General features: G+C 37.2%; 1 protein-coding gene and 1 pseudogene across 4 annotated transcripts; both read right to left on the bottom strand.

Moving 5' to 3' along the window:
• Positions 1-717: 717 nt before the first annotated feature.
• GCFC2 (GC-rich sequence DNA-binding factor 2) lies at positions 718-56813 on the bottom strand. 4 transcript variants are annotated; one of them, XM_043603817.1, is made up of 17 exons: positions 56452-56813; positions 53238-53363; positions 48531-48755; positions 47316-47413; positions 44202-44317; positions 31715-31901; positions 29416-29539; positions 28368-28449; positions 27732-27844; positions 26306-26505; positions 23439-23589; positions 18106-18227; positions 11380-11456; positions 9550-9616; positions 6711-6857; positions 3749-3873; positions 718-2388 (listed from the first exon to the last, which is right to left on the bottom strand). In XM_043603817.1, exons 1-17 carry the CDS (start codon positions 56720-56722, stop codon positions 2271-2273), a joined length of 2349 nt encoding a protein of 782 aa, XP_043459752.1. In that variant the 5' UTR covers positions 56723-56813; the 3' UTR covers positions 718-2270. The 4 variants fall into 4 exon arrangements, 3 of the variants coding, with proteins under 3 accessions (XP_043459752.1, XP_043459753.1, XP_043459754.1); XR_006301020.1 differs by lacking the exons at positions 718-2388; positions 3749-3873; positions 6711-6857; positions 18106-18227 and having other exon boundaries at positions 9570-9616; positions 56452-56812; XM_043603818.1 differs by lacking the exons at positions 718-2388; positions 3749-3873; positions 6711-6857; positions 9550-9616; positions 11380-11456 and adding an exon at positions 15967-16012 and having other exon boundaries at positions 56452-56812.
• LOC122497076 lies at positions 34803-40299 on the bottom strand (annotated as a pseudogene).
• Positions 56814-72089: the final 15276 nt, after the last annotated feature.

A 72089-nucleotide genomic window follows, 5' to 3' on the forward strand; every position in this document is an offset into this window, starting at 1 on the left:
CAGGTTTTGAATCATATATGGTATTTCTTGGGAGTCCTCTACATAAATATTTTGTCACAGGCCTAAGAAATGCAAAAATCAATTGTTTTGAGGTGTTTTTAGTGCCCATTTTTGGGTTCCTAAGAGCCAATATAAGTTTTTTTTATAGAATAAGAAAGATGACTTTTTAAAATTTCATATTCTTTATATGAACGAAAAGCTGAAAAAAATCCAGGGAGAGAATTGAGATGTGAGATGAATTGTTAACAGGAAGAAGAGAAAAAAACCTGCACTGGGGATTAAAGAAGTTTCACATATGTTTTTGATTATCCTCCATTATAGTATATGACGGATAAAAATCTTGAGGTTCAAACTCCAAGTATAATGAAGCCTACTATGAGTTAAATTATTGGGATTTTAAAGCAATTTGTAGTTTTGAAAGCAGTTCTAATATTTCCCATTCCACAAAAAGAAAAATCTAACCAAGTTAAAAATGTAAACATGTCCAACACAGCTTTAATTAAAAATGCAGGGGCACCTGGGTGACACAGTTGGTTAAGTGTCCGATTCTTGATCTCAGCTCAAGTCATGATCTCAGCTCATGAATTTGAGCCCCACGTTGGGTTCTGTGCTGATGGTGGGGAGCCTTGTGGGATTGTCTCTCTTCTCTGCCCCTCCCCTGCTTGTGCTCTCTCAAATAAACTTAAAAAATTAAAAAAATTACAAAAGTCAGGGAAATTTCCAAATGTACACTTTATTAAAACTAAAATTTCATATGCAATAAAGATCTGCCTTTTGTGTTAACATACACATGTACGTTTGTGTAAGTAGAGAAAAAGTCTGAAATGGTAACATTAAAATGAAAACAGCAGTTACCTCTGGGACAATAATTGGTGCAGGAATGATAAATGCTTTCTGGAAGAGATCCTATTCTTATATAATTTGTGTAACTAAAAGAGCATTCAAACTGTTCATACTAGTGAATCACAAATAGAAATAACACATCAATCTGTTAAAATATACACAGCTTCAGGGACACCTGGGTGGCTCAGTCGGTTAGGCATCTGACACTTGATTTTGGCTCAGGTCATGATCTCATGGTTTCGTGAGTTCGAGCCCCACGTCGGGCTGTGTATGCTGACCATGCAAAGCCTGCTAGCATTCTATCTCCCTCTGCCCCTCTCCTGCTCATGCTCTGTCTCTCTCAAAATAAATAAATGTTAAAAAAAAAAAATACACGGCTTCAAAACTAGAGGTGAAAATGTCAGAAGCCACATGCTGAAGTCCTACAATATAGTATTTTTTTTCCTGATATTCTTTGGGGCAATAATTTACAAAATATATATTCAGGGTCACCCTGGAGTTATTTAATGGACAGATTTAAGAAAAAATTATTAGTAAACTCATTTTGAGAAACTTTCAGTCTCTTTTCAATTACACAAATATTTTATCGGAAAGTTTATTACATGTTCTGAATATTCAAAATACGTGTATCCTGTCTAAGCCTATCACCAATGACAAAAACCCTAACAGAAGAGAAATCTAAGTACCTAACAAGTAATGTTAGCACACTAAAAACATCATACATTAAGAGAAAAATGACAATACGGAAAACAGTAACATAGGATAGACAAAACATTGGTGTCTTTAAAACAAAGTTCTTACAAAGCCATTAACATGAGTGGATTTCAAAAAGAATTACAAATGGCCAAAAAAGTACTTAATAATTTAAGCCAAAAGAATAATTAAAATTTTTACATCTACTGAATTTGTACTGAGTTAAAAAAAAACAAAACACCTACGGCGGGGGGGTTTTGCTGGCTTATTACACTTGTTTTGGCACAATACATTGGTACAGATTTCTGAAGGTCAATTTGACCATCAATAGTTATCAAAAGCCTTAAAATACCTTAATCAGTTAACCCTTAGCAAATGATTCATTCCAATTAAGATTTCCATTTTAATTTTTTGTGAATAGAGACGGGATGAAGAGAAGTAACAGATGTTGCTACGATCAGTTCAGAAGACTCACCAAAGCCAAAGCAGCAAGGTTTCCCCAATTCCTCTCTTACAGTGGAAAAGAAGTCCAAAGAATCAAAGGGAAGTATGTTAACTCTTACTGCTCCTGTGGGCTTACTTCCTGCAAACACCACAGAGGGGCAGCCTTTCGCGATACCAGAAGGTAAAATAAGGGGAAGGAATGGAGGGAGTCCTGTGGGCACCGCCGCCCCGAGCAAATGAGCCATGAGTGGTTACATTAAAATCTCACGTTAGTACTTCCCATAGTTTGCTCAAACTTCTTTAATTACTGATTTAAGATGATCTAGGTGACATTCTTCTATGAAGGATTCTGCTTGATTCAAAGCTTTTATTTTCATCAGAATAAGAACTATTTCTTTGACTTCATCCCTGGGAAACAAAAAAAGGAAAATGAAGTGCATGAGACAGGGAACCATTAATTGTTAATCTGAAAAAAAGTTTAAGCCAGTATCTCATATTCCAGACTTTACCTTTTCCAAATAAGCATTCCAATATAGACTCTTATTAGATGTGTATGCTGGCAAATTTTAATGTGAATGGCTGTAAAAAGTTAAAGCTATCATCAGAAAGCTGAGTTGTGGCATGGGGGCTATCAGCTTTGTATGGGCTATTATGGTGGGAGTCTCAGTGGGAATATTTACCCACAGAAATGCTACAAATCTAGGTTTTTTTATTAAAAAAATTTTTTTTTAAACATTTATTTATTTTTGAGAGACAGAGACCGAGAACGAGCAGGGGAGGAATAGAGAGTGAAGGAGACACAGAATCCAAAGCAGGCTCCAGGCTCTGAGCTGTCAGCACAGAGCCCGACGCGGGGCTCGAACCCATGAACCGTGAGATCATGACCCGAACCGAAGTCAGTTGCTTAACTGACTGAGCCGCCCAGACGCCCCTTGGTTTTTTATTTTTAAAAATGCTTTAGTTTTATTTTGGAGAAGTGCTTAATCAGAACGCAACTGTACTTAAACCCCTAAACATCTAGTGAGGTGAATGAGACACCCAAAACAGACCTAGCTACTCCTGGGTAAACATCAGGCTGCAGACCTGCACTTAACAATTACTGAGGTTTTAAAATGGCTAGGAAAATGAAAAACACTTTGAAAACATGCTATAAGAGGTTTTTGATTTATAGTTTCCCAAATCCCCTGTGCAATAGTTTTCTGGAAATGCTTACTTTGGAAGAGATTTACATTTAAAAATATGAACTACTGGGGCGCCTGGGTGGCTCAGTCAGTTAGGCGTCTGACTCTTGATTTTGGCTCAGGTCATGATCCCAGGAACTGTGAGATCGAGCCCCGTGTCAGGCTCTGTGTTACACTGACAGCGCAGAGGCTGCTTGGGATTCTCTCCTTTTCTTCTTTCTCTGCCCTTCTCTGCTCAAAATAAATATGTAAATGTTAAAAAAAGACATGAACTATTATGCGTGAGGTGTGAATATAAAATAGTGATTCCTAAGATTGCACATGAAAATATCTACTAATTCTATAGTGATAGTCTCTAAGGACTTATTATTTATTGATTTAAAGATTTTGTTTTTAAGTTATTTCTATGTGGGGTTTGAACTTGCAACCCCGAGATCAAGAGTGGCATGCTCCAGCCGAGCCAGCCAGGGGCCCCTCCACAGAGTTTTTCCAGAAGTAGAGTGAAAGTACAAATTTTCCTAAAAATCGCTGAGTGTAAAAAAGAAACCTTGAACTATGCTTATGGAGATACAAATGTGCACAATTACCTGAATTCACTTCTGGATAATTTCTGTGCAGACTGCAACAAGAACTGAATGAAGTTTTCTAGCTGGGGAATAGACGTTCTCATGGCAGAGCTTTGGAACCATTTTGCTGGTAAATATGCTGCTATCTGTTAATCAAAATACACAGTCATTTTTTAGTAACAACAGTTATCTAAGGCCTTTTGCTAACATCAATCATCTCATTTAATCCTTATAGTGATCATGCAGGTTGTATATTTTCCCATTTTATGGCTTATGGTTGATTATATTTTGAGAAGTTTTCTCGGTCAAGGGTTATACTTTCAAAAAAATCCTATATTTTAATTCTAAGAGCTTAAAATAGGCTATTCTTTATGACTAATCATTAGTGGTATTTGTGGTACAGAATAAATTTAGTGGTACAGAATAAAAGAATTATGGCTCTGATCTTCTAATTTAATACACTGCTTTAAAAGTTCATGGCAGTATAAAGAGTCAATTACATTCAATTTTTCTTTTTTGGGGAAAATACCACTTTACTATTATGCTATAGGTAATGCAGCATTACCTATATTTCCCCAATGATTGGGGAAAAGTTTGGTAAAAACAGAAAAATGTTAAAGTAAAAAAAGAAAATTTCCTCAGAGCAGAAGAAGACTAGAAGGAAAGAGAGAATGAGAGAAAGGAAAAACCTGAGATCATATACAAAGAAACTCTTTGACAAACAGGTTATGTTATAGTTGGTAATGTCAAGATCAGTACTTACAAATGTAAAGTTGGGGGGGGGAATATATACCCTGTACACATTACAAAATGTTAAGTGGAAGTTCTGGAATGTATGCTTTTCAAAACACAGTTGAGGCAAAGATTTAGCCTATTCTTTAATCACCTTTTTCAATTATCCAGAAAAAATGGGGAAACATGGACTGCCGAGGGGTACAAATATTTAGCTCTTTTCCAAGGTTTAAATACTAGCCCTTACTGGACTGAAATTTAAAGTTATTTGCACATGCTTTTCACTTGTTTGTATCACCAATCTCAATAAGATTTCCACAAAACTCCTTCACTTTTCCATAAATGATCCCAGGACTTAAAGCCACACTGTCTTAGCATGGTTATCTAGCCACAAGCTGTGGAGGGAATGTCCTGTGTCGTCTTCTCTACTTCTGATAGACTCTTCTGGTCAAAGAGGACTAAACTGAACGTGAAATACAGAGCATGGGCATTGAATTCAATTTTGGCGAGATAATGTAGTTTAAAACTATGTGATATAAAAACCATAGCCCAAGAAATCAGAGTGGGGTAGGAATTGCAATCCAATGTTTTATGTTGTTTTAAAGTTTATATTATAAACATTTTTCCATATTCTGAAATTCTTAAAAATGACTTATCTGATGAACAATGTTTTTGGATATCTAAGTTGTTTCCGACTATTATAAGTAATGCTACAATAATATTCTTTGTATTTAAATTCCAGTAGAAACAGCTCTTTACAACAGCAAACCCAAGACTTCACTGTAGTTTCAAGTCAGCCCAGGAATGCCACTTCTTAACCTTCAATCCTGAAATTTCTGGAGAGGCACTAGTGAGGTTGTCATCATGATTAAAAAGGTGGCCTTCTCCTCCCCAGTATAAGACAAACTCCTGGCCTGAAACAATCCTTTTCTTTTGCTAATAGCTTTTTTGCTCCACCCTCTTTCTTATGAAAATCTTCCATTTTGTACAACTCCTGAGAGATGTCTCTGCTTGCTATGTGGAATGCTGCCCAATTCATTAGATCTCAAATTTACTCCGCTGAATTTTCTGTTTTAACAAATTCTTATGTGCATCTCGGATTTTTAACTTAGGATAAATTCCTTGAGGTAAAATTACTAAGTCAAAGATAAGAACTTTAAAGGTTTTGTAGCCATCATGCCAGAAGTCTCCAGAGTTCTAGCCCCTATTGCAGCAGTGGACTGTTTCTCAGAACCTCTGCACCACACGTTGGAGGTGCCCCTGACATGATGTGACTGTGGTTTCCTCATGCTTTTGACAATACAAGCAATTAGGAAATAACAGCAAAAAAAACAAAGCAAAACAAAACCCAGCCAGCATAACAGGTAAAATAATATTCTTACTGTATTATTTTGCATTTCTCTGATTATTAGTATTCTTAATCTTTTCTGTGTGTTTAGGAATTATTAGAAATTATTTTTATATATTCTTTTTTTGGTGAATTTCCTGTTATGTCTTTTGGCCATTTTTAATTGGAATACCTGAATTGTTTACTAATTTTAAAGAGCTTTTTAAAAATGTAGATATTAATCCTTGTTATGGTTTACAACTTTTATCAGTTTTTCAGCTCCCTTTCTTTTAAACTTTTCATTGTAGAAAATTTCAAACAGGAGAAGGAAGAAGTATGGTAACCCCAACGAACCTATCCTCCAGTTTTAACAATAACCAAATAAATAATCCTGATATTTAATGCTTTTTGATTCACTGAAGTTTTACACATTCATCATCAAATCACTTACCTTTTTTCGCTCATTTCTTCTTTTAAGTTCAAAAGGATTCCCTTACCATCAGCTATATTTATCTTCTTAGTACAATATTTTATAGTTTCATTTTTATACTTTATTTCATCTGAAATTTATATTGGTATTTACTGAGAAGTGAGGATTTAATACTATTTTAGTTGGTTTACCACTATTTACTACTTTTTCTTCTCCCTGCTGGTGATAATTCAAACCAGTATACTAATTCTTACTGAGGTGTTGGTTGCTTTTGGGTTTCTAGTCTATTAAATTGATTTGTTATTATGTGAGTACCACAATTTTAATTACTCTGTTACAAAATAGATTTTAAACTTTAAAGGAAAAAAGTAATCTCTACACCTAAAATGGGACTTGACCTCATGACCCTGAGATCGAGAGTCACATGTTCTACTGACTGAGCTGGCCAGGTACCTCACAAAACAGATTTTAAGAATCCATTCCTACATACTTACCTGGCTGCACTTTTTAACAACATCTGGCCCAGGACTGGCAGTAAGAAGAGCTGTCATAAGGTAGCGATTCAGCAGCTTCCCGAGTCCTAGTTCTTGCAACGTGTCATCTGGGAGGAGTCCATTCCAAAGAAGAATATTGCGGAAAAGCTAAAGTACAGTATCAAGTGAGTATGTGTAGCTGTTTCTCTACAGAAAAACCGTAATAGTTTCCAGCAAACATAAAACACTGGTCAAATTCTTTTAAATTTTTTTTTTTTTTCCAACGTTTTTATTTATTTTTGGGACAGAGAGAGAGCATGAACGGGGGAGGGGCAGAGAGAGAGGGAGACACAGAATTGGAAACAGGCTCCAGGCTCCGAGCCATCAGCCCAGAGCCCGACACGGGGCTCGAACTCACGGACGGCGAGATCGTGACCTGGCTGAAGTCGGATGCTTAACCAACTGCGCCACCCAGGCGCCCCTGGTCAAATTCTTTTAAACTCTCCTTATTAGTACTGGTAGAAGTGTCAGTTTTATTTATTTTTTAAAGTTTATTTATTTTGAGAGTGAGAGTGAGTGATCATGAACAAGCAAGCAGGGGAGAGGCAGAGAGAGAATCCCAAGCAGACTCCCATGTTGTCAGTGCAGAGCCCAACATGGGGCTTGATCTCAGGAACTGTGCGATGGTGACCTAAGCCAAAATCAAGAGTCAGATGCCTAACTGACTGAGCCACCCAGGCACCCCAGAAGTGTCAATTTTAGAAACAGCAGAAAAGATTTTTTATCAATTACCTAATTCTTTCCAAGCTCTATATATTTGCTCATCCTATCTCAATTTTTAGGACTATCACCCCAAATCCATCTCAAATAAGTTCACTGGGGCCTTCCTTTCCAGATCAAAAATTTTCCTCCTCAATTTACATGCCCAGAGCCTGGGGCCATGGGGAAGACCACAGGACTCAGGGAAGGATTCATAAAGGACTACTATTAAGCCAGTGGTACTGGGGCACTTGAGTGGTTCAGTCAGCTAAGCGTGTAACTCTTGGTTTTGGCTCAGGTCATGATCTCACACTTGGTGAGTTCAAGCCTTGCATCAGGTTCTTTGGCACTGGGCTCTCTGCTGTCAGCACACAGCCCGCTTTGGATCCTCTGTCTCCCTCTGTCTTACCCCTCCCCCACTCACTCTCTCAAACATAAACACTTAAAAAAAGAAAAAGAATGAAAAAGACAACTCCTCAAAAAAACAAAGCCAGTGCTACTGTTACCAATGGATGATCCTGATATAAATGGATGATCCTGATATACCATCAAAGCTGACAATCTTATTGCTCTGATATATAAGATTAATAATCTGTGAGTCCGGAGATAAATTGGGTAAAACACTCATAAGAAATTCTAACAAAATTAACACTGGTTGCCTTTTTTCCTCCAAATCCATCTCTTTCAGTGCATTTTATGGTGTTTTCCATTTTCTTTCCACATTTACTGCAGTGTCTTTCCACACTTCGTGTCATTGTTGATGCTGCTCCCTCTTCCTGGGAAGTCTTTTCCCTGACTCAACCATGTGATAAATAATGGATTCACCCTATTAAAATCTAGACTTGCTGAGGTCACTTACAACCTTCCAATTGTCAAATCCAGTAAACATTTTCAGTCTTTCTCCCAATTCTCTTTGGTGGCATTTAATACCCTGCCTTCATTCTTAAAAACCCTTTGATTAGTTCTCATGATGCCACCCTCTTGTGACCACTCTAAGCTTCACAATAAATTCTAAGGTTTCTTTTAAGACTTCATTTCTCTGCCTGCCTCTTACGTCAGTGTTTCCCACTGTTCTGAGCCTTCTTCTCGTACTTCACCTCATGAACCTCTCTTCAGAGGCTGTCATTTCTGACCATGGCTCCAAACACTGCCTAGATGTGGCTGACTCTCAAATTTCCAGCTCAGATCTGTCCCCTGCAATTCAGACACCTATATCTATTCCTGTATTTGTCTCACAGGTATCTTCAATTCACTATATCTGAAACAGACCTTTATCTTTCTCCAAACCTATTCCTACTGTATCCCCTCCAATGCCCTCAAAGAATATTATAAGTTACCAAGTTGCCAAAGTCAGAAACTTGGCTGGCACCCTATATAGTCTTCATATGTAATTAATTAGTCATTAAGTACTTTCAGTGCTTCATCCTAAGTATCTTCTGAACCCAACTTCTTACCATCCCTCCCTATTACCACTAACTTAGCCATGACTTCATCCTTTATCTTATTTTTCTAAATGTTTATTTATTTTGAGAGAGAGAAAGCAAGCATGCGCCTGAGCAGGGGCGGAGCAGAGAGAGAGAGAATCCCAAGCAGGCTCTGTGCTGTCATTGCAGAGCCTGACGTGGGGCTCGAACTCACAAACTGTGAGATCATGATGTGAGCCGAAATCAAAAGTCAGATGCTTAACTGACTGAGCCAACCAGGTGCTCGCCTTCCTTTATCTTTTAGACCAGGATAGGACAATGAGGGATTATGGATTAAATCTGACTGCCTGGTTTTGTAGAGCCGATAAACTAAAAATGGTTTTTATATTTTGAAAGGATTAAAAAAAAAAGTAAAAGGGTAACATGAAGATTATGATGTTGAGATTTCAGTGTCCAGAAGTGAAGTTTTACTGAAATACAGCCATGCTCATTTGTTTACAAACTGTTTATAACTGTTTTTGCACTACAAAGGCAGAGCTAAATGGTTCAACAGAGAATGTATAGCATTCAAAGCCTAAAATATTTACTATCTGGTCCTTTACAGAAGTTTGATGATCTCTGCTCTATAGTACTCTGGATTTAAAATTTAAAAAATTTATTTTGTAGTTTTTGCTTACCTTTACACTCGACCAGAACTGTCTTTCTTGGAACTTTGAATGTGGTGATGTTTTGTTTTCTATAGTGCTAATTTGAAACAGAGAAAGAACAAAATGCAAACTGTTAATCTTCCAGAACCAGAGTTTAAAAAAACTCAGTTTTTTTTTAACCAAACTAAGCCTTTACACATTAACAGAATGTACATGGAATGCTCTGATGACATCGAAATTACAAGTACACTTTGATCCAACAACCCTATTTCTGAGAATGCCTTCTATATGTATACAGAATGATAGGTCTATAAAATTATTCCTAGCATTGTTGCTAATGGTTTATCACTCACATGCCCACCCGTTACAGTACATTATATGAAGGTATATTATGCAACTTAAAGAATGAAGAAACTACTCTTGTGATGACGTGAAATGACCTCAAAGATGTACTAAGTCAAAAAAAAGTAAGGTACAAGACAATGGTTACAATTGTACTCCTTTCCTATAGAAAGGGGGGGGGGGGAATAAAGACTCCACCAAAACTACTAGAACTGATAAATGCATTCTGTAGTCACAAGATACAAAATTAATATAGAGAAATTTGTTGCATTTCTCTACACTAATAATGAAGTAGCCGAAAGAGAAATTAAGAAAACAGTCCCATTTATAACTGTACCAAAAAGAATAAAATATCTAGGAATAAACTTAACCGAGGAGGTGAAAGACCTATACTCTGCAAATTATAAACTATGGATAAAAGAAAGAAACTGAAGACGACAAAAACACACGGAAAGTTAATTCCATGCTCAGGGACTGGAAGATCCAATACTGTTAAAATGTCTGTATTACCCAAAACAATCTATATAGATTTAATACAATCTCCATCAAAATACCAATGGCATTTTTCACAGAACTAGAACAAATAATACTAAAATTTGTATGGAACCACAGAAACTCCACAAAAAGTCAAAGCAACCGTGAGGAAGAACAAAGCTGGAGGTATCACAATTCCAGATTTCAAGATATATTACAAAGCTGTAGTAGTCAACAGTATGGTACTGGCACAAAAACAGATACATAGATCAATGGAACAGAATACAGAGCCAGAATTAAACCCAAGCTCATATGGTCAATTGATGTACAATCAAAAGGGCAAGATATACAAAGTGAAAAAGACAGTCTCTTCAACAAATGCTGCTGGGAAACTGGACAGCAACGTGCAAAACAATGAAACTGGACCACTTTCTTACAACACACACAAAAATAAACTTACACCACACATACACAAAAATGGATAGAAGACCTAAATGTGAGACCTAAAACCACAAAAATCCTAGAAGAGAGCATAGGCAATAATTTTCTGACATCGACCTTAGCAACATTTTTCTAGATCCGTCTTCTCAGGCAAGGAAAACTAAAAACTAAAAATACCCTACTTGTTTCATAAAGTAAATCCACAATTCACAGATACTTTCTGGCTTTCTGTGCCAGGCACTGTTCTGAGTGCTCTCTTTATCTTCACAAGGTCCTGTAAAGTAGGCATGAATTTACATACAAAGATACTGATGCACACAAAGGCCCAAAGTCAAATATCTAGTAATGCTAACTCTGGGCTCCCAGAATCTGTGGACTTAACTACTCTGTGATGCCACCTGTCATAAAAAAACCTATGTCCAGGTGTCAGGCATCATACATGGCATACAAAATGTGACTGATATTTTTTTGAAATCTCAACTTGCATCTTAATAGGTGTATTTATATTTGAGAACACTTAATATAGTTCCTTTTGCATTACTTTCTTAAATCTGTATTACATGATTAGCTATTTCATATAATCTAGATATTAACAGCTCTTACCTCTTTGGATATAGAGGAATAAAAACATCATCTTCTATTGCTTTCTTCACTCTCAAAACAATGGATTTAAGTAAGTCCTATTATATAAAAATTTAAAAGCATCAGTGATAGTCATAGGTCTATTTACCAAAAGAAGTAATTTTAACAGTATGGTACAAATATCAATTAGGTACAAGAGAACTTTATTCACCATGTTGGTGCATTTTCATTGCTGTATAGTATATTCTGTTGCATGAATACTAATAATGGGACATTTAGGTGGTTGTGAGTTTGGGGGCTATTATACACAATACTGCATAAAAATTCTTGTACGTGTCTTTTAACATACATAGGTATAAATTTCTAATGGAATTTAGTTTATGTCTCTAGATCCAACTTTGTACACAATGCCAAAATGTTTTCTGAAGCAGTGATATTCCATTTACATTTCCACTAGCTACGTACAAGAAATCCTGCCTCCCTACATCTTTACTAATAGGTGGTATCCTTTTGTTTTTTAATGTTTGCAATTCCTGGGATATGCAGTCATACTTTATTATGTTTTTTAAATATTTTTTTTTACTTTGAGAGAGAAAGAGAGAGGTTGGGGGGAAAAGGTCAAGAGGGGGGAGAGAGAATCCCAAGCAGGGTCCACACTCAGCCTGGACCCAGTATGGGGCTCGATTCCACAACCTGGGGATCACAACGTGAATTGAAATCAAGAGTCAGTCCCTCAACTGACTGAGCCACTCAGGTGCCCCTGTTATGGTTTAATTTTTATTTTCCTTTTGAGTAATGTCATGATGAGCGTCCACTCATTCTTATTTGGCATTTGGACATGCCATTTTGCTAAGTACCTGATTAAAAGCTGCTTGTCTATTCTTTTTTAAAAATTAGATTCTTTCTTACTGATTTGTAGAAGCCTTTTATATATTCTAGCTATGGGTCCTCTGTTGGTTTATCAATGCACTTTGATGTAGTAAATTCACTTTGGCACATGCATTTTATTGTTTGTGTATCAAAAATTGGGAACAACCAAAATATTCAATCATAGAGACTTTTTAGTCATCATGATATATCCATCCATTGCAAGAAAATATTAAAGTTTATAAAGACTACTGTAGTAACATACAAAATTAAATATTTAATGAGATAAGGGAAAGAAGTAGGATCCAAATGTACACAGTCACTAAGATTATAACTTTGAAGTAAAAGGCTGGATGAAAATATCCTACAATGGTGTCTAGTCCTTGTACTAGGATGAAAATATAAAGGGAGTTTGAATTTTTCTTCATGTATTACCAAAATTTCTATTATTACCCTCCTTAAGAAGAAATCCATATTTGAAAAATAAAAATTCCACACAACAGGCTATTTTCAAGTCAGTGACAATGTGTGTTAGTACAAATTAAGCTGTCAAAAAACTCTATACTGACCAAATTACTCATAAATTTAGAATTCAACCAAATATATTTTTTTTCACAAAAAGTATTTCTAACTGAAGTCCTGTTTCTTTTTCCAGATATCTATGACATATTCCTCCATGGCCACATATCAATGTTTAATTAATATTAAAAACAAAAATTCAATTTTTTATACTCCAGTTCTTAAACATTCTGATATTTTAAAAGAATAAAGATCATTTTTCTAGGCATTGTCTCCATGGAGTAGTATTTGGACTTATATATATATAAATTACTGAGTTAGTGTTTGTACTAGAAAAGTTATGCTTTTTTTTTCTTCCATTTAATTTAAATGTTTTTGAATGCTGGCCTGGACAAACAGTTTTTTTCTTTTTTAAGCAGGCTCTATCTGGGCTTGAAACTCACAACTCTGAGATCAAGACTTGAGCTGAGATCGAGAGTTGGATGCTTAACCGGCTGAGCCACCCATGCACCCCTCCATATTATTTAAACTTTTGTTTCTTAAAAATAGTTCTCTCAAACAATGCTATAAAGGACATTATTGAGTCAAACAATGGAAGTGGAACATGGATGGTAGATTAAATATAGTCAAGTTTACTGAAAATGATTAAGTGTCCCATGGTTATGTAACAGACTATCTTCATTCTTAGCAATTAGGCAATTTACTCTCAAATTTGTTCAGGAGAAACAAATCATCATGTGTATATATGCAATGGGACAGCAAATAGTAAAGCAAATGGGGCAAAATATTAATGATAAGTGAAGCTGGGTAAAGGGCCCATGAGCATGCTATTTTTACTTATGAGAATTTTCTCTAAGTTTGACATTTTTTCTAAAAAGACTGTTTAAAACAAATTAGCATATTTTAAAATTCTGAGCTTATTAACTTTGAGTATTCAAAATACATTATTTTGTGGGGAAAAAAAAGTTCTCCAAACAGTAACCACACAACCACACACATACACCTCTATATATGCTTTAAACTAGCTTTGAAAAGACTCATAAGCTTTAGCTAGCTGGTTTTTACACTGCTCTTTATATTCACAAATAATCCTGGCTGGCTTGGGCAGATGTTGAGGCCCTCAAGGGAGAGTGTGGGCAGGCACTCACTACAGCACGAGCAGCTGTGCTTTTGTGTGTGTGTGTATAGGGGTATGTAAGAACTAATTTGATAAAAGGTCTGTTGATGAAAAAAAAATTTTGAAAATTAGCAATCTAAATACATAACTGATATTATTTTCACATTTGCACTAACTAGTCAACTAACCTATGCCTAAAAACATTTAATGATAGGTAATCACTATCTCGTGAGGCCACCCATATCTTTGGACAGCTATTAACTATTAGATTTCAGTTAACAATGAGAAACAAACTTCTCTCCTGTTCTTCCACTCACTTGTCCTGATTTACTTCTTAGGATTATACAGAACAAACAAATCTAATTTCCCTTCCACATGACAATTCTTTAGATTCTAAGACTAATACCTCACTTTTCTACATTTTCTCTTTCCTATACCATCTTAGATACTCTCCATTTAATATACTTATACCCAGAATTAAATGCAACACACCCAGGAAAACCTTATCCATGAGTATAGCACATATAACATTTTTACTCAAAACAGCACACACCCAGTAAAAAGAATTCCCCTTAATCTTTCTGTTACTCAAGTGACACTGCTGACTCATATTGGGTTTACTGTTGATTATAGATCTCTCTCTGGTTTACCTATATTGTTTCAAAGCTATTTCTTTCCTTTTATTTATGCAGCTGAATTTTTGAATGCAAGGGTAGTACATAATGTATATTCCTTTCACATCGCATATTTTGAGAGTCCATTTTCTCAGTATTTGAAATCTTTTTGGATACTATTCTACTATCCAGAAGTCTGTGATAGAATTCCTAGCTTTGTGCCATTGACAAACTTTATTACCATGCATTTTACATCTTCATCTAGTTAAAAAAAAATATTGAACAGGGCAAATACTGAGAAGATATTTCATACTAAAAGACTACCTCCACAGGTAGCCACATCCCTCTTGGTCAGTATTCTTTAGGTATACGCTACCAGTTTCTTGTATCTCACCATACCACTGTTAAGCTTATCATTCTCCATTTGATCCATAAGAACGATCATAGCATACTTAAATATATTACCTGCTCTAACTGCACAGTACCTTATTTACCATGAAAGTAACTGAGACAGTATGAGAGAATTTGAGTTTATAAGCAATCACCTGTATTTAGGCACTCTATCAATGACAGATTACAGTAATCACTACTTTTTTTAAAAAAAGTCTTCATAATCCACCTCTGTAATCTATTTTAGAATTTAACAAGAATCAAAACTATTCTCACCAGGGATTAGCTTACAGAATCATCTGGTTCTTACTTCGAAAACAGGAACTATGCTGTATGATTCCACTCTTCTGGAACCTTTTTCATCTCTTCAATTTCTTACACATCACTGAAAAAAATACAGTGATCTCACTGGCAAGGCCAACCGTCTTAGTAGCCAGAAACATTATGTAGTTCAGTGATTCTTAACTAGGAGTGACTGTGCCATGCCCAGGGAATATTTTACGATGTCTGGAGATATTTTTGGTTGTCAAGACTGGGGAGCACTACTGTCATCTAGTGGGTAGAGGCCAGGAAAGCTGCTAGCATGCTACAATGCACAGGACAACTTCCCACAACAAATAATTATCTGCTTCAAGTGCCAAGGCTGCTGAAACTGAAAAATCCTGATATAGTCAAGTGTCTTACTAATCACACAAAGAACCCATTTTCAATATTCATAGTAGGAGGGCTTCCAGAATAAAAAATTACTGGTCTAAAAACTTCATGAGTCTATCTGTAACACTTTTGAAAGATTTTAGTTATTGTAAGTTGCGAAGTGTCAGACCTATTGCTTAATACCCAAGTAACCTTTTACAAGTGACATGGCCCTCTGGGCCCCACCTTCTTCCATCTGTAAAATGCAGTTAAAGTCAACACATTTTACAAGGTTGTGAACATCAAGTGAGATAATGTGAAAGTGTTTAATAAATGGTAAAGCACTGGGGTTACCTGGTGGCTCAGTCGGTTAGTGTCTGACTTTAGCTCAGGTTGTGATCTCACAGTTTGTCAGTTCAAGCCCCACATAGGGCTCCCTGGTGTCAGCACAGAGCTCGCTTCGGATCCTCTGTTCGCCCCTGCTCTCTGTCCCTGCCCTGCTTGTGCTCTCTCACTCAAAAATAAATAAACATTAAAAAAAAAATGGTAAAGCACTATTTATATTTAGGTTATAATTACATAGTCTCATACAAGGAGCAAACACAGGATTCCATATCTACTTCCTTATAGATCTTCTCTACTAATCCTGGGTTCCATGCTCTGTAACAACACAGAATAAATCTATTCCTTCTTCAAATACAGAATCTTCACGCATATCTTCTTCTACGTTAAATATCTCTACTTTCTGCAATGATTTTCATATGTTATCTGTCTTTATCCTTTTGGAGAAAGGTGAAAAAAGCCCTCTTTCCCATCAGTTGCTATGTTTAAATCCTTTACTTTCCATTAGGTCCCAGTTCAAATGCACCATGAACATAAAGTCTTCCACTGTGAAACATAACTTCTTTCTCCTGTTTCTCTTTTGAAGTTTCATAGCATTTTATCTGGGCTGCTCAGGGAAGGCCACGTGGTCAGTGACATGGGCTTAGGCTTTAAAATAAGATTAATTAAGGTTCAAATCCTGGCTCCTGACTCAAGATATTACTATGAACAAATTTCTGACATTCAGTTTCTTCATCTGTAAAATGAAGCTATCATCCAATTTTTAATAGAGCTGCTAGAACCAAGTGAGATGTCACAGGTATAAGACCTAACAGAGTGCCAAGTACACAGTGGGAATTAAATAGGTGTTCCTTGTCCTCCTCCACCTCTCACTTCCTATTTATTTTTAAAGTTCATTTATTTTGAGGGAGAGAGAGAGAGAAAGCAGATGGGAAGGGTAGAGAGAGAGGGAGAGAGAGAATCCCCAGCAGGCTCCACACTGTCAGAGTAGAGCCCAATGTGGGACTTGAACTCACAAACCATGAGATCATGACCTGAGCTAAAATCAAGAGTTGGTTGCTTAACCAGGAGCCATCTGGACGCTCCTCACTTCCTATTTTAAGTGACAATTTATGTAAATCTTATTTCCTTTAAGATTACATGCTTCTTGAAGGCAGAATCATGCCATTTCCCTCTTCTCCCTCCTACTTCTTACAGCTTCCCTCCTTCATAATAATTCCAAGTGCTAAAATTTAATGGTGTTCAGAATATGAATGTGACATGTCTCCTTGCTTCTCAACCACCTTGGTTATTCTCCAGATACTCTCTAGATAGTCAATCTCTCTCAATTTCTTTAAAGTTCAACATATAATTGGTTTACTGAATTAACTGCATGAATATATGACATTCTCATCAACAGAATGATTAAAAAACAGAGTACCACAATAAAAGTATAAGATTTACTGGACTCTCATCAAGGCCTCTATAAGGTCCCTCCTTATATGTTAAGCAAAACTCAATTCTAAATCATGGTAAGATGAAAACCTATACTCTGAACTTTTTTTAAGGATTTTTTTTTTAAAAATTTTAAGTACAACTACACCCCAATGTGGGGCTTGAATTCACAATCCTAAGATCAACAAGACTCACATGCTCTACCAACTGGAGCCTACCAGGTGCCCCATATCCTATTGAACTTTGAATCTTAAAGGGATTACTGTTCTTAACTTTGGCAGACTACAAATATACAGTTAATATCATGAATGTTAACCAAATTTAAAAATAACCATTAAAGCAAAGCCAAAATACTACTAGATTTTTGCCAAAAGAACAAAGGTAAAGAATTTTTTTCTTTTAGAAGGAACAAATTTGCACTAATTCATTTATGCCTGCTCATCTCTGCAGTGCCAATGTATATTCACAAACCTAAAAGATGGCTGGCTGGACCATGAGAACAAAAATCAGACCACTGAACAGAGAAGAATAAACTAATTAGAATAAAAGCAATAATATGGGTCTTATTACATGTATGTGTATTTTATAATTAATAACGATTGCCATCCCTGTTAAAGTGTTCATAAATATCAAGGTATAGTCTTTCATCTAATTATTACAAAGAGCAAGAAATGGTCAATCCTAGTTTTTATAAATCAAAAGTAAATCTATCTTTCACCAAATTGCGTTCTGGTAATTATTTCTTCTGCATCTTCTGTAAACAAACATTTATAACAAAATTACATTAAGTTATAAATAAATCAAGAAGTTTGTAACTCTAGAAATTATTACCTGTTTGCCTTTACTAACTTCATTTCCACAAGTGGAAAGTTCTTCAAGAATCACTGTGCAGTGTGTTATTAAACTTGTTGTCTGTGAGGTCGACAAGGGATCCCAAATGAATTCTACAAAGTCTGAAACAAAAGTTTCAGTAGTGTACAATTTATTTCCTAGATTGCTTTGCCTGTCACGTGTAAATAACTCAGGTCTTCAGAAAAGACTTCCCTCCTTCGTATTAAAATCCATGCCATTCATTACCATTATGTATTTGCATACATCTTCAATTTCCTTGTCCTTTTTGGGCTCTGCTGAACTTGTCTCACTCAATCACAGCCCTAGTTAAATCCACTGGTCATTGAGTCTGTGGCTCCAACTATGTGGCTAAAACATGGCTAGAAAAAAATACACTTTAAATTTATCACTGTGAAACCCCAGTGAATTCTTCAAGCTGTCTAGTAATCATTGTTTCCCTGGCCCATTCCCCGTCCCTCCCATGCAGATGATTATTTCCTGTGCTTTCCTTCCTCTTCACTCTGTTAATGGACTTGACTCTTCTAGATGACTATTTACTTTTTTCTTCTCTTCCCTTGCTCTCATCTTCAGCTGATTACTTCCTCGACGATGAGAAAATAGATAAGAGATGTTCTACAAAGGACTACCACAGAATCTACACACCTACCTGCATCTATACCCACATATTCTTGTCTTCCATTCTCATGGATAAAGCACCACACTCCTCGCTAAGGCCAATCTTTTATTTGTGCAAAAGGTATCAACCCCTTTGGCTTACTGGAAGATTCTGTTCCCAGAATTCTACCCTCTTTATTTAAATATTTTTAAAATATTTATTTATTTTTGAGAGACGGTGGCGGGGTGGGGAGCAGGCAGAGAGGGAGACACAGAACTCGAAGCAGGCTGCAGGCTCTGTGCTGCCAGCATAGAGCTCAATGAGGGGCTTGAATTCACAAACTGTGAGATCACAACCTGAGCTGAAGTCAGGTGTTTAACTGACTGAGCCACTCAGGCACCCCCAGAATTCTGCCCTCTTAACTCCGGTATTGCCATTGCTTCTACTGGATCTTCCCCATCAGTCTCCAATTATTCTCTTATATTAAAAATAATGCCTCCCTTGACCCTTCTTTCCCCTCTAGTACGGCCTTATTTCTTTCCTTCATTTTATAATAATTCTTCAAAAAAACTCTCTGAACTGTCTATTTTCAATTTATCTCCTATTAACTCTCGAATATACTTCAATTAGGCCTGATCTCCAACCATTCTACCTAAACAACTACTTTTACCATCACAGGTGACCTTCACATTGCAAAACCTAATGGCTGATTCTAGTCCCCATCTGATTTATCTGCAACAGTTGATCATTTCCTTCACAAACATTTTTAAAAATTTTTATTTATTTTTGAGAGAGAAAGAGAGAGGGAGAGAGAGAACAAATGCAGGAGGGGTAGAGAGAGAGAATCCCAAAAAGGCTCTGCCCTATCAGTGCAGAGCCCCATCTAGGGCTCGAATCCACGAGCCACGAGATCATGACCTGAGCCACCCAGGCATCATCAAACATTTTTTTTCTTGGCGTCTGGGATACCACTCCGAGTTTTGCACCTACCTCTCTGGTCTCCTTTACTGGCTGCCTTTCATCTCTTTTGACTTTAAAAATGCTGGAGTACCTCAGGACTCAGCTCACTTACCTTCTCTTTCCTATTCATGTTTATCCCTTAGTATTTAAGGTCAGTTTTGCAGCTTTAAATGTCATCCACGTGCTGATACATTCCAAATTTATGTCTGCTACTTGGACCTCTCCTTTATGCTGATATATTCAACAACCTAGCTGATATCTCTACCTGGATGGTAGGCATCAGAAACTCAACATTTGTCAAACTGAGCTCCTGATAACACCTCCTTATCCTAAAGCTCCTCTCAGTCTTTTCCATTTCAGGAAATGGCGAATCTGTCCTTCCAAATGCTCAGGCCCAATCCCATGCGGTCACTCTTGATTCCTCTCTTACTCACACAACCAATCCATTCTCAAACTGTTAGTGCTGTCTTTGAAATGTATGCTTAATTCGACCACTTTTCAGCACCTCCACTTTTAACACTCTAGTCCAAGCCAGTATCACCTGTTGCTTAATTACTGCAAAAGCTTACGTAGTCTGCCCACTGTTCATCCTCAACACAGTAACTACAGCGATTCTGTTAAAATGTTAGGCAGATAGTATCATTCCTCTGTTCAAAACTCTCTGGGCACCTGGGTGGCTCAGTCAGTTAAGCAACCAACTTCAGCTCAAGTCATGATCTCGTGGTTTATGAGTTCAAGCCCTGCATCAAGCTCTCTGCTGTCAGCACAGAGCCCACTTAGGATTCTTTGTCCACCTCTCTCTCTGCCCCTCTCCTACTTGTTCTCTCAAAGTAAGTATACTTAAAAAAAAAATAACTCTTCAATTACTTCTCACTTTTTCACTTACAATAAAAAAAATGAAGTCCTTACAAATGATTATAAGGACTCACATAATGTAGCTCATGTCATTTTGTTAACTTCTACCTGCTTTCCACCCTTCCTCACTCTAGTATAGCTACACTGGCTGGCCTATGTGCTGTTTTTCAATCAAATTAGGCCAGCTCCTGCCTCAGGGCCTTTGTGTTTGCTGTTTCCACTGCCTTGGATTCTGTTTCCTCAGATGTTCATATGGCCCACTTCTTCCTTTCGGAATTGGCCAATCTATTTTATTTTATTTATTTATTTTTTATTTTAGAGGGAAAGCGTACATGAGTGGGGAAGAGAGGGAGAGGGAGAGAGAATCTTAAGGGAAATCTTAAGCTGGCTCTAGTCTAGGGCAGAGCCCAACGTGGTACTCTATGCCATGTCCCTGGGATCATGACCCGAGCTGAAATCAAGAGTTGGACGCTCAACTGACTGAGCCACCGAGGCACCCCTAGCCAATCTATTTTACATTGCACTCCTCTTCAATAATTTGTATCCCTTTCCCTTACCTTTTCATCTTAGCCCTCATAACTAATATGTTCTAGATTTTATCTTGTTTATTTATTTTTTTTTTGTTTACAGAATATAAGCTCCTGGAGGGAAGGGATTATTATTCACTATATATGCTGAAGCAACAACAGGGTCTGACATAGGACAGACCCTTGTAAAACACAAGTGAAATAACAGAAAAAATGAAATAGGTTAAAAAAAAAAAGCAAAAAACAAAACAGTGATTTCTCAAGCATCTGCAAAGTTAGGCTTCTAATAACTTTAGAGATAACTGGTCAACTAATACTGAGAGCCTACTATGTACCTAATGTTCAGTACAAGAGACAGCATAAACAAGATTATTAGGTAGGTAGCTGCCTTTGAAGAACTCTAATGGCAAATACATTTATATCAGCAATTACAATTCAATGTGTAAGTATCACTACAAGTTCAGAGTGCTACAGGAACCCAGAAAGGTGTGCCTAAACCAGTTCCTAGAAGTGATGTCCATACTGAGTCCTGACAGATAAAGAGGAGTTAGCAAGATAGAAGAAGTGGGCTGGGAGGTTTGTCAAAACGATGAAACATAGAAGATACAAGAAGAATACAGCTGAAATACACAAGTGGGGATGAGGGAAAACAGGAGTGGAGCTCAGCAAGAAATGGGGTTGGAGAATTACTAAGCAGAGAGGTGATTCTGAAAGACTAAGAAAGTCATGTTAAAGAGTTTAGACTTCATCCCAAGGGCAGTTAAGAATAATAAAGTGTTTTAAGTAAGGTATGACAGAAGCAGATTCACATTTTAGACAGATTACTTTGGTTGTTGTATAGAAAATAGGTTAGAAAATGGAAAAAAAAACCAGATGTGGCAATTGCTTATGGAAGGAAGGAAGGAAGGAAAGAAGGAAGGAAGATGGAGGAGCGAATGACTTGAAAGTCCTGGTTTGAATACACGGGTAGATAGATGGAGATGTCACTTTCTAGACAAGGAACATAAGAAGAACAGATCTACAGCAAAGGATTTAAGTATGATCTGACATGTGGACTGTGAGGTGCCTGTTGAACATCCAAGTCGATGTATTCGGAAGGTACTTTGATAAGAAAGATCCGGATTTTCTCTGGTTCCTTTGGACTTAAAATTGTGTAGAGGAGTACCATCCAAAGTAACTTTCTAAATGATGGAAAAAACACATTATATCTGCGCTATTTGATGGACACGACCTACATATGACTACTAAGAATTTAGTGTCATTAGTGTGACTGAGGGACTGAATTTTAATTTTTATTTCCTTGAAATGTGTATTTTAATAACCACATTTAGTTACTGGTTACCACCATGAACAAAAATATAGATAACACTAAAACAGAGTATGAAATAGCCTAGGGGTTCATGAAGAGTACAAGGGCATCCAGGAAAGAACTTAAGAATAAATACACAGTATTAATTTCTCATAATTCTACTTACTTGAGGTTTAATTTTAAGTGAAGTATTTGGAGTTTTCAGAAGAGTATTTAAATCAGTCATATGCATTCTGTGCTATCATTAAGACAACTAGGTAAAAGTAGTAACTTAATACAACCATGACTGCACTGCAAGATATGCTGAGAAAAATCTTAAAGTTTTAGCCAAATTGGCTAAGAAGCAATAGAAAGTAGTTGTTTCATCATTTAAGACAGTTCTATAGACTTTGCTATCAAAATCCATTCTCAGGGCCATGGTGAAACAGATCTTTATCAAGTACAATTTCAGTTTAAATAAGCCTTCAGACTGAAGCACAAGCATCAATGCTAAATGCAGATATGAAGATGTAGTAATGTTTTTTAAAGAAAAAATAACAAGGGATGCCTGGGCGGCTCAGTCAGTTAAGTGTCTGGCTTGGCTGGGGTCACAATCTTGCAGTTGGTTGAGTTCAAGTCCCTCGTCATGCTCTGTGCTGACAGCTCAGAGTCTGGAGCCTGCTTTGGATTCTGTGTCTCCCTCTCTCTCTGCCTCTCCCCTGCTCATGCTCTGTCTTGCTCTCTCAAAAATAAACGTTAAAAAAGAAAATAACAAGAAAGGGGAAGAAGTCAAGGGAAAGGAAGAAATACATGCAGTAGGAATCAAATAAATGACTTAGGGGTTATAAAAGCAACACTAATGTCACAAATGCTAAAGGCTGAAGAATACTAGCTAGTCTGGTAGCCAATCACTTGTGCAAACAAGCTCTTTTAACCACCTTCAATTATGACATCTCTTGATTTTTAATGCATATTACTTTCCTTGTATTTGAAAACTTCTGATAAAAGAATCTGTGACTGTAACAGAAATTAATGATCTTCGATCTGCCAGAGAACAATTTAATTTTATCAAGTTACAAAGCAGTACCTGTAAGTCGAGGAATAACTGTTTTATTGATGATAGCAGACAAGATTTTCTTATCAGAACCATCTTCCTTCTTTGAATCTTCCATACTGCTAGCCATATATTCTTCTATAGATGTGAACCATGGCATCTGTTTTAAGCCTACAGCATCAAACTTATAAATAAAATTATTAAAGTTATCAATAAATTCTTATACAGTTTATTTTTAAAAAGTTAGTTTTTTCAGTAATCACTAGAGCTTTTCTGAGGAAAAAAAAGAGTAATTCCATATTTTAACCCCCTGTATAAAACACTAGACCAAGGGTAGGCAGGATGGCATGACTAGGACAAGATGTCTCAAAAATATGACAGAAAACTACATTCCATGCATCACTCATATGACAAATATGCCAAAAATGCCATATTCAGAACCTACCACACTTTACTACTGAAAAAAATATATACATTTGTAAGAATATCACTTAAAATAAATACAGATTTTGTTCACAAAAATTCAATTTACATCATACAAAATTCACTTTTGGTTCCCTCAATTCTCATAGGCACAAGTGTGTATTTTATAGGTGGTTTAGCTTATGAGGCAAGTAGCAGATGGCCAATTATGATCTGTTGAATGAATGAATGAATGAACAGATCTCCACTAGGTGTAACAGAGTACTCAATTTGGCCTGAGTGCTTAACAACGAGGCTCCTGTGCAACAAACTGCTTACCATTTTCTTAGGGATAAGCTTAGTTTCTATATTATGAAGACTGCCTGGCCCTGAACCCAACACAGTGAGCAACAGACATGCATGACTGGGGCAGAGAAAGATAAAAGGACATGGTTCTGTCGCCTTTACTTCGTTAAATTTTTATCTTCAGTTTTCCTCTATTCTTACAACTTTGTCTTCTCATTTCCATTCTCTTACTAGGCACATCCACATGGATGTTCCACTATCATTTCAGCATCCATGTACAAAGTAAAACTTCCTTCAAAATCTTTTTCCCTCTGGAAAGTTCCCATTCCTATTAATGGAACTACCGCTGTTCTAATAACCCAGAATCAAAACACTGGGGTCACCTTTCAATGTGGTGTGTTAAGGTTATTCTTGGTATTTTACTAATTCTTTAATTTTAATTGCAATATAGTTAAAATAGTTATATCAGTTTCAGGTATACAATATAGTGATTCCATAATTCCATACATCACTCAGTGCTCATCACAAGTGCACTCCTTAATCCTCATTGCCTACTTCACCCATTCCCTTAACCCTCTCCCTTCTGGTAACCATCAGTTTGTTCTCCACAGTTATGAGTGTATTTCTTGATTTGTCTTTTTCCTTTGCTCATTTGTTTCTTAAATTCCACATTTGAGTGAAGTCATATAGTATTTGTCTTCCTCTGACTTATTTCACTTGGCATTATACTCTCTAGCTCCATCCATGTTGTTGCATATGGCAAGCTTTCATTCTTTTTTATGGCTGAGTAATATTCCATTGTGTATATAGAGACACACACACATACCCCACATCTTCTTTATCCTTTCATCAGTCGATGGACACTTAGGCTGCTTCCATACTGTGGCTACTGTAAATAACGCTACTACAAACGTAGGGGTGCGTGTATGAATTAATGTTTTTGTATTTTGGGGGTAAATACCCAGTAGTGTGATTACTGGATCAGAGGGTAGTTCTATTTTTTAACTTTTTGAGGAACTTCCATACCATTTTCCATAGTGGCTGCACCAGTCTGCATTCCCACCAACAGTGCATGAAGATTCCTTTTTTCTGCACATCCTCGCCATCACTTGTTTCTTGTGTTTTTTATTTTAGCCATTCTGACAGGTTTAAAGTGATGTCTCACTGTGGTTTTGATTTGTATTTCCCTAATGATCAATTATGTTGAGCATCTTTTCATGTGTCTGTTGGCTGTGTGGATGTCTTCTTTGGAGAAATGTCTATTCGTGTCTTCTGCCCAATTGTTAATTGCATTGTTTGGTTTTTTGAGGGTGTTGAACTGTATAAGTTCTTCATACATTTTAGATGCTAACCCTAATTTATTAGATATGTCATTTGCAAATATCTTCTCCTGTTCAATAGGCTGCCTTTTAGTTTTGTTGTTTCCTTCACTGTGCAGAAGCTTTTTACTGATTCTTAATTCACAAAACCTCCTATAATCAACCTTTTATTTCTCTTCCCTTTATCACTATCACTGTATGTAAGGGATTCACTACCTTGAACTTGGGCTACAGCAATAGCCTTCCAGTATTATCTCACCTGTTTCTTCCCTCCAAGTTAGCCAGCTGCTAGGACTTCCTAAAACACTACTTTCATAATTCTACTCTTCCCATTATTTATCAAAATAAGTTCCTATCTCTTACTTTAGGATCTGAACCTCTATGCAACCTCTAGCTCCTGAACTAGGATTTCTCCTTACGTACCTTTACAAAAAAAGTTTTCCTTTTTTTTTCCTGTTTTAAATCTTATATAACCTTCAAATCCTCATTTAAATCCCTCCTCCTCAGTGTAGCTTTCCAAACCAAATAGTCCCAATATAGCATCTCCAACTTCAAAACTCTTGGTACCTATATCACACAGACTAAAATTCTTAAAAGCTAATACTACCTTCACATTTTTCAATGATTTAAAAATGACCTTAACTTACCATAGAAGAAGCTGAAAGACAACAAAAAAGTGTTTCCTTGACAGATGTTTAGTGCTATTCAGCCTTAAATATAAGAGAAGAACCAAGAAAACATGAATGCAGACTACTACCCCAAAGCACTAATTATCAATTCCAACTCTGTGTATTTTAAAGCTAACCTAATAACAAGGGCACTTCAGTAATGAACAGGACAGAATTATTTCTTTCACATGTTAAGCTTAAATACCTTAAGAGGATTCCAATCAATCAACTGAAGTCGGATTAGGGGATTTAAAAGCTTCGGTATGCATAAACTAATGAAAGCTTCATAATAAGAATCAGGAAACTTTTCTCGCCATTGTTGAAATTTCAACAAAATATTTTGGATATTACAAAAATCATCATGTACATCTTCAAAAATCTTCTTGTGATCCCGTAAAATTTCACCTGTAAACAAAAGGAGTCTCTGTATATTTTGCATTTTAAGTTTGTGAGCTTTGCTTCCTATAAACATCATCACGTGTAATGACGTATGTACTCAACAGAGCTGAAAACTTTCCTTTGATATTAACAGATAAATTACCTTTTATTTTTAAAAAACCACTTTAATAGCAATACTGACACTAACAAAATCCACCACTTATTGATTCCCTGCGATTTCAGCATCATAACTATCTTCTCTACAAGGTAGGTGTGACTATTTATAGACAAACAAGCAAACAACATGAGACTCAGGGAGGTCAATGGATCTAAGATCACACAAAATAGAGACAGATGGGTTTGAAACCATCTGTTTGACTGTAAAACCCACATTAAAAAAAATTTTTTTAACTTTTACTTATTATCTGAGAGACAGAGTGGGGGATTGGAAGGGGCAGAGAGAAAGAGAAAGAGAGAGAGAGAATGAATGAATGAATGAATCTGAAACAGGCTCCAGGCTCTGAGCTGTCAGCACAGAGCCTGACGCAGGGCTCGAGACCATGAGCTGTGAGATCATGACCAACCTGAGCCAAAGTTGGACACTTAACCGACTACACCACCCAGGCGGCCCTGTAAAGCCCACGTTCTTTCAAATATGTGACATTTTACCTATGAATCACTAAAATAATGTTATTAAATTTAAATGTTTTATTTATTTTCAAAAGATTTTCTTTTTAAGTAATCTTTACCCTAAACATGGGCTCTAACTCCTAACCCTGAGATCAAGAGTCGCATGCTCTACCAACTGAGCCAACCAGACACCCCTAAATTTAATTGTTTTCAATTAAAAATGATAATATAGAAGGTATACAATAGAGAAATGAAACCAAATTGTTCATGGCTCCTTTATAAAAAATGAGAAAAGCTGAGGGAAAAAACTATAAGGATGCAGAAAACTCACAATGTTCCTCCATTTTATGCCATTTTTTCAAAGGTAGGAAAAATCTTTTTTTTTTTTTTTTTTTTAAGTAAACTCTACCCGCCGTGTGCAACTCGAACTCATGACCCCAAGATCACAAGTCATATGCTCTATGGACTGAGCCAGCCAGGCACCCCAGGAAGTCTTAAAGGGGAAAAAAATGTGTTCCTTTTTCCTTGAATTTCCCCAACGATATTTAAGAGCAATCACAGCAAAGCATTTCCTACCATTTCGATACTTCAAATTAAGACATATTAGAAACCTGGTAACTGACCTTGGGTTTTTTGGAAGTCAATCATGTCTGCTGAAGACAGTTCATCATCACTAGATGTCCCTTCCTGATGATCACAATTCCCAGAAAGTGCCCTTGCTTGTCTTCTTTGTGACCTATGTTTTGCAATAAACCGAAAACAAATTTAAAACAGTTCCTAAAAACAAAAACAAAACAAAAAACACTTCCTGCTGAAAAGAAATATTTTAAAACAAAAACTAGGAGTCATCATTTATTTACAATGTCTAGAATATATACCATATTATTATTATTAGCACACAATTTTGTTATTATTTTTGGCATTTTAGCTTCGTTAATCTGAATTGGTGGTTCTCCCTCTTTTTCTTAAAGTACATTCCCATGGGCTACCCAGATTTTAAAGAGGGGGTAACAATATAATAAGCGGCTTCTAGTTATAAGCAAGTCCCAGACCGATAAATGCCATCTTACCCATTCCTTTTGACTGATCCAATATACCAATGTGTCTTTAAACCCTGGGGCTAAGGACTGTTTAACTAAATTTTGGTTTTATGTCATTCTCACAAATTAATGTTCAGTTACGGTTATTATACCATATGGGATAACTATGGTTAAGTAGTGAAAAATACTTGCTCAAGTCTTCACTTTATATATAGCTACCTTCGAGATTCAATCTCTTCCAAAATCCATGGAGTCTTTTCACCTACAGCCAAACTTCCATTTGTTGATGTCTCAGCTTTGCCTGTTAACAAATAAAATTAATTTCATGCTGCAAATTCTTAAAAGAAATAAAATGAAACATTCTGAAAACAAAAGTTGTATTTTGGGTGTATATACATGTAGGTATATATATAAACACAACACACTTACTTTGCTTAAATCGCATACTTCATCATATAACGAAATTATAATGTTAACTCCCTATCACAATATTGATAGGCATTGAGCCTGCTAGCCTAAAATACCCTGGCTGGTGAATATAGTTCAGCACTTGAGAACAGTAATAAAATTCTACCGTGTTTCTTTTTCTTGTATTCTTTTTCAGGTGTTTTCACCAGTTTTTTTTTTTTTTTTTTCTCATCCCTGAATTACTAGAAATATTTGCATTACCAGTAAGTTATTCATATCATTTGTTACTTTGGTATGTACCATAATTTATAACTAACTACAAGTCATGTGTTTGAAAGTCATTTTGCTTTAATCAGATACTTGGTTACGATCTCATCTCCTTCACTATTCCCCAACAGAACCTAATCAAAGGAAGGCATCTCTGAAAATACAAAACCAGTGTGAGAACTAAAAGGCAGCATCCAAATCTTATTTGAGATCTTACAGATGATTCTCTACTAAAACCCACCAAAATGTCTTTAACCTCCACACCTAATCCGTGGATCAGCCATGAAATCTTTAAGTTAGATTTCTGACACAGCCTACGGACTTATGTCAACTCATCTCAACAAAGTCATTATATAGCCATATACTGTCTCAAATACCAAATGATTAGAAGTTGTAATTTTTTTTTTTTGTCTTAGGCTTAATTCAAGATATTTTGAAGCCCTAGTTCTAAATATTTTGGGGTTTTTGCAAAGAAATAGGTGAAAGGTTAGTGGGAAAATACACAAAAAGGCATTTTTTTATACAGAAATAAAAATATTTTTATTCTCTAGCTGATAAATCATAAATGATATTGAATATGAAAAACACTAACGTGATAATTGTTGTAAATACGTTGATTCATGTTTTAATTCATCTTGCCTGCGTTTCATAAAGGTCATGGCTTGTTTTAAAAGGAGTGCATGCATGGATGACTCTATTTCTTGGATGCTGATAATCTGAAATACACATATAAGTAACATTTTGTAGGTCATCAATAATCAATTATAAAAAGTAATACTCAGATAAGCATATGTATGTGCTCAACACTCATATAAAAGAAACATTTCCGGGGCGCCTGGGTGGCGCAGTCGGTTAAGCGTCCGACTTCAGTCAGGTCACAATCTCACGGTCCGTGAGTTCGAGCCCCGCGTCGGGCTCTGGGCTAATGGCTCGGAGCCTGGAGCCTGTTTCCGATTCTGTGTCTCCCTCTCTCTCTGCCCCTCCCCCGTTCATGCTCTGTCTCTCTCTGTCCCAAAAATAAATAAACGTTGAAAAAAAAAAAATTAAAAAAAAAAAAAAAGAAACATTTCCAATACTACCACATTTTAATTAAAAAAAGATTGTGAGATAGAGACCTGGCTGCCAATACTTTAATATTGATAATCAACTTACTGCACTGAAACAGCTATAAATATCATAAAAAATAAAGCAAATGGGTTCGAGTCTGGAACATGGATAGGAGTGAACAGATAAGAAATAGGATTTTTTTTTTTTAATTTTGAGAGAGAAAGCACACGTGCGTGAGTGAGAGAGGGGTGGGTGGGGGGTGGGGTGGGGAGAGAATCCAAAGTAGGCTCTGCACTGTCAGTGTGGAGCCTGATGTGGGGCCTTAACTCATGAACTGTGAGATCATGACTGAGCTGAAATCAAGAGTCGGACGCTCAACTGAGCCACCCAGGCACCCCCAAATAGGATTCTTTTTTATTTGAGATATTAGGAGGAGAAAATAAAGGTGCAGATATTTTTCATAAGCCGAGGGGGCAGACTGTAGGAGAGCACTTGAGGAAACTGTTAAATCTGAAAAAAGGGGAGAATGGAAGAGACCTAACCAGACAGGTAAGAAAGCTGTGAAGCAAAAGTGAATGATTAGTTTCTTACATTTCTTGAGCAACAATTCTCCCCACTCCAATGATGTTCCCATAGCAGCTGCCCTGGGTACATCAATGTGTAGGCCAATGAAACTTTAATTCTTCAAGGATCAATGAATTAAGTTGTATTGCAATAAATACTTCAGAAAGTAACTACCAAGTGACAGTAAAAGGTAGTCAACTTGAAACAACTGGAGAGAAAAAAATCCAATTATTTGGTAATATTTTAAATGTAAATAAAAAGCAATGAAGAAAGTAGAGTGTATTTTTTAAATGGTTTGTCTACTTAAAAAAAAAAGTCAACTCAAGACCCAAATGTAAGGACTTAGTATGTATAAAACAAAAGCAGACTTATAAAGGGAGAGAATGATTCATAAATCTGATTAACACAAAAATGTCAAATGATCACGATGTCAAAAAAAACACTGCAAATGAAATCAAAAGACAAACTGGAAAGTTTACCTATATCAAGTGGCATTAAAAATTTTAAGCAGTAAAGAGTTTTCACCATATAAAGAAAAAAAAGGAAAAAAAGAAAAATTGCCAATATGAAAAAAGATAACAAGGCAAAGACAACTCACAAAAAGAGACTGCATGTGTTAATAAAACAAAGGTTTTGTTTGAGATCAAAATAAGTATGTACAAGCAAAAAACATTATTTATTAAAAAAAATTTTTAATGTTATTTTTGAGAGAGAGTGTAAGTGGAGGGGGGAGGGCAGAGAGAGAGAGAGAGAGACAGACAGACAGACAGAAGATCCTAAGCAGGCTCTGTGCTGACAGCAGAGAGCCCAATGTGGGGTTCCAACGCATGAACCATGAAACCATTACCTGAGCCAAAGTCGGATACTTAACTGACTGAGCCACCCAGGTACCCCTGCAAAAATCATTTTTTAAATGAAGTAAGCTAAAAGAAAAACTGATGCAATCTTTCTGGTATTCAAATAATTTAGCAATGTTTCATAAGCCTTAAAAGATATTTAGAAACTTTGACTTAATAATTTACTTTCTAGGAATTTTTTTAAACAAATGGAATTTTAACACAAAAATTTATATACAAAACTTTGTTATTTATAATACCAAAATAATTGCAAAAAAACCCAACTGTCCAATATTAAGGGGATACTTAATATCACAGCATGTCAAAAATGTGTAGGAAAACCCTGAAGGAAATTAGTTGTGGGATTTTAGACTTTAAAAAAAAAAATCTCATGGTAAGGGGATTTCTTTATAAAAAGGAAATATTGTATTTATGACCATGTACCTTTTCATTAAGACAGTCAATTAAATTTTCCACATAAATTTTCATGCTTTTATAGAATTTAAAATTTAGAGCTTGATTTGATGAATTCTCTAGTTTCTGGATGGTACTCTTCGAACTCTTGACATCTTGTATGTATTTTTCATATTCCCTCAGGTGTGAGCGGTGAGTATCCTGTAGCAGTGTTAATCTAAATAAACAAAATAAAAATAAATGAAAACTGCCTTGTTTCTCCAACTTTGATTTCTACCACGATAACTATCAATCTAATGAAATTTTTTTTTAAAGCTATCTTACAGAGCCCACCAAGGAAACGGACAAGCCTATAAACCTGTGTTTATGAGACTTGCTGAGCAAAGGACACCACAATGAAAAAGGTCTCAAAGGAAAAGGGAGGAAAGGACACTTACAGGTTTCAGGTGCTTGAGCTAATCAGAGGATAATTTTACAGTGAAAGTAAGTGTGGATTGATCAGAATTTGTAAACTAGGTGAGTTGCTAGACAATCCAAGGTCTTATATTTGAAATATGGGAATCCATGTGGCGTTACTGTTAAATCAGTTTGTGGTCTTTCTTCGAATATGGGTATTACTGAATAAGCTGGTATTAAAACCATTTGAACATGTTATGATTTGGTATAATTTAATGTTTTATGACTCGATGGTTTTATCTGTCATTAGAATTTGATGTTCTTTCAGGCATATTTCCTGTTTTTGCTGTAGTCCCCCATACACTGCTTTATTGATAACACAGCCTACTTTTATTTTATTTTTTTATTTTTAAATATTTACATCCAAATTAGCACACAGTGCAACAATGATTTCAGGAGTAGATTCCTTAGTGCCCGTTACCCAACAGCCTACTTTTTTTTTTTTTAACTCTTATTAGTATCACATGTATCAACTAACGTAGCAAGAAACAAATGTCAAATATAATTCAATGTCTGCTTATTTTTTAGAAGTCAGTTATCTCTCTGTATATTTGCCAGTAGAGGAATAAGAAACACTATTTCTTTAAAAATATCTGGAATGTGTTTTCCACTAATATTCGACACTGTGAATACATTACAATTTGAGAATTAACTACAAATGAAATAACAAATTCATAGTATGTAGACTTGAACTTTCTTAAAAAAATTCAACTCCTTCAGCTAACTTGCTGTGTATAATGAAAAATCATTAGTAAACACTTGCTTAGACCAAATGTCATCTTTTTTTTTTCTTAAAGACCAAAAATGTCTTCTAAGTTTCCCTGGAACAATGACTAATGCATTCGTCTTTCCAAGTTTTTCCTTGCATTATGTAAAGAATAGAGACAGTTAAGAAATAAGACAATAATGTACAGAAAGCATTAAAAAACTGCTTTAATTAAGTGGAATATTATTGGTTATAGCAGTAAGATCATAAATACATATTAAATGAAAAAAGCAAGGTAGAGAACAGGGGATATGATGTGCTTTAGTTTTGTATAAAAAATGGGGCAATATATAAGTATATATGTACTTGTATAGACATACATACAGACCACTTCTGGAATGAAACACAGGAAACCGGGAGGAGTGGTTCTTTGGGGAAGGTGACTTCCTTTTCTCTGTATATCCTTTTGTACTATTTGATTTAGTCTAGACAATAAAAACGTATTTTCTTTTTAAAATAAACTCAGTTAATGAAAAAATAAAATACACTAAATTTAAAATTAAAACCTATCCAGATAAAATGAAATGCTACTCTCTATTAGTGATCTGCTACCTTTTTTTCCCTATAATGCATGCAAGACAACTCTCTCAAACACAATTCCAAAAAAGGCAAAAAAACAAAAACCGCTAAGTCCTGAATTATATGCAATTCTAGATGCAACAGCTGTAATTCTAGCTCTTTTCTTTCAGTTAACGAAGGACTATCAGAAGGACAGTAAATAGGGAAGTTATTACAAAAATAATACAGAATCAAGGCAATTTTCATCATTTAACATCACTACTGAAAACCAATAATCTAGAATAGAGGTTGGCAAACTTTTTCTGTAAAGGTCCAGATAGGAAATATGGTTGCTGTTGCAACTACTCAATTCTGTGATGTAGCTAAAGCAGCCACAGACAATATGTAAATGCACAAGTATGGCTGTGTTCCAATAAAACTTTACTTACAAAACAGGGAGTGGGTGGGGAGTTTGCCAACTCACTATAATACAGAGGTAGCCTAATATCTAAAAACTGGTATCATCTAAAGACTTTTATGTTTATTTCACTATACAATGCTATTGAATGTCCTTTTCTTTGTCAAACCATATAAATGAACAACTATGACCAATATATTTTAGCTGCAATATAATTAAGAAGTGAAGCTACTTTAAAGCTGATTTATATAAAAGACACAGGGTAAGAATTCTGAACCTATTACCAAGTATTAGAAGAAAAGTTCCTAAGTATTAAAAAAAAAAAAAAAAGGCAAAGAAAACGTTGTTTATGAATACTAACTTGGGCAGGAGAACCAAGTTCTCTCTTTGTATCACATGTTACATAGGACTATTTAAACTTTTCCTATCATACTCATTCTTTCAAATATCTAAAGAAACACACTAGATTCTGAGTAGTAAAACAGAAAAATATTTAAGACAAAACAACCTATCATGATGGGTTTGCCTTATCTTTAGCAAAACATACTATTTATATTAATACTCTCCACTTAAGAGATAAGTTTTAATAGTAGGAGAATAAAAGATGTGTCCAGACTGGCAATCTATTTCAAGAGCCATAAAAATGTGCATCATTTACCCAGGTCACCTTTCCTCAGACATTTAAGAAATAATGTAACAGATTAAATAACTTACAAGAACATTCATTATCTTTAGCATTATTTATGAGAGAAAACTTAGAAGTCAGAATGTCCAACAGGGAAATATTTAAGTAAATTATTATAAATCAAGTATATTAACAAAATATGCTTATTTTACTGCAGTCAAAAAACATGTAACAAAATTTATAATCTTAACCTTATTTTTAAGTGTGCAGTACAGTATTAACTTTATGCACACTGTTGTGAACAGAACTCTAGAACTTTTCATCTTGTAAAACTGAAACTTTATACCCACTGATCAACAATTCCTCCTTCCTCTCCTCCTCCTAACCATGGCAACCACCATTCTATTTTCAGTTTCTAAAAGTTTGATACTTTAGAAAGATCATGTAAATAGAGTCAATGTAGTATTTACCTTTTGTGAATGTCTTATTTCATTTAGTCCTCAAGGTTCTTGTTGTAGCATATACTGAGATTTCCTTTTTTAAGATTGATAATACTCCACTGTATGCAAAGATTTTTTTTTTTAAAGGTTTATTTATTCTCAGAGAGATAAGCACATGCTTGTGCACAGGGGAGGGGTAGAGAGGAGAGGGAGAATCCCAAGCAGGCTCCACGTTGTTAGCGCTGAGCCCTACGCGGGGCTCAATCCCATGAACCTGTAAGATTATGACCTGAGCTGAAACTAAGAGTTGGATGCTCAACTGATGAGGCACCCAGGCGCCCCTGTAAATTATTTTCTGTCTTATTTTGTGCACATACACACACACACAAAAGTGGAATTGCTGGATCATATGGTATTTCTATTTTAATCTCTTGAGGAATCTCCATACTGCTTTTCACAGCTGTGGCACCATTTTACAGTCTCATCAATAGCGTATAAGGGTTCCCTTTCCTTTGCATCCATGAGAACACTTATTGTTTTCACAGTGGCCATCCTAATCATTGTGGCTTTGATTTATAATTTCCTGATGTTTAGTGATGACCATTTTTTTCATATGTTTTTTGGCCACTAGTATGTCTACTTTAAGAAATGTCTATTTTTCAGTTGGATTTTTGTTGTTGCTGAGTTGTATGAGTTCCGATACTTTGGATCAGATAGTGTGCAACTCTTTTCTTACTCCACAGTGTGCCTTTTCACTCTTCATTATTTCCTTTGCTGAGCAGAGGCTCTTTAGTTTTAGTTTGATGTAGTCCCACTAGTTTATTTTTACTTGTATTGCCTATGCTTTTCTTTCTCAAGACTGTTTTGATTATTGGTTTGAATAATCAAAACAGTCTTGGGTCCTTCCAGATTCCATATGAATTTTAGAATTTTTTTCCTATTTCTGCAAAAATTGCTGCTGAAAATTTGATAGGGAATGTACCGTATCTGTTGACTGCTTTGGGTAAAACTGGGTATTTTAACAATATTAAGTCTTCTAATCCATGAACATGAAATGTCTATTTATGTCTTCTTCAATTTCTTCCAGCAATGTTTTATAGTTTCCATTGTACAAATCTTTTACCTCCTTCATTAAGTTTATTCCTGAATTTTATTCTTTCTGATGCTATTGTAAATGACTTTTTTTAAACACACTCTTTGGATTTTTTATGGTTAGTCCATAGAACCATAACTTTTTGTGTTGATTTTGTATCCTGCAAATTTGCTGAATTAGTTCTAACAGAGTTGTGTGTGTGTGGAGTCTATTTAGAGTTTATGACATATAAGATCATATCTATATAGAGTTAATTTTACTTCTTCCTTTCTTATTTGGCTGCCCTTTATTTCTTTTACTTGCCTGAATTCTCTGGCTAGGACTTCTAATTCTTTGTTGCACAGAAGTGGCAAGAATAGGGGTCCATGCCTTGTTCCTAATCTTACAGGAAAAGCTTTTGGTTTTTCACCATGGATTATGTTAGCTGTGGGCTCTTCCTATATGGACTTTATTATGTTCATAAATTTCCTTCTATCCCTAGTTGGTTGTTTTTATCATGAAAGGGTATTGAACTTTCTCAGGTGCTTTTTCTGTCATCAACTGAGATGATCATGTGGTTTCTGTCCTTCATCCTGTTAATGTAGTGTATCACACGAACTGATTTTTGCTACCAATCATCCTTGTATTAAGTAGATCTCACTTGGTCATGATGTAGAATCCCTTTAATATGTTGTTGAATTAGGTTTGCTAGTGTTTTGTTGAGGACTTTTGTATCAGTATTAATCAGGGTTAGTGGCCTATAATTTTCTTGTTAATATTTTTGTCTGGGCTTTGGGATTAAGGTAACACTGACCTCATAAAATGGGTTTGGAAGTGTTCTCTCTTCTTCAGTTTTCTGGAAGGGTTTGAGAAGGAATAGTGTTAATTCATCTTTAAATGCTTGGTAGAATTCTCCAGTGAGACCATGTTATCCTGGGCTTTTGCTAGTAAGGTTTTGATTCAATCACCTTACCAGTAATAGGTTTGATTAGATTTTTAATTTCCTCATGAATCAGTCTTGGTAGGTTGTACATCGCTAGAAATTTAACAATTTCTTCTTGGTTATCAAATTTGTTGGTATATAATTGTCCATATTAGTCTCTCTCTCATGATCCTTTTAATTTCTGTGACATGTTTTAATTTTTTGATTTGAGCCCACTCTGTTTTTTACTTAGTATAGAGCTAAAGGTCAATTTTTGTCAATTTTACTAATCCTTCACACAAAAAAACAAACCCAATTTGTTGATTTTTTTGTTGTGTATTTTCTGTTACCTCTGCTTTGATCTTTATCATATCCTTCCTTCTGTTAATTTTGCACTAAGTTCTTTTTCTAGTTCACTGAGGTGTAAAGTTAGGTTGTTGATTTGAGATCTTTCTTTCTTTCTAATATAAGTGTTTATTGCTATAAATTTCCCTCTCAGTAATGCTTTAGCTGTGTTCCCTGTTTTGGTATATTGAGCATTTGCTTTCATTTTTCTCAAGAGATTTTAAAATTTCTAATTTGATTTCTTCTTTGATCCACTAGCTGTTCAAATGTGGTTTAATTTCTACATATTTATGAATTTTTGCTTTTCTTCCTGACTTACAGTTTCATTCCATTGTGTTTGAAAAAGATACTTGGAAAGACTTCAATATTAAACTTGTTACGACTTGTCTGTTACCTCACATTAGATCTACCTTGAAGAGTATTCCATGTGTGCTTGAAAAGAATGTATATTCTGCTGCTGTTGGGTAGAAATGTTCTGTATGTCTGGTTAGGTCCATTTTGTTCAAGATCACAGTTTCCTCATTGATTTTCTGCCTGGATTTTCTATTCATTATAGAAAGTGGGATATTGAAATCTAATATTATTACTGTATTACTATTTCTCTCTTCAGCTCTGTCAGTATTTGCTTTACACAGGTGTTGTAATGTTAGAGGCATATATAACTGTTTACTATAATTCCTGATAAACTGATCCCTTTATATCCTATGCCATTCTGTCTTTTAAAATAGTTTTTAACGGGGAGCCTGGGTAGCTCAGACAGTTGAGCATCCAACTTTGGCTCAGGTCATGATCTCACGGTTCGTGAGTTCAAGCCCCACGTTGGGCTCTGTGCTGACAGCTCAGAGCCTGGAGCCTGCTTCAAATTCTGTGTCTCCCTCTCTCTGCCCCTCCCCATCCTGCACTCTGTCTCTCAAATAGTTTTTATGTCACTACTGTTCTTTAGTGTACTATTTGCATGTGATATATTTCTCAATCCTTTCAATCTCAGTCTCTATGTATTCTTAAATCTACGTCAGTCTCTTACAGACAGAATATAATTGGATTTTGATTTTTTTAATCCATTCAGCCATTCTGCTTTTTGACTGTAAAGTAATATTAATACAGAAGGACCTGCTATTGCCATTTTGTAAACTGCTTTTTTTTTTTTAAAGCTTATTTTGAGAGCGAAAGCACCCATGCACACTACTGGGGGAGGGGCAGAGAGAGGGAGAGAGAGAATCCCAAGCAAGCTCCCTGCTGTTGGTGCTGAGCCTAATGTGAGGCTCAATCTCATGAACCTGTAAGATTATGACCTGAGCCAAAATCAAGATTCGGATGCTCAATGAGGTACCCAGGTGCCCCTGTAAATTGTTCTCTAGCTTGTAGTTATTTTGTGCCTTTTCCTCTCTTGCTACCTTAGTGTTTTGAATTTGTAGTGACATGCCCTCAGTCTTTTCTCATTTTCTTTTGTGCTTCTATACATTTGTGTGTGTGTGTGCACACACCATGGGGATTACAAAAAACATCTTATAGTTCTAATAATCTATTTTAAGCTGATAACAACTTCAATCACATACAAAAATTCTTATTCCTTATTTCCTCCACTTGTTACTGATGTCCCAAATCATATTTAAACAATTTTTATTCATTAACAATGTTATAGTTTTTTTGTGTTTATCTTTCAAATTTTATACCTGAACTGATTTTTACATCACCCTTAGAATACTACATGATTCTCTATTTGTCTACATACTTAATCTTTACCAGCTTTATATATATGTATTTTAAACCAAAGCTGTGTCAAATTATTATTTTCTTTAAGTAAACTCTACACCAAACATGGGACTTGAACTCACAATCCTGAAATCAAGAGTTGCAGGCTCGCCTACTGACTAAGCTAGTGAGGCACCCCAGACAGCCTTAGATTTTCATATGCTTCATGCTACTGGCTGGCCTCCTTCCATTTGAACTCGAAGGACTTTTTTTTTTTTTTTTTTTTTAAGTACACTTCCTTTATTCAGGGTGATAAACCAAACCAGAATCCCAAACATGTAAAAACCCAAGGTGCTAGAAATACAAAATTAATTCACATTCAAGCTTGTCCAGACCCTGGCCACAAACCCTAGTGAGGTGCATGTGAATACTAAGTCACGGAGAGGGGGACAGGAGTGAGGCCAAGAGAAAGGGTAGAAAGGGGCTCCCATAGTCCCCCTAGGGATCACTTCACAGTGGTACCTCTACCTTCCCAGTGACAGTGAAGGCTAAGTCCTAACCTTTTAACCCCCACCCATCCCTAGCCAGGGCTTTGAATGCCAGTCCCAAATGGTTTTACCCTCTCTTGCCCCATCCTCACTTGCTCAGACTTCCAGCCTCACTCTTCTCCTCCTCCATACTCTTCTCTGTGATTAGTACCAGATTAGGGTACTATTTGAACTACAGTGAAACTAGGGTAGAGAAGTTAGGTACTACTTGAACTACAGTGAAGCAGGGTAGAGACAGGTGAAAAAAGAGCAGTTCAAGAATCTCCCTCTTCATGGGATCCCAAACTATATAATCAGCTTCTTTTTCGCGTCTGCTTGGATTTGAGAAAGTGCACTATAGGCATAAGCAGCTATCCTGGAGACCCGCTGCAAGTCAGAAAAGGAGATGGGCTTGCTGGCCAGCACTTGGGACTGGCTGGTAAGACATGGCAGCGGCAGCAGCTTCTTCCAGTGGGTTAGGCTGCTCAGCACAGCCAAGTGGGTGCCGTACTCCCTTGCCTGGCCCGTGTACTTGTGCTGCTTCATGCCCTGGGAGGCTGTAGCAGACACGTCAATGATATTGCTGGCTCCCTTATCAAGCATGGGGAGAGCAGGGCCTGCTCATCTATGTGAGTGGAAGGCAGGCTGGTAGTTGGGCTCAGCTCCACTTTAGTAGGGGGGCTTCTAGGGTCAAGTAGTAGCAACTGCTCCTCTTGATCTTTATCTCAGTCCTTATTCTCACTGCTCTAGCAGTGACCCATGGCTGGGTTCAAGTGTTCAAGTTGTGCCGAGGAGGGACATGTCCAATGGCAGGCCTTTTAGTCACATCTTGAAGGACTCTCTTTTTAAAAAAAATTCTAATATTTGTCTTTTTTTTATTATTATTATATTTTTAATGTAATTTATTGTCAAGTTGGCTAATATACACTGTATATAGCGTGCTCTTGGTTTCCGGGGTAGATGCCCATGACTCATTGCTTACATACAACACCCAGTGCTCATCCCAGTGCCCTCCTCAATGCTCATCACCCATTTTCCCCTCTCCCCTCCCATCAACCTTTCTGCCTCCCCCCTATCAACCCTCAGTTTTTTCTCTATATTTAAGAGTCTCTTATGGTTGTAATAAACGATTTCACATCATGATCCCATCTATAACCTAAGTCGTATACGGATTATATCCTTCTTTTAACAGAAACTAAAACATAAAAAGGAAAAATGATCTGTTTAAGGTTACTTATTGAGTCAAAGACATAGAACTCAAATATAAGCTGTTATTTAATTCTTGTTCAACTTTTTTTTTTTTTTTTTTTTTTAATTTACATCCAAGGTAGTTAGCATATAGTGCAACAATGATTTCAGGAGTAGATTCCTTAGGGCCCCTTACTCACTTAGCCCATCCCCACTCTCACAACCCTGCCAGTAACCCTTTGTTCATATTTAAGAGTCTCTTAGGTTTTGCCCCCCTCCATGTTTTTATATTATTTTTGTTTCCCTTCCCTTATGTTCATCTGTTTTGTCTCTTAAAGTCCTCGTATGAGTGAAGTCATGATATTCGTCTTCCTCTAATTTCACTTAGCATAATACCCTCCAGTTCCATCCACGTAGTTGCAAATGGCAAGATTTCATTCTTTTTGATTGCTGAGTAATACTCCATTGTATATACATACACCACATCTTCTTTATCCATTCATCCATCGATGGACATTAGGGCTCTTTCCATTCTTGGTTATTGTTGATACTGCTGCTATAAACACTGGGGTGCATGTGCCCCTTCAAAACTGCATACCTGTATCTCTTGGATAAAAACCTAGTAGTGCAATTGCTGGGTTGTAGGGTAGTTATATTTTTAATTTTTTGAGGATGCTTCATACTGTTTTCCAGAGTGGCTGCACCAGTTTGCATTTCCACCAGCAGCGCAAAAGAGATCCTCTCTCTCCACATCCTTGCCAACATCTGTTGTTGTCTGAATCGTTAATGTTAGCCATTCTGACAGGTGTGAGGTGGTATCTCATTGTGGTTTTGATTTGTATTTCCCGGATGATGAGTGATGTTGAGCATTTTTTCACGTGTTGGTTGGCCACCTGGATGTCTTCTTTGGAGAAGTGTCTATTCATGTCTTTTGCCCATTTCTTCACCGGATTATTTGTTTTTGGTGTTGAGTTTGAGTTCTTTATAGATTTTGGATACTAACCCTTTATCTGGTATGTTGTTTACAAATATCTTCTCCATCAGTTGCCTTTTAGTTCTGCTGAGTCTTTCCTTCACAGTGCAGAAGCTTTTTATTTTGATGAGGTCCCAACAGTTCATTTTTGCTTTTGTTTCCCTTACCTCTGGAGACGTGTTGAGTGAGAAGTTGCTGTGGCCAAGGTCAAAGAGGTTTTTGCCTGCTTTCTCCTCAAGGATTTTGGGCTTTCTGTCTTAGTTGAGGTCTTCCATCCATTTTGAATTTATTTTTTGTGTGTGGTGTAAGAAAGTGGCCCAGGTTCTTTTTTCTGCATGTCGCTGTCCAGTTTTCCCAGCACCATTTGCTGAAGAGACTGTCTTTATTCCATTGGACATTCTTTCCTGCTTTGTCAAAGATTAGTTGGCCATATACTTGAGGGTCTTTCTCTGTTCTGTTGATCTGAGTGTCTGTTTTTGTGCCAATGTTTATTTATTTTTGAGAAAGAGAGAGAAAGAGAGAGAAAGAGAGAGAATGAGAGAGAATGAGAGAGAATGAGAGAGAATGAGAGAGCGAGCAAGCAGGGGAGGGGCAGAGAGAGAGGGAGATACAGAATCCGAAACAGGGTCCAGGCTCTGAGTCGTCAGGACAGAGCCTGACGTGGGTCTTGAACCCATGAACTGCAAGTTCATGACCTGAGCTGAAGTCAGCGTTTAACTGAATGAGCCACCCAGGCGGTCCTTGAAGGACTTGTAATAACAATTTTTTGTAAGGCAATTCTAATGGTGATGGACTCCCTTGGTTTTTACTTATCTGAGGTCTTTATTTTTCCTTCATTGTTGAAGGACATTTTTACTGGTTATAATTATCTTGGCTGGGAGTTTCTTTCAGCACTTTGTACACATCATCCCAGTCCTTCCAGCTTATAAAGCTTCTGTTGAGAAATCTACTGATAATCTTAGGGGGATCCCTATTACGTGAAAAGGTGCTTTTGTCTCGCTGCTTTCAAATTTTTTTCTGCCTTTGAAAATTTGATTGTCTCAGTGTGAGCTTCTCTGGTTTATCCCTCTAATCTTTTGAGCTTGAACCTGGATGTCTACTTCCTTTCTCAGATTGGTAAGTTTTTGGCCATTAGATCTTCAGAGAAGTTCCTGCTCCACTCTCTTCTCGTATGTGGACTTCCATAATGTGTACATTGTTGTGCTTGATGTGTCCTGTAAGTACTTTATGTTTTCTTCACTCTTCTTCATTCTTTTTTCTTTCTGTTCCTCTGACTTGTAATTTCAAACCAATGGCCTTTGATGTTACTGCTTCTTTCTTCTGCTGGATCAAGTAGGTTGTTGACCCCCTCTAGTGGATTTTTCAGTTCACTTACTGTATTGTTTGGCTACAGAATTTTTTTTTTTAATAGTTTTGTTTTGTTGATATTCTCACCTTGTTCATGTATTGTTTCCCTGATATTGTTGTGTGTGTTCTCTTATAGCACATTCAGCTTCTAGAAGTAGATTATTCTGAATTGTTTGTCAAGTAATTCATAGATCTCTGTTTCTTTAGAATTGGTTCTAGAGATTTATTTTGCTCCTTTGGTTGTGCCAGGTTTCCCGATTTCTCTGTCTCTTGTTATTTTTTGTTGTTGTCTTGTACATTTGAAAATGCACTTAAGGGAAATAGCTTCATATAGTGGAAGAACATCACCAATCAGCCTGGCTAGAGATTTGGAGGGCAGGGAGAGGTCTTCTCAAATCTTTTACAAGGAATACATCTCCTCTGGGTTTCTATACAAAACTTCCCTATATGAATTTGTGGGTTTTTTAGGTGTTTGTACTCTCTTGCTCCCTTTGGTGTTTGTCTGAAGTCCTCTAGGCTTTCTGGGTGTGCAGGAACTGAGCTCTCTTGTGTTCTCTGTGGCCCCCAGATATCCAAGGTATGACATTCAGGATGCTGACATAGCCAAGGCAGGCAACAGTCCCTCAGGCAGTTCCTCCAAAAGCCCAAACATTAGATGTATGTTTCACTCTTCTTTTTTCCCTCTCAATGGAGAGGCTGTGAGCTGGGCTTTTTTGTTCTCTCACAAGCAGTGTGGGCTTGCAAGAGTGGCTGATGCCACTGAAATGAAATGACTTTTCTTACCCATTACAATGTGGCTCTTGGCTTTGAGCTTGTTTGGGGTAGTGCAACTTTCTAACTGGTTTCTGGAGTTCTCATAAAGGCTTTTTGGACTGTATATTGCTAAGGTGGTATTCTAGGAAGAAATGAGGTATGGAGTTTCCTACTATGGCATCTTGCCATCACTCCCAACTTATTATTTTTAAAAATTAAAGGTTATTTAACAACGCAGATACAAGCTTACAAAAATATTAAAACAAGAATTTAATACTTATGAATTTTAACCATGTGGTATGTATCTATTATAAAGATTAAAATGACCTATATAGAAAGGAAATCAGTTGTACTAGTGGGGTAACACAGACGATGCTATTTTTTCCTACAAATATGTTTAATATTAGTGTTCGTACTTAATAATTAAAAAGAACATAGTGCTTTTTTCACTATTAAATATCTGGGACAAATTATTTTAAAATCAATACTACTTACCTAGTATTTAATTGCTTCTTTATAATTTCTAAATTTACTGGTGGAAATGAAGTGGAAGTATCAAACTTCTTCACTGTCTGAGATTCACTGTTGTAGGAAAGATCTAGATCTCGTCCCTAAAAATATGAAAATTTGTATTGTTTTAAAAAACTCGTTAATCTTACAAATATCAACAGCATGAGAGAAGACTGGGTATCCAATGTCTCACCAGATCAAAATTCCATGCCTTTGACATTTTTCATAGTTACAATAAAACGTTTTTGTAATTCTCACAGTTTTAAAATATGGAACTTTAAATATGCATGCAAGAGGCAAATTACAAAATCTTACTTTTCACAAAAGCTTGCTTTTTGGTTATTATTTATTTTAGAGAGAGAAAGAGAGAGTGCACAAGTGGGGAGAGGGGCAGAGGGAGAGACAGAGGGAATCTTAAGCAGGTTCCATGCTCAGTGAGGAGCCTGACGTGGGGCTCAATGCCATGACCCTGGGATCACGACCTGAGCCGAAATCAAGAGTTAGACCCTCGACCAAATGAGCCACCTGGATGACCCCCATATTATGCAATTTTAAAATTAGTTATAACTATGTAATAGAAACAGGGGAAAACATTTATAACATGTCAAGCAAACAAACCAGAATTTGAAATTGTATGCTATTGTGGTTCCCAAACTACATGCCAAGGCATCCACGTGAACTCAAAGGGATGCTATGAAATATTTTAAATATACATTTTATTTATTTATAAAAATTTTTTTTAATCTTTATTTTTGAGAAAGAGAGAGAGAGACAGAGCATGAGCAGGGGAGGAACAGAGAGAGAAGGAGACACAGAATCCAAAGCAGGCTCCAGGCTCTGAGCTGTCAGCACAGAGCCTGACACGGGGCTTGAACCCACAAACTGCGAGATCATGACCTGAGCTGAAGTCGGACGCTTACCAACTAAGCCACCCAGGTGCCCTTAAATATACATTTTAAATATAAATATTTTAAATATTTTCAGGGAATACATATTCATCATTTATTGAACTACTAGTTTTAACTAGTTCATAGCTCCAACATTAGATTGTGCTACAGTCCTTTGATGAAGTCTTATTAGTGAAGGTGGGTTTTTGGTGGATGTAATAAAAAGCAAGTACCTACTGAAAATCAATTTAGAAAGGAAAATGGCAGTGTCTAATCTTGAGGTGTCATGCAGTGCCCAAGAGGTGCACACATTTCATTAGTAAGTGTGGTTATTTGAAAATGAAATTAAAAGATTTTTTTTCTTCAATTTATCAGTGTTATTTTTTCCAAAGACTACTGAGTTATTAGGACATAAATAGTATTAAATTCTATCGCCCGAAGTACTCAATAAATGGAATTGCTTTAGTACTTTTGGCCTAAGGGCATCAGAATAAAGTTAAAGACACTGTGGGTTCCATGAATGGGAAGTCTGGGAATTTCTGATATACACTATGCCTATAATTAAACAAATACTTAAAAAGGAATTATGCAAACCTGAGCAGAATAAGGACTGTGACATGTTTTTTTCTCCAAGTATTTTTTTTTCATGCTGTTGCTACACTGATTTCACTAAAAAGGGGAGGGGGGACCTAAATCTATTATAGTTATAAAAATAGCCCTCTAAATCATTTCTCTGGTCAGAGATTTCTAAATATTGTTACAACCAAAGACTTACTTTACTTAGCTTCTTAGTTTTAATAACACGGAGATCTTAATACTTTATTTAGAAGAGCAAATAATCTTTCAAAGCACTGTTTTTTGCTTTGTTTCTTGTGTGTGTGCAAGCAGGGGAGGGGCAGAGGGAGAAATTCTTAAGCAGGCTCCATTTCCAGTGTGAAACCCAACATGAGATCTCATGACTATGAGACCAGGACTGGGGCTGAAATCAAAAGTCGGACACTTAACCAACTGAGCCACTCAGGTGCCCCTCAAAGCATTACTGTTAAACAGATTAAAAAATAATAACTTTATATTTATGTAATGTATCAGCACTTTATTTTAAATCATTATGATTTTGAGACTTATAGCCACCTACTCACGTAGGTAACATTAGCTTCCTATTTTATTGATGAAAAAACAGATTTAGAAACTTTGGGGAGCCTCGGTAGCTCAGTCCATTAGGCATCTGACTTCGGCTCAGGTCATGATCTCATGGCTCCTGGGTTCAAGCCCTGCATCGAGCTCTGTGCTGACAGCTCAGAGCCTGGAGCCTGCTTCAGATTCTGTGTCTCCCTTTCTCTCTGCTCCTCCCCGCTCACACTCTGTCTCTTTCTCAAAAATAAACACTAAAAAAAAAAAAAAAAAGAAAAAAAAGAAAATTAAATAATTTGCTCAAAGTTTCACAAATATTTATTGACCACTCACAACATTAGGCACAGAAGGATAAAACACTGAATAGTTCATAATTGTTGACCTCACGGAGCATATATTTCAGTGGTGTAGCCAGAACCCAAATCCAGGACTTTTGAGCTCAAGAACAATTATTTTTATTAGTTTTTCTCTAAACATATTTGTTTAAACTTTACATTTACACACCTACCGTATGTTGCAGTCACCATAAAACTAAAGATAAAAAAACATGGTCCCCTTAAGTGGCCTAATAATATGTGGAAGGTGTTTATAATCTAGTGGGAAAAGAACATGGTATATAAGGTGTAGTGAGTTGAACAGTGATCGAACGATAGGTCTATGTCCTAACCCCTAGAACCTGTGAATATGACGTATTTGGAAAAAGAGTCTCTGTGTTTGTAATTAAACGAAGTATCTCAAGATGAGAACATCCTGCATTATCTAAGTGGGCCCTAAATCCAATGTTAAGTGTTCTTGCAAAAGACACATAGAAGCACAGAGAAGAAGGCCATGTGAAGGAGACAGCAAGGGGTTATGCAGTCACAAAGCAAGGAACACCTAGAGTGACCAGAATTTGAAAGACAAGAGAAGATTCTTGCCCCTAGGTCTTCAAAGGGTGCACAGTCCTGCTAACACCTTGCTTTCAGATTTCTAGCCTCCACAACTGTGAGAAAATCAACGTCTATTTTAAGCCATCAAATTTGTGATAATTTGTTATAGCAGCCACAGAAAATTAATATACATGGTATAAAAAAATTATTACCTCTGTGATTTTAACTGCTTTCCTCATCTGCTGCCGTTCCCAAATATCTTGAGTTTCATCTTCCTGACTTTCTTCACTTGTTTCTTCATTTCTAGGTGCTAGGGGGAAAAAAAAATCATGAATGGTATTTATCCCTTCTAATAGCATCAGCTAACATTTTTGGGGGGCTTATAATGTGCTGCTGGCTTAGCAGCTTTACATATGTTAACTTATCCTTCACAGTTTAAGGAAGGAAGCACTATTATCATCCTTATTTTATAATGAGGACACTCCTATCAGGAATTTAATAATAACTTGTCTGAGGAATGTGCTGAAGTAGAGACCTGAATCTGGGAATCTGTACTCATCACCAAACTGTCCCACTAAAAACACTTCCATAGTTTCACATATGGAGAAAAAAACTTGAAAAAAAATGAAACATTTGGTATTCCTTAACAGAGATTATAAATTCTTTTTTTAAAATGCTTATTTATCTTGAGAAACAGCAAGAGCCCACACACGAGCAGGGGAGGGGCAGAAAGAGAAGCAGAGAATCCCAAGCAGGCTCTGCGCTTGATCTCATGAACCATGAGATCATGACCTGAGCGGAAATCAAGAATCAGATGCTTAACCTACTGAGCCACCCAGGTGCTCCCAGAGATTATAAATTCTACCTGAGAATCTAAATATTGAAAAGTAATTTCTGGGTTATAAAGAACCAAAAGTCTCATTCCGAAAAAATATTATTTGAAGTGACAAAAATTTTGGTAAAACATATTATTGTTTATAAATGAGAAATGTGAGAATAGTCCTTTGAGACCCAAAGACTATTGGGTGAGGAAATTTTTTATTAGAGCAGGGGAGATTTTAATAAGTGAAGCCTAAAATCTCTGTATATGCTTCCATGTTAAAAAAAAAATCTTTACAAAGGTTATAATGAAAGTTTTCAATGTCAAAAATAAGACTGCACAATTTTTTAATCTGTCAAAAAAGATCAAGTGGAGGTCAGACAATTAAATATTATTACACGTTATGTTTGGTAATAGTATTTTAATAGATTTATCTTCTACAGATGATGATGTCATTGACCAAACTGGTATTAAATAAAAACCAACTTCTAACACTTTTTAAAATATGAGACATTACATTAAGTTTTTATGGAGATTTGATCACGATAGTATATTCCAGCGAAAAATCCCTTAATGTTCACATATTGTAAATAAATTAAGTATGTACTTGTTTCATCAGCCATCCTTTGTCTAAGTGTTTGAGGCTTTGGGGTAAACAGTATTCTCTTTTCATGGTCATCAGGCTCACTCTCAGGATCTTCATCATTGTTTTTCTTCATCCCAGTGATGACAGAGGTATGTTTTACATCCAAAGAAATATAGTCATCTTGGGTCCTGGCCAATTCACGTTTCCTGCGGGCTGCCTGAATAAAAGCTGCATCAGGGATATTTACTGAAAGAAACAAAGAAGGAGACACTGAAAACCAAACACCAACAGAAATACATATTCCCTGTATTTAAATAAAATAAAAAAGGCACATTTTTCTAATTTTTTCACTATTCTGATAGAATGTAACTACACAGCTCAAAACTTACATCCATTATGAAAGAAAATTATTTTTATAGAGATTAAATGTAAATTAGAAAATTAACCAAGTCTAGAAGTTTCAGAAAATATACTGATACCACTTCATTTTATCTTTGAGCTCTCTTATTCATCAGATGTTGTTGCTGACTTTTTGTTGAGGGGTATTTCTCACTTCCAGAGGCTCTGAGATTGTGAGGGGAGTAGGGATGTGGAGAGCTGAACATGGAGTTGCTGAGTCAATGAGAACTGTAGACGTGAGAATGATGGGGGAGAGGCCAGTTAAGACTCACAAAGACGGACGCTGTATTATGCCCTGCCCTACCCCAGACCTTCCAAGCATATAGGGAGTGAGAAAGAAACTAAAACCACACAGCCAACTCAGTCTCTAAGGTCCTGTGGTGATTTCCACATGAATAAGTGAAAAAGTGTAAAGAAAATAATCAGGTTCATTGAAGAATATTTAAGTGACAACTTTTAATACAGCCTTGCTTTAGTTCATTAGTTTTTTGTTTTCATGTTTACTTTTGAGAGAGTGAGAGCACGGGTGGAGTAGAGAGAGAGAGACAGAGGATCCAAAGCAAGCTCTGTGTTGACAGCACAGATGTGGGACTCAAACTCACGAACTTTGAGATCATGACCTGAGCCGAAGTCCGATGCTCAACCAACTGAACCACCCAGGCGCCCCTAGTTTTAGTTATTTTATAGAGTATAAACCACATTAATGTGGACTCTTCCAACTCAAAACAAGTTTCTTCATGCATGATCTAAGCTGAAATTTATCTTAACTTTCTGGAAAAAGAACAGTTTCTTAAGCAAAATACTAAGGTAAACAAAATGGGAAAAGAAATTTTCACTACTTGAAGCACTTCAAAATGTTAATTAGGGATGTCAAGCCACCAAGGCTCAAGTAAAATGTTCTAAACTTTACCACAAACTGATCTAGATTCTTTTTTTTTTTTTTTTCTTAATGTTTACTTTTGAGAGAAAGGGAAAGAGACCCAGAGCATGAGCGGGGAAGGGGCAGAGAGCAAGTGAGACACAGAGTCCAAAGCAGGCTCCAGACTTTGAGCTGTCAGCACAGAGCCTGATGTAGGGCTTGAACCCACAAACTGCAAGTTCATGACCTGAGCTGAAGTCAGATGTTTAATTGACTGAGCCACCGAGGCACCCATGATCCAAATTCTTTGAGAAACAGAAAAGGTCATGTGCCTGGAGACGTGAAAACGTTCCAACTTTTGAAACAGAAAAAAAGAGACAATTCAGAGATTACTGACCAAAATGCTTGACAGCAGTCCTAAGGAAAACAAAAAGTGCTTGAATTATGAAATGATAAGTGGTGATCACTGAAAATCAGTATGTTCATTAAGAACAAGGAATATCAAATCAAGTGATTTACTTTTTACAGACTAGTACTAATTTATAGATTAAGATCAGGGAAATGATGCAGGTCAGATGTTTCTCCATCCTCCCAAAGCATTTAATAGTTTCCTTGTGGATAATGTTAAAATACGTGGGGAAAATTACATATTGCACTGGATTCTTAAGTGGCTGAATAATTACTAAAAAAAAAAAAAAAAAAAAAAAAGTTGATCATGAAGCGCTGTAGTCATCAGCTACAGGGCCTCTGTATTTTGTCTTGTCTGCACTGCCCCTGTTTTAATGATCTTAACGTGATATGAAGATAAAAAGACATGTCTTTAAAGCTGGGAGGGACAGCTAATATAACCTAAAACAGAATTAAGACTCAAAACCTTCACAACAGGCTATATAGCATTTCTTGATGCTGGTTACACATTAGTATCACCTGGGGATCTTGATAATCTACTGGCACCCAAGCTCCCCATCCCAGAGATTCAGATTCAGTTGATCTGAGGTGGGGCTGAGCAACAGTGTATTTTTACAGCCCTCTGGGAAACTTATTGTAAAATCAGGGTTAAGATGATATACTCAGGTTCAAATACTCAAGTGTATGAATACAAAAACAGAAATACTTGAAGTGGAAATGATGTTTGCAAATGACTTGGCGGGGTTTAATAAGTCACAAGAATGGACTCAGCAGTGAGATACTGGTTGTACATAAAGCTAATCCTCTCTCAAGCTACAATAAAGAAGTAAAATTTCAAGAGTATTATCCTCTTTTTTTTTTTTTTTTTATTTATTTTTGGGACAGAGAGAGACAGAGCATGAACGGAGGAGGGGCAGAGAGAGAGGGAGACACAGAATCGGAAACAGGCTCCAGGCTCCGAGCCATCAGCCCAGAGCCTGACGCGGGGCTCGAACTCACGGACCGCGAGATCGTGACCTGGCTGAAGTCGGACGCTTAACCGACTGCGCCACCCAGGCGCCCCTTATCCTCTCTTGTCTAGGCACCAACATCTAGCTCAAAGGTTCCCACAGAGCAGATGCTGGCCAGACATGGAATGAATTAATAAAGTTAGCATATTGCTGTATAATAACAACATGAAAATTTATAAGTTAAATAATTTTCACATATATCGTCTTATCTAAGGAGTAGAGATTGAGATCATGCTCCATGAGTAACACACTGTATCTGCAACAATATCAAGGCAGATATTTCACTACTGGATCATTCTAATAATTCCACTGTATGAACAAAAAAATAAATGCACTCCTTGGTCCAATCTCCAAACTTCTCCCATGCCTTCATATTTTCTCCAGAAGAAAAAAAAATGTATCCCTCACAGAACAAGTTTTCAACTCTCAGTGTTTCTGAAATGCACATTTCAGAATGGAAAATTCTTCTCTGTGCTGTACTGTCCTGTACTCTGAGAGACACTTATCATTTCTTGTCTCTAGGGCACTACAGGCCAACAATACCTCAGTCACAATGATGATAAAAACTATCCCACACATTTGCGAACACTGTCTTCTGTCCTTAGGTGGACATTGCTACCAACACTTTATAACTACTGGCTTAAAAGGCCTAATGTGCCATCTTCTATAGCAGTACTGTGACCATTTAAATTTATCCAAATTCAAAATCCAGTTCCTTAGTTGCATCAGCCACATTTCAAGAGCTCCACAGCTCTATGTGGCTAGCGGCTAATGTACTGGACAATGAAGATACAGACCGTTTTCATCATCAAAGAAAGTTTTATTGGACAGCCCTCTATCTAGAATCTAGACAAGGCTTCACCTATCTACTAGGTTTCAATTCTTAATACTGGTTTCATCATTAAGCACTTTTGTACCTTGTGAACTTGTATAAGAAAAAAAAATTACAAGAGCCACTGTTTGTTATTTAATGTTGATAAAGCAGTTATTACTACGTTGCAAGTGTTTAAAAACGCATTTAGGGGCGCATGGGTGGCTCAGTCCGTTTGAGCGTCCGACTTCGGCTCAGGTCATGATCTGATGGCTCAGAGCCTGGAGCCTGTTTTGCATTCTGTGTCTCCCTCTCTCTCTGCCCCTCCCCAGCTCATGCTCTGTCTCTGTCTCTCAAAAATAAATAAATGTTAAAAAAAAATGTGTAAAATAAAAAAAATGCATTTAAACAATTACATTTTAAGTTAATTTATTTCTTTTATAAAACTACATAATTTTATTTTCTCAGAAGGGGTCCCAGACTTTATGAGACTGACAAGAGTCCACAGCACAAAACAAGTTACAAATCCTTAAGCTTGAGTAATAAGCCAGAAAAATACTTTCAGCTCTGTGAGCCATCAATTCTCTGGTACAGCTTCTAAACTCTGTCACTGTAGAGCAAAAGCAGCCACAGACACTTATTTGCAAAAGCAGGTGATGGATCATATTTGGTTCACAAGTGGTAATTTACCAACCCCTGAACTGATCTTTCTAAAAGACAAAGATGGTCATGCCATTTATTTGCATAAAATTTTCAGTAGTTCTCCCAAATCCTGTATTATCTGACTCCAATTTGTCTCTCTGCATTTTTTGTTGTTCCTCTATCTTACGCTCCAACCAAGTATTTTCATTCCAACAACTATTTTTAGTTCTCTGCATATGCTATGTTGTCTTCCCTAGAGTTTTACATTTGCTATGTCCTGTACCCCAAACATCCTAACAAATTCTTACCACCCTTCAGATATTGGCATTAATCACCAAGTGTAGCACACTGGTTAAGAACACAGGTTCTGGGGCAGATTGCCTGGGTCTGAATCCTGGCTCTGTCTCTTACAAGCAGTCTGACCTTGGGCGTGTCATGTAATGGAAAAGAGCAGTCAAATCTGGCACTTTGACAATCATTAGTAATGATGTACTTGCCTCATACTTCACTAGAGTTAGTTGTGTTACCAATAATAAGAACCACTGGTATAGAAAATACTATTAGAAATAAATTTAACCAAAATCACAATATTTACCAACCTATTGACGAAAATTCTTCTTCCAGAGAGCTAGAGCTGTTGGATGATGAACTGTGATCATCTTTACTTTCTGGGGAATGATGTGTTTCACTCTCTTCATCCGTTGAAAGATCAACCATTCTGGATTCTAACAGGACATTTTTTGAATATAACAAAGAGTCAAGATAGTGGAATCAATAACCTAAATTCTACACAACACATAGCATATATATAGTACAGTGTTTTAATTTTCCTCCATGTATTTGAAGCAATGTACAGATCTTTCTCCATTTCCATTGTTTCTGAAACCAATGGATGATCTAATACATGTACAGACTTACCCTATTTATACAATCTACTTATCTAATAAAATATTCTCTTAAAAGATGCAATGAGAAAAGGAAACCATACAGAAAAAAAAAGACAACAAAAAGTGAAGGCACATTTAAAACAAGAAAGAAAAATGGTGAAGTTGAAAAAAACCTAATGTACACTTACTATATGGTAGGCACTGAAATCTGTTTTACAAGGTCTATTTCACACAATTGTAGAATTCACAATTCCATAAAGTAAATGCCTGCTATTATTGATGAGGACATTAGGGACTAGAGAGGCTAAGTAACATATCCAGTGTCACAAAGTTACTAAGTGGAGAAGAGGGCTTTCAATCTAATTTCACTCAACTCTGGAATTTAGACTCTCTTTCTACCATATTTCAATGGCTGGTGGCAAGCAGTCCTGTAATGAGCACTGTGGTCTCAAATCACGAATCTCTTTGCTTCTACTCTGTGATTTTGGAAAGGACAGTCTGCCAAACAGTCTATTAAACAAAGATAACATTAAGAGATAACACCCATAAGGGTGTTGTGAGAACTGAATGAACAAAATGTGAAGGAATTCATGGTATTATTGACAAGAAAGGGCTTGTCAGTTCACAATTATTTTGTATTTTTTTATGAATTTTAAAACTTAAAGACTACATAGTACTCTTTATCTTTTTTTTAATGTTTATTTTTGAAGGAGAGAGAGACAGAATGTGAGTGGGTGAGGGGCAGAGAGAGAGGGAGACACAGAATCCGAAGCAGGCTCCAGGCTCTGAGCTGCCAGCACAGAGCCGGATGCAGGGCTCGAACCCACGAACTGTGAGATCGTGACCCGAGCCCAAGTCGGACACTCAACCAACTGAGCCACCCAGGCACCCCAGTACTCTTTCTCTTAAAAATGTCCCGCAATTAACAGACCTATGTAGAGTTAAAAAAAAAAATCTGGAGTTAAGATCAAAACTTAGAAGACAAAGGAATACAAGTACGGATTCCCTCTTTCTTTGCTACTATTTATGACAATCCCTACCTGTTCCCAAAGTGGATGAACACCAGAGCAGTGGTTCTCGGAGCATGGTCCATCAACCTCTGGAAGTCCCTAGGACCCTTTCAGAGGGTCTGCGAGTTCAAAACTACTCTCATCACAATATTAGCATGTTATTTGCCCATTTTAATCTGATGCTATTTATATAATGAAGCAACAGCAGAGGCGGGTAAAACTCTTGGCTTCTTAGTATAAATCAAGACAGTGACAGCAATGTGTAGTAGCAGCCATTGTATTCTTCATCACCATGCATTGCCAGGAAAAAAAAAATCCAGTTGCACTTACCATCCTCAATGCAGCAGTTAAAAGTCACTAACTTTATTAAATCGTGACCTTTGAGTCCATATCTTTTAAATATTCTGTGGAACAAAATGGAAGTGTGTATAAAGCACTTCCGGGTCACGCTGAAACACAATGGTTGCCTCACTGAAAAGCACTTGTGTGAACAGATGCAAGGTGAACTAGCCACGGTCTTCAAGGAGCAACACCATTTTACTTGAAAGAATGACAAATTCTAGTTATTTCTACATGTACAACTGACAAATTGTCTCAGAAATGAGTAAAGCTGTGCCTATCACTTCCAGAATTAGAGATCTCAAGTGAAAACTGGAATTTTGGAAAACATCCTGCACCGTGAGCATCTTTGCAATACTTAAAGACTGATGATTAGCAGTAACACAGCAGTAACACACTAACAGTAACAGATTTGGGGGGAGATACTGTATCATAAAATGTACCAACATTTGCAAACTCTGTGAACCAATGTTTTCCATAGTCCGTGCATGATGTAACCAATCATGCATGGGCAAAAGTTCCATTCAAGTGCAAAACAGACCCGTGGATTTTAATGTAACAGACTGGGGAAAAAAACCTGACAGATAACTGTTTCAGCTGCTTGTTGCAAACTGACCTTTAAGTACTGTTTGTTGACCTTTGTTGTAACACCAAAGCAGAACGCCCTCAATCATCTAAAAGGCTATTAAGTATTCCTATTACACCCTGTACCTGCGGTTTTCTTCTCATATTTCAAATGAAACAACCTATCACAAGACTGAATGCCGAAGTATCAAGATTTGCAAATGGAAAACAATGTCACTCACTATTTTTTTGTAAAATAGTTACGTGGGAGAGACAATTTTTTTCTTTAACCTCAAAACTAACTGAAAACTGCATTCTTATTAAGCTCCAATTCTAACTGGAACACATTTTATGTAAACACCTTCATGCTGCTTAAATTCTAGATTTAAAAACGCAAAGGTACTTCAAAACTACTGCACTGTAGTTCCCGCCATTATTGGTACGGTCTACGGCGTCTTCAATTCATTGTGCTACCTGGTGACATCCACCGTCGTTGTAATCTGCGTTCCTGCAAATAACTGATGAAAAATACAACAAGCAAAGGAAGCGTGCCAAGTCTGTCACCTAGATTCTTCTGATGTACTATTCCGGTTAAGTGTTTTCTAGAAAGCTAACTGGGGACGTTTCCAAAAGTACATGAAACTTTCCCCTAACAGTACCAGAAAGCTTTTTTTTTTTTTTTTTTTTTTTAATTCTATGACGATTAGGTTCTTCGTAAACAGCAAGTACCGCACTAAACCTATAACTGGGGAGAGTTCACCCGACGGTGCGAACACACACGAGCCACAAACCCCAAAGGACTCTTTGTGGTCGCCCCAAGGAGCCCCACTTGGAGATGCGGGCAGCGGGCGAGTGAGTGCTGGGAAGCGTGCAGTCTGGTTCCAGGTCGCCGGAATTCAGCACTGCTGGAAGTTAGAGCGGTCATGGAAACCACCGGAGAAGGCCGAGGGCCTCTTCCCGCAGCCCCGCCCCTCGCCCCGCGTCACGTCGGCTCCCCAGCAGCCCAGCCTCACCTGGGACGTCGGAGCCTTCAGCGCGCGGAGCCGCCCCCGCGGCGCGCCGGGAACTTGCCCACACTCGGCCACGACCGCGAGGGCCCCGGGCCCGAGCACGCCAGTCCGTCACCTCCGCGCGGCCCCCGCCACTGGGCGGCCCTTCCTCTGGAGGGCCCGGGGCCGCCTGCTGCCCCGGAGCCTCGGGTTCAGCAGACCGCTCCTCGGCGTCATCGCTATCACTGGAGTGGGCTCGGCGCTGCCGGAAAGTCCTCTTCGGCCTGTGAGCCATGGCTGAGGCCCGGGCGCCAAGCGCGCGGTCTCTTCCGGTACCCGCCTGCGGGATCTCTGGCGTCCACGCTGGTGCGCGCTCCCGCTTATAAGGCCTGGCCGCCGCGTGCGCGCGCTCGTTTCGCGCGCCGTCCGCTCCGCCTTCGCCCTGCGCATGCGTGTTCTGCCTCTTGCGCTTTTTATCGAGTTCGGTTCCCAGGGCTGCCCTGGTTCCCAGGGCTGGCCTTGCAAGGTGTTCTCTTTGCAAGGCTTGGCTGTGCTGTAGTGTTATGTGGTTGAAAGAGTCCTGTAGCCTCCTCGCGGTGAGCGCCACGATGGGCAGCACTCACAGGCTCTCCTGTGCAAACCCTATCTAGGAATCAGGCACTATACCCACATCCTAGACTGGAACTGCATCTGCTCTTCTCTCTCCAACCAAGAATTAAACAAAAAACCTGAAGTGTGTGGGGGTGGGGGGTGGGGTGGGGAGGGTGGTGGGGAGATTGCTTCTGAAAGCTAAACAGTAAAATCTACACATAAATGATAGGTGCACGAATGAGCAAATATCAAAATATTGCTCTCAGGTGGCAAGGTTTCAAAAGAACCTGGTTAAATGCCTTGGTCCTTAAGAAAAAAGAATATCTGAGAACAGAGAGTGATGTTGACAGAGATGCACAGCTGTAAGAAGGATGGCAAAAACCGTGGGAAACTTGGACTGTGTTCATTAGCTCTTCGGAGAGTGAGGAAGCCTTCACCAGGGACTCTGCGTTGTTGGTCTCCTTGGTAAAGCCCATTCTTATTGGATGCCTCTGATCATACCATCTGAAGCAAATAACCATTCAGTTCATTTAAATTCTCTTGCTGGGCTTTTCAGTCCATGCTTTAAAGTTCAGGAAGTCTTTCCAAGAGGCTCGTGGAAAAGATTGTTTTAAGAGAGAAATTTCCAGGTGCTCATCTCCCTCCGTACGTAGCTGCCTGAGAACCCCTACATTCATGCAGCTTCTGCCAATGTAGCCTTTCCTCCCCTTCTTATGAAGAAGAGACACGATTCTTTGTCTATTCCAAGTGTACTACAGTACATACCCCCACATGTAAAAGCCTTTGCAGCATGTAAAATTTTATTGTAGGACAAGAAAAAAAATACCTCTGAAGTCATCATAACAATTCTGGAAGTCAGAGGTTTCCGATGGCTTACTTTCAACAAAAATGGAGGACCAGTAGCGTCAGCATTGCTGAGTTGGTTAAGTAGCCTGCAGACTCTTGATTTTGGCTCAGGTCATGATCTCACAGTTTGTGGAATCAATCCCTGTGTCAGCCTCTGCCCTGATAGCATGCAGCCGTCTGGGATTCAGTCTCCCTCTCTCTGCCCCTTCCCTGCTTGAGTGCATGCACACATGCTCTGGCTCTCAAAAACAAAACAAAACAAACAAACAAAAAACTTTTTAAAAAGTGGAGGGCCAACTGGAGCTGTCAACTACTCAAAATAATGTTTAATTATGAATCAGTGATTTTTGCATGGAGTTCAGACAGAGTTCTAAGAATAGATAGGCATTGAGAAAACATACCCTTTCATATGTGGAGGGTTTTCTCAGTGCCTGTATAATATAAAATCAAAATATAATAATGTAACAATTAACCCTATACCATTGTAGCAATAAGTTACAGCTGTCTGTGGATGCATGAACTAATGTGTGTGGGCAGACCATCTTTGTCATTATGGGATGCATTCCCAACAAAAATGTTCTTTTGTCAAAAAAATGTAATGTGTTTTGATGTATTTATAGTGTTTTTTTAAAATTTTTTTTCAACTTTTTAAATTTATTTTTGGGACAGAGAGAGACAGAGGGTGAATGGGGGAGGGGCAGAGAGAGAGGGAGACACAGAATCGGAAACAGGCTCCAGGCTCCGAGCCATCAGCCCAGAGCCTGACGCGGGGCTCGAACTCCCGGACCGCGAGATCGTGACCTGGCTGAAGTCGGACGCTTAACCAACTGCACCACCCAGGCGCCCCTATAGTGTGTTTTTTCAAGTGTGTTGAAGTTCACTGGCCAAAAGCTACCAGGAGGACACTAAGTCAAATAAAGTTTATTTACCTTGTCTCAGAAAAAGAACATACAGACCAAAGAAACCATGCATTTCTTTGTAAGAGGGAGTAGAGTGTGGCTTATTAAAAGATTTAAGTTTGTGGTAGGAACTTTTTTTTCAAGTTTTTAAATTCTAATTATTTAACATACAATGTATTATTTGTTTTAGGTGTAGAATTTAGTGATTCATCACTTACGCCCAGTGCTCATCAAAAGCACCATCTTTAACCCCATCACCCTATTTAACCCATTCCCTACCCTCTCCCCTCTGGCAACCATCAATTTGTTCTCTATAGTGAAGAGGCTGTTTCCTGGGTTTCCTCCCTTTTTGCCCCCATGTTCCTTTGTTTTGTTTCTTAAATTCCACTTATGAGTGAAATTATATATTTGTCTTTCTCTGTCTGAATTATTTCCCTTTCTGCTGGGAGGTTTTTTTTTTTTTTAATGTCTTATTTGTTTTTGAGAGAGAGAGAGAGGGAGAGAGAGAGAGTGAGGGAGTAGCAGAGAGAGAGGGAGACACAGAATCTGAAGCAAGCTCCAGGCTCTGAGCTGTCAGCACAGAGCCTGACTTTCTGCTAGGAGATTTTTGAGAGCTCGGGGAAGCAGGGTCAGATTTCGATTGCATAATGTCAAAAAGCTGGGAGAGTTCAGCACCTGGGTACTTTAGTAACTTTTTTCAAGAAATGGGAGGAACAGAACAAGAATCTGGGGTTGGAGTGTCATTAGCAAGAAAGTGGCAGTCACTCAGAAGAAAATTTGCAGTTACAGTATGGTCTTGACTTCCAGTTGACTTGATTTTCACTTTCTTATTATTAAAATTAGAATGATGACTCAATCCAGGATAAAAAATTAGAGCTTTGCATCACAAAAAATTATATATATATGTAAAATATACACACCACACAGATACATATATAAAATGTGTACATACACACCACACACACTTTTATAGGGAAATATACATTGATAAGAGACTTTCAAAGGGCATCTGGGTGGCTTGGTCGGTTAAACATCCAACTCTTGATTTCGGCCCAGGTCATGATCTCACGGTTCCTGAGACTGAGCACTGCATTGGGCTCTGCACTGATAGCACGAAGCCTGGTTGGGACTCCCTCTCTCCTCTCTCTGCTTCTCTCTCTCTCTCTCTCACACACACACACACACACACACACACAAAATAAATAAAATTTAAAAAATATGGGGCACCTGGGGTGACTCAGTTGGTTAAACATCTGACATCGGCTTAGGTCATGATCTTGTAGTTGGTGAGTTTGAGCCCTGCATCCGGCTCTGTGTGCTACAGCTCTGAGCCTGGACCCTGCTTCAGATTTTGTTTCCTTCTCTCTCTGCCCCTGCCCCACTTGCTCTCTATTATGCGTGGGCTCTCTCTCTAAGATGGATAAACATTAAAAAAAACACTAAAAAATTAAAAATTAAAAAAAATGAAGCATAAATGATATTTTATTAGATAAAATTTTGTAGGGCATAAGAATATGAATTGGAGGAGAAAAACAATGGTGTAAAGGGCTTGCATTTTTTAATTTTTTTTATTTTTTTTAACATTTATTTATTTTTGAGAGACAGAGAGAGATTGAGCACCAGTGGGGGAGGGGCATAAAGACAGGCAGACAGAATCCTAAGCAGGCTCCAGGCTCTGAGCTGTCAGCACAGAGCCCCACTCAGGGCTCGAACTCATTAGCTGTGGGATCATGACCTGGGCCGAAGTCAGATGCTTAACTGACTTAGCCATCCAGGCGCCCCTAGATTACATTAGGTACATTTAAATGAATGATAGAACACATCCATTTAAAATAAAAGTGCCAAGGGGCACCTGGGTGGCGCAGTCGGTTAAGCGTCCGACTTCAGCCAGGTCACGATCTCGCGGTCCGTGAGTTCGAGCCCCGCGTCAGGCTCTGGGCTGATGGCTCGGAGCCTGGAGCCTGTTTCCGATTCTGTGTCTCCCTCTCTCTCTGTTCCTCCCCCATTCATGCTCTGTCTCTCTCTGTCCCAAAAATAAATAAAAAACGTTGGAAAAAAAATTAAAAATAAAATAAAATAAAATAAAAGTGTCAAAATGTACAATACACCAGAAATTACATCCTTGGCAACTGTCAAAATTTATGATGAGAACTTATAAATGTATACCTGAAAATGTGATGAGATAATGGATTTATTTTTTATTTATTGACAGAGGGTGGGGAGGGACAGAGAGAAAGGGAGAGAGAGAGAGAGAGAGAGAGAGAGAGAGAGAGAGATTGAATCCCAAGCAGGCTCCGTGCTGTCATTGCAGTGTCCCGATGCAGGGTTTGGTCCCACAATGGTGAGATCATGGTCTGAGCTGAAATCAAGAGTTAGACGCTTAACTGACTGAGCCACCCAGGCGCCCCTGAGATAATGGAATTTTAAGACTTCTGAATGAGTATTAAAGGAAAAAAAAGTGTGGAGTTCACCATCACAGATGACTATAGCACCTCTAGCTTCTTTCTACTGACTATGGAAACCCCAGTTGCTCAAAAGACAGAAAGAACACTTCTTGCCTGGAAAGTGTCATAATAAGGATTGTACTTTTAAAATTGATTGGAGGGTAGAGTTATGGTTAAAATAGACATTGCAGTGCATTTTAAGGGTATATCCTATCAGTAAGCCAATTCTCTAGAAATCCACCCCCTTTCCCAAATCAGATTTCTGTAGCTATGTCCATCTCCTGGGAGAAGGCTAGCGGGATCAGAATAGATACCTAACCATGGCAGATGAAATAGAATCTTTCACTAGGATATTAGCTTTGAGAATGAACCACAATTTATTGTCTCCACACAGTCTTGAGTTAACACTGCTGCTGGGAATGAAGAACTTGACAGCTGAGGCCAGGGTAGCGGCAACACGTTTGACATGATGAAGGTTGGTGGCTCTTTAGTTTCTCAGGTGAGAGTGTCAGAGATGTAGTGGGTGACAGGGGAGAAACAGGTTGCTGAGCATACTAACTTTGGTGCAGCTGTGAGAAAGACCCCTTCCCCAAGTGTACCCAAGAAGTTGCAACTTTAAAGGGGAAGATGCCCCACGTGTTTACACATGGAGATAGGAAAGGAGTAGCCAGAGAGCAAAAATTGCTCTTTTTCATGAATGCTAGGAGTTTTTCTCTAAAGAGGGCAAGGATAATGCCGATCTCTTTTTCGCCCCACACCCTATTTACAATAATAGGTTGTTAAATTAATCCACTGATTATTAGGAGGCTTTGTATTATATACCTGTTATATAATTAAAAACTCCAAGTTAGTAATTGGCATATGAAAAATATCAGCTTCTGGAAGTCAGTGTCATATTTTCTCAGACTTTTTCCCCTGAAATGAAATGACGTTTTATTTAGCTTCTCTTGCCCTTGATCTGTGGGTTCTGAGCTCCCTCTAGTGAGACACAGGCTACTTACAGAAGAATTGTGTCAAATAATCATTTGGAAATTGCTTCCTTCTTATTATAGAGCTATTTTTTCACTCTTGTTACAAGTAATGGGTATATATTCACTTTTTAAGCCAAACTATGTCAAAATTTCTCACATGACAAAATTTTGCACAGTCATGTTTATAAGGAAAGTATCACTCTCTCCCTTGAAAATTGAAAAAAAAGAAGTTATTGTGGAAATGCATCCATAAAATATGGACCTAATTGTACTTTCACTTTTCAGTATCTAATTTTTGAGCACTTACTATGATAGAAAACTTGTGCTGGGACGAGAGAGTCACAACATACGTGGGATCCTGCTTCTGATGGTCAAGTGCTATTAGCCAAATTAGCCCTAAAGGTTGACTTTACTGGAAATGCTTTTTTTTTTTTTTTGAAAGGGCAAAGGAAGAAAGAATGGGGAAAAGACAGTCTTTTCAATAAATCATGTAGGGAAAACTGGATAGCTACTTGCAAAACAATGAAACTGGACCACTTTCTTATACCATACATAAAAATAAACTCAAAATGGATTAAAGACCTAAATGTGAGACTCAAAACCATAAAACTCCTAAAAGCAAACATAGGCAGTAATCTCTTGGACATTGGCCTTAACAACATATTTATGGATGTGTCTCCTCAGGCAAGGGAAACAAAAGCAAAAAAAAAAAAAAAACTATTGGGATTACATTGAAATAAAAAGCTTTTACACAGTAAAGGAAACCATCAACAAAACAAAAAGGCAACCTAGTGAATGGGAGATTTTTGCCAGTGATATGTTTGATAAGGTGTTAATATCCAAAATATGTAGAGGACTTATACAACTCAACACTAAAAAACTCTAAAGAATCCAATAAAAAAAATGGGCAGAGGACCTGAATAGACATTTTTCCAAAGAAGACATACAGATGGTCAAGAGACATATGAAAAGATGCTCAATATCACTAACCATCAGGGAAATGAAAATCAAAGTCACAGTGAGATATTACCTCACACCAGTAAAAATGACTAGTATCAAAAGATAAAAAATAACACGTGTTGGCAAGGATGTGGAGAAAAAGAAATCTTCATGTATTGTTGGTAGGAATGTAAATTGGTACAATCAGTCTAGGAAATAGTATGAATGTTCAAAAAATTAAAAATAGTTATGCCATATTATCCAGTAAGTTCACTGTTGGATATTTACTCTCAAAACCAATGAAAATAGTAATTTGAAAAGATATGTGCGCCTCCGTATTCACTGCAGTGTTATTTAAAATAGCCAAGATATGGAAACAACCCAAGTGTCTATAGATAGATAAATGGATAAAGAAGATGTGGTGTATATATACAATGGAGTATTACACAACCATAGAAATGAATGAAATCTTGCCATTTGTGACAACATGGCAGGAGCTAAAGGGCATTATGCTAAGTGAAATAAGTCAGACAGAGAAAGACAAATACCATGTGATTTCACTTATAATCTAAAAAACAAGCAAATGAACAAACAAAAAATGAACAGACGCAAATACAGAAGACAAATTGGTGGTTGCCAGAGAGGAGGTGGGTAAGGGGATGGGTAAAATAGATGAAGGGGGTTAAAACAATTTTGGGTATAAACTTCCAATTATAAAATACACAAGTCATGGATATGAAAACTACAGCATAGAGAACATAGTCAATAATATTTTAAGGACATTGTATGGTGAGAAATGGTGACTACACTTTTTGTGGCGAGTATTAGTAATGTATAGAATTGTTGAATCAATATGTTATATACCTGAAACTAATATAATGCTGTATGTGAATTGTATTTCAATAATAAAAAATTGTGGTAAGAACACTTAAAATGAGTTCTACCCTTTTAACAAAAATTTGTTTATGTAAAGTTTATTTATTTATTTTTAGAGAGAGAGTGTGGGGAAAGAGAGAGAGGGAGAGTGAAAATCCCAAGCAGGCTCTGTGGCCGTTAGCTCAGAGCTCAATGTGGGGCTTGATCTCATGAACTAAACTAAGGTCATGACCTGAGCCGTTTTCAAAAGTCAGATGTTTGACCAACTGAGCCAGCCAGGTGCCCCACTAAAATTTGTTTAAAGATTTTATATTTTTAAGTAATTCCAACATGGGGCCTGAACTCATAATCCCTGAGACCAAGCGTCACATGCTCTACCAACTGAGCTAGCCAAGCACACACCTTTTAACGAGACTATACGTGTACTGTACAATATTGTACAGCAGATCTCTAGAACCTTTGCATTTTGTGTAACTGAAACTTTATACCTGTTGAACATCAACTACCCATTCTTTCTCCTCCAAGATTCTGGCAACCACCTTTCTCCTTTCTGCTTCTAAGAGTTTGGCTATTTTAGATACCTTATATAAGTGGAATTATATAGTATTTGGCTATTTTAGATACCTTATATAAGTGGAATTATATAGTGTTTGTCTTTCTGTGACGTAGCATAACATCCTCAAAGTTCATCCATATTGTTGCACATGGCAGGATTTTCTTCTTTAATGCTGAACATTTCATTATACCTGTATACCACATTTTTATCCAGTTATTGGATGAAGGACATTTAGGTGGTTTCCAAATCTTAACTATTGTGAATAGTGCTGCAATGAACATAGGAGTGCATATATTTATTTGAGATCTTGATTTCAATTCTTGTGGATAAATACCCAGAAGTGGGATTGCTGGATCACATGGTAGTTTTATTTTTAATTAAAAAAATGTTTATTGATTTATTTTGAGAGAGAGAGAGAGAGAGAAAGAGTGTGTGTGTGTGTGTGTGTGTGTGTGTGTGTGTGTGTAGGGGAGGGGCAGAGAGAGGGAGGGAGAGAGAATCCCAAGCCGGCTCCTCACTGTCAGGACAGAACCCAATGCGGGGCTCAAACTCATGAACCAAGAGATCATGACCTGAGTCGAAGTCAAGAGTTGGATGCTTAACTGACTGAGCCACCCAGGTGCCCCTATTTTAGATTTTTGAGGAACCTCCATACTGTTGTCCACATTCACTCTGCCATTCTACATTCCCACCAATAGTGTGCAAGAGTTCCAATTCCTCCACAACTTTGTCAACACTTACTGTTTTTTGTTTTAAATACTAGTTGTCCTAACAGGTGAGTGGTGATATCTCATTGTAGTTTTGATTTGGATTTCCCTGATGATTAGTGATGGTGAGTATCTTTTACATACCTATTGACCACTTTGGAGAAACTCTATTCAAAACTTTGCCCATTTTAAAATGGGATTATTTGTTTATTTGTTTGCAAATGAGTCATAGGAGTACCTCATATATTTTGGGTATTAGTCTCTTATCATATGTACAATTTGCAAATATTTTTCTTCCTTTTCATAGGTGATTTTTTTCTGTTTGTTATGTTGCATATTTCCTTTGCTGTACAGAAACTTTTTAGTTTGATGTCATTCCACTTATCTATTTTTTATTTTGTTTCCTGTGCTTTTGGTGTTTTATTGAAAAAAAAAATCATTGCCAAGACCAATGTCATGAAGATCCCTAACATTTTCTTTTATGAGTTTTATAGTTTAAGGCTTTGTAGTTTAAGGTTAGAACTCATTGCATTAATATATTTTGAATTGATTAGTTTGTGTGTGTAGTGTAGAATTAAGTTCCATCTTTTTTTTTTTTTTTTTTTGAGAGAGAGACAGTGCAAGTGTGAGTGGGGGAGAGGGACAGAGGGAGAGAGAGAAAATCCCAAGCAGGCTCCACACTCAGCATGGAGCTTGATGTAGGGCCTGATCCCATGATCCTAGGATCATGAACTGAGCAGAAACCAACTCAGACAGTCAACTGACTGAGCCACCCAGGCAACCCCTGGGTTCTCTATTCTGTATTGTTCTATTTGTCCTTATGGCAGCACCATACTGCTTTTAATTATGGTGGCTTCGTAATATGTTTTGAAATCAGGAAATATGAAGTCTCCAACTTTGTTCTTCTTTCTTAAGGTTGTTTAGCTATTTGGCCTGCTTTATGGTTCCATATAAATTTTAGTTTTTTAAAAATGTTTTTCTATGAATATCCAATTGATCCAATTAATTAAAAATTATGGAAAACTTCCAAACATATATAGTAAGTACACAGAACAATTTAATATACTCTTATCTCTCAGCTTTGTTAATTTTCAACTTATTGGTAACTTGTTTCATCTCTACTCCAGTTCACTTTTCTCCTCATATGTGATTTTTCATTCATAATATTTCAGGTATCTCTAAAATGTAAGGACTATACTATTAAAAACCATAATTATAATACAATTATCTCACTTAATAATTAATACTTTTTAACATCATAAAATGTCAATTACTATTCAAATGACAAATATTCATAAACATATATATACACATATATATGTATATATTTACTTTAAATTTGAATCAGGATCTAAATGAGGGTCAAGATAGTGATTAGTTTATATCTTTTATTTTTATCTGTGATAACCTCTCTTTCTCTCACTCTTGGTCTTGCTTCCCTCCCTTGCATTCTTATAATTCATCTGTTTAAAACACTGCAGATTTGTTTTCCAGAGTCTGGTTGTTTTTTTGCTGATTGCTATGTACATGTTGTCATGTTTAACATGCTTCTTTGTCTGTTGTATTTCCTATAAGTAGAGGTTTACTCAGATTCAGGTTCAACTTTTATAGCAAGGATATCTCATAGATAGGGTTATTTTCTGCCATCAAAAGGCATATACTGTTTAGTTGTCTGTGTGTGTGTGTGTGTGTGTGTGTGTGTGTGTATGTGATAACAACTGCCATCAAAGCTTAATATCTAGGTCTGATAATTCAATAGGGTTTGAAAATGGTGATATTCTATCATTCATTAAAAAAAAAACTTATTAGCTGGAAGATTTTTTAAAAAAGAAACTTTGGGACACCTGGGTAGCTCAATCAGTTAAATGTCTGGCTCTTGATTTCAGCTCAGGTCATGATCTCATGGTTCATGAGTTTGAGCCGTGCTTCAGGTTCTGCACTGACAGTGCGGAGTCTGCTTGGGATTCTCTCTTTCCTTCTCTTTGTCCCTCCCCTGCTTGTGTGTGAGCTCTCTCTCTCTCTCTCTCTTTCTCTCTCAAAAATAAATAAATACACTTCCAAATTTTTTTAAAAAAATAAGGGTGCCTCGTTGGCTTAGTCGGTTAAGTGTCTGACTTCAGCTCAGGTCTTGATCTCACAGGTTTGTGAATTTAAGCCCCACGTCGGGCTCTGTGCTGACAGCTCAGAGCCTGGAGCCTGCTTGGGATTCTGTGTGTGTGTGTGTGTCTCTCTCTCTGCCCCTTCCCCGCTCATGCTCTGTCTCTCTCTGTCTCAAAAATAAATAAACACTAAAAAATAAAAATAAAAAAGAGAAACTTCTCATCTAATATTGGGTATTGAATAGTATCATTCATGCAGGAGAAAAAGAGTCTAAATGCTTATTCCTTTCTCTTTATTTAAAAATTTTCAAAAAAAAGTTGCTTCATAACATCCCCCTGTAATGACCAATTAGTATTTTTCAGGTTTTATATGTGCTCACAGTTTAAACACAGAGGATGTGTTTCAGATCACTACAGTTGTTCTTCTAATTGATAGTCAAATTATCGCCACTTTAGCCAAGGGAAACAACGTATACCAATGTTACTTAGGCAAAGAGGAAGAAGGAAGAGGAAGAGGAGGAAGAGGAGGAGGAGGAAGGGGAAATATTATCAAAATACAGGGTGTTTTATGAATGGCAATATAGGTAGTTCTTGTACAGACCTGGAAAGTAGAAATTGGACTCTTTCCATATCTTTTGTTGGCATGTCTGCTTCCTTATCTCTCATGAGGAATGAATCAACTCATTCTCTCAACTTCTTAATTTTCATAGTGGGTAGAAATCCTTCTGAGTTTTACTCCATTCTAGCTTTATCTTTTACTCAGAACCTCCACTATTCTTATCATTGAGAACCCTCAGGAAAAAATGAAGAGAACATGAAGGGAACAAAATGAAGGGAACTCTAAAACTATAACTATTAAAGTTTCAAGAAACTTCACATTTTCAAGGCTGAATTCTTGCCATTAGCCATGATAGCAATAATGATTCTCCTTCTCGGAACCCAAAATTATGTCCTTGTGAGTTAAAAAAGAGGTTGCTTCGAGAATTTAGGCATTGTTCTCAATCCTAAATTCTAGCCTATTATAAGCCGATTAAGACTGAATGCTACTGGAGACTAATACGGAGCTTCCAACTTAATTATCAACAAGCTGCATTTCTAAAACCTACCCACCTAGGTAGACTCTGCATGATCTGAAACCTGGATATTTAGTCTTGTAAAGGAAACATTAGAGAAAAAAATTTCCTGAAGCCTCAATGGAATAGACATTACCTGGTGATGCTAACAACTGACATCTTGGTAACACTCCAAGGTTTTGATCTCAACTTAAAAGACATATATTACTTTCCTCTGACTATTTGATGTCCATTCCATTCAGAGACCTTAAATTTATAATTTTTAGGAATTGTCCAGAAGGCTCTGACTACAGAAATCTTTTGCCCAAGATGACAGAACACATTGCTAATTCCAGAAAAAGTAGCTTCCACCCAAGAAAAGATTTATTTTCTAATTTTTTTTATCACTCGTTTGCTTTTCCTTTACTGTACCGTCAATCTTATTTATTATTGTATTTTTGATACCCTCTCTGAACTAAGTAAAAGACTTCTCAATGCAATCTCCCTTATCTTTATTCTATTATTTTGGACTCTGTATGGTGTTTGCCACTTAAGAAAAAAATGAAACTTCCTGATGTGTTTTTCTCAGATCACAGCTAGGCTGTGAATTTAACTGTCTGCTGACAAATTTAATAACTGTTCCCTCAAACCCTTCAAAAGGTAGATTATCTTTTGTAGGACCTTTCATAACTTAAATTTTCCTCACAACATTAATCTCAAACTTTATTTAGTCTTGCAGAGTGAAACCTTGATTTCATGTTAGAAAAATGCTTTTGCTAAAATCATTACAAGTATATCAGCAAAACCTAGCCTTTCAAAAATAAGAACTAATATTAGGGACATTCTTCCTATAGTAGTCAGTTTGTTCTCTTCAGAGATATACCTACTTTGCACCTCCTTTAACTCCACTCAAGGAATCTGCCCAATTTGAGGAACAAAAATTTTGCCTGTTCCTATTGTATTAATGTATACTTATACTCTTCGTATACTGTCTCTGTTAGAGGACTACTTACATGAAATATACCTGCTTTCCACACACTAATGTAATCTGTGCATTCAGAATAATGGTTAAAGATTTCCAGAAAATTAAAAGTATTGGGAAATCATGTTTCCCTGAAAACAATGTCCAGAATATATAAAAAGAAGCAAGCACAGGCTATTTGGAAAAATTTCGGGTAAGGAAAACGAATTCCCTCTTTATGCTTGGAAAGCATGAAGGAAAACTAACTCCCTCTATACATAGGCTACAATTCCCACAGTTAAAAAAAAGCACTACTGAAAAACAATGTAAAAAATTAGTAAAACTCACAAATTATACACCTTTGCCTCTTATAAACCGATAAACCAGTTTAAATTTAAGTTCATTAGCTAGAGTTATTGTAGAAAGTCACATAGCCTTAGAATTATTTTTAACTAGTGAAGGAAAAACATACGCTATAGCAATTATTTTTTTGTGTTTATGTACTAGAAAGCAAGTAAAACAGTGCATGACTAAGCTAAGGAAAAAGCTACCTGGCTTTCTAAAATAGACTCAGGTAGATTCTGGGACATATTTTCATTGCCTAGGATTTATATTGTAGGCCTCTGGCTCTGAGACTTATTACAAAGGTGAATAAATAATCATTTTGTTTCAGGTAATTGCCCTTTCTTTCTTTCTTTCTTTCTTTCTTTCTTTCTTTCTTTCTTTTCTCTCTATTTTTGCAGTTGGCCAATGTATGTCATCCAGAATCTTAAATGTTACAGCATGACCATTGTCTTGTGAGATGACTCAACAACTCATCCTATGTCAGAAGGGAAAGAGGGATGAACTGAAACCTTATTAGCTGTAAGTTGCAGAACACCTAAGCTGGTCAAGTACAAGTAGAATTCCCAGACACACTGAGGAGACTGTGAGGCTGTATACCACAGATTTAAATGACACCAATGCTCAGGACTATGGCGTTTTCTCCAGCAATGCTCGGGTGCCATTGGATGCCATGAAATGGAGTGGGGGAAAGTCATAGATTCCATGAATTCATAATTGGGGACATTGAGACAGGGTAGGGCTACATAGTTAAGGGCAAACAACAGAGAAGTCGGATGGGGCATTGACTGAGTCCAGACTGATTACAGAAGGAACAGAGGCCCAGGGAAGGTGCCTGGACAAAGCAGACAGGACAGGTGAAAGGAATAAAAGTCTATAGCCGATGAAGAGTTAAGGCAGCAGGAATCAAAGTGTAAGAGAGCTTAAGGAATGGAAGACTAAGTAATAAGAATAGTGGTGTTTTGGTAAACAGCCAGCTCTTCAGGAGAAAAGCCCTAATTTGTAGTGTTTTGCTGCTTTCCATGGTACTGGTTTAGATACTGTCACATTTACCTAGCTGGCCCCTTCAGCTGCTGCTGAAGACCCATGTAAGACTTCAGTTCCCTGAAAGTTCAGATCCTCCTCTCTCTTCTTCTAACTCTGCCTCCCCTTTCAGAGAGCACCTCTTTCCTCTGTTGCAGGTGCTCTGTGTTCAGTGAGCAAAGATCTGTCTCTGTGTCCAGTGCACTCAAACACTGGACTGCAATCAAACACTGCTCCTGCCTCTCCCAGAAAGAAAATCACTTGTGAAACTCTGCTGCTCTTCCCTTGCCAGTGACCATGCCTTACGGTCCAGTACCAATAAGTGTGTCCCTAGGAAAGATAAATAATTGGATACCCATTCAAGCTGCCTTTAAAAAATAATTCACCTTTAGGGGCACCTGGGTGGCTGAGTCGGTTAAGTGTCTGCTTCAGCTCAGGTCATGATCTTCCAGTCCTTGAGTTTGAGCCCCACGTGGGGCTTTGTGCTGACAGCTCAGAGCCTGGAGCCTGTTTTGGATTCTGTGTCTCCCTCTCTCTCTGCCCCTCCCCCACTCATGCTCTGTCTCTGTCTCTCAAAAATGAATAAATGTTAAAAAAATTTAAATAAATAAATATATAAATAAAAATTCATATGGTGTGTACTTCTCTGCAATAGAAAATATGATATAGGGGCACCTGGGTGGCTCAGTCTGTTGAGCCTTGGACTTCGGCTCAGGTCATGATCTCACGGTTCATGAGTTCAAGTCCCAGGTCGGGCTCTGTGCTGACAGCTCAGAGCCTGAAGCTTGCTTTGGATTCTGTGGCTCTCTCTTTCTCTCTCTGCCCCTCCCTTGCTCATGCCCTGTTTCTCTCTCTCTCTCTCTCTCAGAAATAAATAAAAATATTTAAAAAAGAAAATATGATATCAAAAAAGTAAAAATAAATAAATAAAAATTCACCTTTATTTACTGGGGACAGGAAAAGTGGATATTCTATTAACTAGATGCTATATTTACTTCTTTATAGTAAAAATAATTTACCTGGCTTTGTTGAGCCCCATACAACTTCTTAAATTTTATAGGATAACATTAATCATTTGTTCTTTGCACATAGTATTTTGTTGTGTAGTATTTGGCTTCAGGATTTTAGCCATCTTGATCTGTGGAGGACTGTTAGCTGGCTACTCTTGGTTTGTAGAGTATAATTAGCTTCCTGCATATTTCTGAAAAATACTCAATAGCAATAGGTCACCCATAAGAGTGTTTTTCTTTAAAAATTATATATATATTTTTCCACATGAGGGCACTGTCTACTTTGGCTTTGGCAGTTCTCTGAGGACACATTTCCCATTTTGCCCATTGCTGTCATAGCACCCCT

The sequence above is a fragment of the Prionailurus bengalensis genome, chromosome A3, assembly GCF_016509475.1.
Source record: "Prionailurus bengalensis isolate Pbe53 chromosome A3, Fcat_Pben_1.1_paternal_pri, whole genome shotgun sequence".
In the NCBI taxonomy this organism is placed as follows: Eukaryota; Metazoa; Chordata; class Mammalia; order Carnivora; family Felidae; genus Prionailurus; species Prionailurus bengalensis.

Coding starts and splice junctions, on each gene's coding strand:
- GCFC2 (XM_043603817.1), bottom strand. CDS start 56,722: ATGGCTCACAGGCCGAAGAGGACTTTCCGGCAGCGCCGAGCCCACTCC. Junction 26,506..27,731: donor TGACTTCCAAAAAACCCAAG/GTCAGTTACCAG, acceptor TTTTGTTTACAG/GTGAAATTTTACGGGATCAC. Junction 11,457..18,105: donor AAGTTAGTAAAGGCAAACAG/GTAATAATTTCT, acceptor TTTATATAATAG/GACTTACTTAAATCCATTGT.